This window comes from Siphateles boraxobius, unplaced genomic scaffold, assembly GCF_051911475.1.
Source record: "Siphateles boraxobius isolate OS27281-9 unplaced genomic scaffold, OSU_SipBor_1 31, whole genome shotgun sequence".
In the NCBI taxonomy this organism is placed as follows: Eukaryota; Metazoa; Chordata; class Actinopteri; order Cypriniformes; family Leuciscidae; genus Siphateles; species Siphateles boraxobius.
In genome coordinates this window covers 21,446,572-21,518,660 of record NW_027508931.1, presented here as the reverse complement: position 1 = coordinate 21,518,660, position 72,089 = coordinate 21,446,572, and the positions used below count along the sequence as shown (strand labels likewise).

General features: G+C 44.6%; 1 long non-coding RNA gene across 2 annotated transcripts; it reads left to right on the top strand.

Annotated features, from left to right (window-relative positions):
• The first annotated feature begins 24,245 nt into the window (after positions 1-24,245).
• LOC143697022 (uncharacterized) lies at positions 24,246-54,164 on the top strand. Of its 2 annotated transcripts, none has more exons than XR_013186133.1 (3): positions 24,246-24,356; positions 24,611-24,719; positions 54,015-54,164. It is a non-coding gene; the product is annotated as an uncharacterized LOC143697022 (long non-coding RNA). The 2 variants fall into 2 exon arrangements; XR_013186134.1 differs by lacking the exon at positions 54,015-54,164 and adding an exon at positions 44,296-44,454.
• The last annotated feature ends 17,925 nt before the right edge of the window (positions 54,165-72,089 follow it).

Genomic DNA, 72,089 nt, shown 5'->3' with positions numbered 1-72,089 from the left:
TCGACGGCTCTCCCCTAGAGATACCGATCAGGAGAGATCTACTCTCTCAGGCGAGTGGGTCGATCTTTCACCCTCGCCCAGAACTATGGAGGCTGTGGGCTTGGCCTCTGAGGGGGCCCAGCTCATAGATTCTGGTCTCTCGACTGAGGTCGTTGAGACCATCCTCCAATCCAGAGCTCCCGCCACAAGGAAGTTATATGCCGCGAGGTGGAAACTTTTCACCTCTTGGTGTGGAGAGCGCCAGCAGGACCCAGTTAACTGCCCGGTTGGTACAGTGCTGGATTTCCTGCAGGACCGGCTCTCCACAGGGTTATCTCACTCCACACTGAAGGTGTATGTGGCGGCCTTAGCTGCTTACCACGACCCTTCGAGTGGAGGTTCTCTCGGGAGACACCCACTTGTATCTCGCTTCCTTCGTGGCGCCTTGAGGCTGAGGCCTGCAGTCCGCACGAGGGTACCAGCTTGGGATCTGGCCATCGTCTTGGAAGGTCTCTCCCTAGCTCCTTTCGAGCCCATCGAGGAAGTTTTGGAAAAGTTCCTTACACTAAAGACTATCCTTCTTCTTGCTATCTCGTCTCTAAAAAGAATTGGAGATATTCAAGCACTTTCGGTGGCTCCCTCGTGCCTGGAATTTGCTCCTGGTATGGTAAAAGCTTTTCTCTGTCCGAGACCAGGGTATGTTCCTAAGGTACCAACCACTTCGGTTAGACCTATAGTTCTGCAGGCTTTCTGTCCTCCGCCTTTTTTGACGTCAGACCAGGAGAAACTTAATTTGCTGTGTCCTGTTAGGGCTTTAGATGCGTATGTCCACAGAGCTGCCCTGTGGAGGAAATCAGAACAATTGTTTGTCTGTTTTGGGTCACCTAAGAAGGGGTGTCCAGCATCTAAGCAAAGGATGAGCAAGTGGGTGGTCGAGGCCATCTCGCTTGCTTACGGTTCGGCCCATCAGCCTTCACCTTTGGCTGTAAGGGCTCATTCCACCCGGAGTATGGCTGCTTCTACAGCTCTTCTTTCAGGACATTCTCTTCAGGACGTTTGTGATGCGGCAGGCTGGTCCTCACCGCACACTTTCGTCAGATTTTATTCCCTTGACCTTAGCCCCACTCCCGCGGCTCAGGTTCTCTCGTCGGCTTGTGTCTCCTTATGACACACGACGGGGATTTGGTCATATGGGGATGTGGGTATTGCGTTCCCACTGCGATTACACGCAGCGGTAGTCCCTGAAGGGGAACGTCCCGGGTTACGTATGTAACCCTAGTTCCCCGAAGGGACGGACGCTGCGTGTCCTGCCATACTCTCGGAATCCCCTTGGATCGCTTGCTTCTGTAACATTAGAAGCTGGTGGCTTGTGTATTCAGGGGATATTTATAGCTTCCTGGTCGGTGACGTCACCCGCTGTGACGCTCCATTGACTGATTTCATTCATGCTTCAGACGCGCTACGCTGGGGGGCGTTCCCACTGCGATTACATGCAGCGTCCGTCCCTTCGGGGAACTAGGGTTACATACGTAACCCGGGACGTTTATTTTTTATGTATGTGATATTGTGTTATTTATTCTCTCTCCAACAATTCTGGATTGATTCAGAGAATTTCAGAATCGAATCTGAGCTTAGTTTTTAAACACACATGCGTGATGACGCTGCGCGTGCTTTAGAAACAACCGTATTCTGCTTGCTTCTAATTTCTCTCTCTCTCTCGCTCTCTCTCTCTCACACACACACACACACGACACCGCTCGAACCTTCCGAAAAATAAGCTTTCATAAAGTTCGGGGTTTAAGCGAATTACAAGGACAGTCGCGGGCTTCATTGCACAGGTTTTGCCGCTTTGATGTTACTCTTGCAGTGCGCGGTCTTGGCCGCCGGAATTTTCCTTACAAATGCTCCACAAAGCCATTATGTCTTTTGGAATGCAGTTGGCTTATATATTAAAATTATGAAAATCACTGAGAAAGCTTCTTTCATTTTAAAATACTTACGCGCGCTTTGTGAAGAGTGCTCGTGCATGCGGCTGTGAGCGACTCATTGGGGAAATGTACTTGCATCTCAAAATACTTTTGACGCGAAATTAATGTAAACACGGTCAGTTATATCTTAAACCAATAGGACAAACTACATTTACAATTTCAAAAGAGATATGTGCATTAGTGTGAATGCAATTTATCATATAGGGGGAAAATCACTCCAGCTCTTGAATGGAAAACGTTCAGACAGCCTAATTTTAAATACTGAAAGCACTCTTTGTTTATTGCTTGTAATGTTTTTTTTTGTTCCTCTTTATTTACTAGCTTTTATGTTGAAGCTTTATTAGTTTATAGTCCATTTAAAATTCTTAACATGTAATTGGTTTAATTAATATATATATATATATATATATATATATATATATATATATATTTAATGTATGTATATTTACACATGTAATTAAATACATATTTTAAGTATTATTAAGATTAATTAATAAGAAAAAAATTAGATCGGATCATGAGCTGCCTAAAGATTCCCATCCCTACTGTACAATGATTTATTGCTTGTCTTTGTCGACTAATACAGAAGGTAAAGAACTTAAAGTAATCGCATATTAAATCACAATATTGGACAAAAAAATCGCAATTAGATTATTTTCCATAATCGTTCAGCCCTAGTGTGAACCTGAAGACACTGCATTGTGAGGACGGAACGGTTTACGAGGACACTGTAGTGTTAGTTATGTAGGAAACAAAAGGCATGAGATTGTGTGAACCTGAAAACACTGCATTGTGAGACCGGAACAGTTTACTAGGACACTGTAGTGTTAGTTATGTAGGAAACAATAGCCATGAGATTGTGTGAAACTGAAAACACTGCATTGTGAGGACAGAACAGTTTACTAGGACACTGTAGTGTTAGTTATGTAGGAAACAATAGCCATGAGATTGTGTGAAACTGAAAACACTGCATTGTGAGGACAGAACAGTTTACTAGGACACTGTAGTGTTAGTTCCCTTTCAGTCGATAACGTCAGACGTAGTCGACATCGACTGAATTGGGATCACGCTAGGGAGCCTATCATCTTCGATTACTATTGAACGAGCCAATGGAATTTGGCGTGCGTGATTTGCATCACACACTCCGCCCCCGCGGCGCGGGTATAAATACGGGAGTGGATGCACGCACTAGTTGCCTTTCGCTTCGGAGCCGTTCGTCTTTGATGTCTCTGAAGAGTGCTATTGTATTCAACGAGCGAGTGTGTCGGTGTTCTTACGGGAAGACCTCTCCAGTGTTGGTGTTCTACAGCGTGGTGCAGCGGTGATCGCGAGCTTCTCAGCTCTCAACTGCTGTTTTAACAGCATCAAATTTCTATTGTTTGTTTGTGTGTTGACGGTTGGTTAGAGGGCGAGAAGTGAGTGCTTCACTGTTGGTTGAAAGACTATTCAGTGTTTGCCGCGGTAGTAGTTATATGATTCACCTTATGTCAAAATGATTTATGACCCTATGATTGACAGGTGGGCGGGGCTAACCTTTGACCTTCCGGAGGGTGTTCCTGAGGTCCTTTGATGTAGGGATTAACCTTTGACCTTCCGGAGGGGTTGTTCCGGAGGTCCGTTAATGTAGGGATTAACCTTTGACCTATCGATCGATCAAGTTGACAGTTGTCTTTACCCTATTGACCTTTGTATGATATATGAAGTTGCCAGTTGTCTTTGCCAGTTGTCTTTGCCCCATTGATTTTGACCTATTGACCCCGGGGGGAAATAACTTCTTGGTGTGGGAAATCCCCTCCGTGTCGGGGTGAGAAAATAATTTTTCTAATGTCGCATATAGATTAAAATAGATTAGAATTATAAAAGTAAAATCATCTTACCGTTTCACTATGGTGAAGAATTGGATTAAAGTTGACAGTCTCCGCACTGTGTGTGTGCGTCTGTCTGTGAGTGTGTGCGTGTCATCCGATATCCTGGCATTCCTGAGCACGCTATATAAATGGGGATAGTGAGAAAATATCTCCCAGTAACTAAAGTTGAAACACATTCTGTTCTTTAAAAAGTATATAAATGAAATGGTTAATACAATATCTTTTCAAAACAAAAATAAATATCTTACTAAAAATCTACTGAAGCAGTCATTTCAGATTAAATAAGTTTAAAGTTTTTAAACACTCTGTGTTTTGACACTCTGTGATTCAGAGTGGTGGAGGAATGTGTGTGTGTGTGTGTGTGTGTGTGTGTGTGTGTGTGTGTGTGTGTGTGTGTGTGTGTGTGTGTGTGTGTGTGTGTGTGTGTGTGTGTGTGTGTTTCATGACACCCTCCCTCCCCTCAGTCTCTCAAACACCAGCGCATGACAGGCATGGTCTCCGCGCTAAGTGTGTGCGTCTGTCTGTGAGTGAGACACCACCCTATTCCTGCACCCCCTGCTGGGGGGTGAAAGTGAGAAAATATCTCCCAGTAACTAAAGTTGAAACACATTCTGTTCTTTAAAAGTATATGAATGAAATATTTATAAAATTTACATTTAGTCATTTACAAATATAATATTTTCACACTAACTAAAGTTGAAAACGTTCTGTTCTTTACAAGTATATATGAAACGGTTATAACATTTACATTTAGTCATTTACAAATATATTATCTTCACCCTAAGTAGAGTTGAAATACATTCTGTTCTTTAAAAGTATATAAATGATATGATTATATCGTTCATTTTAAAAATAACCATCTTTTCTAAATTTACTGAAACACAGTGCACCAATTAGTTTTGTTTTAGATGAACACAAAATAAAGAAAATCATCTTACATTTTCAGAGAATTGAAGAAGTAAATCCCAACACATCATTGTCCTTTTAACGTATGAATGTATTTACAAAGATGCAATAAGTTTAAAGTTTTGATACAAAATATCCCTGAGTGTTTTTCTCCCACACAGGCGTTTGTGACACTCTGTGATTTAGAGTGGTGGAGGAATGTGTGTGTGTGTGTGTGTGTGTGTGTGTGTGTGTGTGTGTGTGTGTGTGTGTGTGTGTGTGTGTGTGTGTGTGTGTGTGTGTGTGTGTGTGTGTGTGTGTGTTACATGATACTCTCCGCATTGCTGGGGACAGTGAGAAAAATAAAAGAAGATTTAAATTCAATTCAATGAATTATTTAAAGTCTTAATAAAACGTTGTAATACAGTCGTATCTTCTATTTATCTTTTGAATGATTTTGTTTAATGGAGCTCTAAAGTATGTTTATTAATATAGTCATAGCCATAATGATTTTTGTACTGTAACAGCATATTCTATCCCGTACACCTAAACACGACCATCACAGAAAACTGCATCTTTACATTGTTTTTTACATACTGTTTTACTCTCACACACACACAGTAACCCGGTTCCATAAAATTAACTAATCTCTATTGCTAAATTAAATGATTATAAATAACGTATATAACTCAATGAATAATAAAAAGTATGTTACTAAAATGAATTCAAACAATTTAAACATAGTTTTAGCTAAATGAATTTATATATATATATAAAAATACCTTACATTTCCACAGTGCTGAAGATGTAGTTCTTTATGCAATGATAAAAACAGTCCAAAGTCATAAACAAAATTGTATTCCTTTTTTATTCCTTCAGTGATAAACTACAGGGTGAAATGAATGCATGACCCCCTCACAGAGACGAGAGGAGTTACAGGACAGATGAGCCTCTGGGATGTGCCAATGTCATAGCATATGTAAAGTTAGTCTGCTTTCCAGAGTTTTATTCATACTAAATTCATTTGAAATATTAAAAGTTTAAATTAGATCTTTTAAAATTAAAAGACTGTTTAAATCAAAGCTTTAACGTTTTATTAAAATCGTATCTTCTATTTATCTTCTTAGAAGACTTCTGTATGATATAAATGATTTTACATAAATTTAACCTAAGGTATTATTTTTACTAAAGCGTCTGTTCAAAAAATAAAGCAAAAACTGTACTTTGGTATCTTAGATCTTATACAAATTATTTCAAACAGTATTTTTGTCCATGCCGCATGAAACATGTTGTCAAAGTTTGTCACAATGTTTTTTTGTTTTTGTAGTTGTTGTTTTTGTTTTTAAGAAATCCCAGGACTCTACATTGCTCTTATTTAGATTACGTTGTATCATTTAGAAAACCACTGTACATTTTCAGAGACGCGATGTACCTTTTTTGGTCCATCACACAGCATATTTAATTTTACTCATCTTAATTCAAAGCATGATCTTACTTTTTCTACGGTAACTATGATCTATTGCACGTATAAGGTGTATATCATTTTTTACTTTTCTTGTATCTCCCGAACTATCCTTAATCAGTGTGGAAACATGCAGGGTGAACCCCTTTACTGAGAATATACTATCGGTTATCTATATAGCAGGAGGCATGCCCTTTGACCTCCTCCATTTTGGAGGCTTACAGCTTAGTCCTTAAGCGGCTACAGTAATTTATTGCCATGTGTAACCTGAAAAAACAAGAGGTGATAAAAAATGTTAACGATGACCTACGTGGACCTCATGGCTACGGCTGTGAGAGGACTCCATTCCCTACTGAAAGAACATTGTGGACACACAGCTCTGACGTTTTCCAAGAGTATTTTGCCCAGCCTCTTCTTTATATACAGCCAAGACAAATCATTTCTGGACCAAAAACTTTTGCACCCTCACTCCTCTTACCACCTCATCAAAAGACATGTCTAAAAGTGAGTATTGTCTTTATAATTCATTTATGCTACAGTGTTTTATTTAAAAAGATTGTTTACACATAAGGAAAAGACGGTATAATTCATTAGTGTTTTAAACATGCTATTGCTGTTATAGCATGCTTTGTTGCTCTTACACATTGTTATATGTTCTATATCAAATGTTTTTGACGTCATATACGTTTCAGAATATATATATATATATATATATATATATATATATATATATATATATATATATATATATATATATATATATATATATATATTTCCCCCCATCCAATCACATTTTACTGTAGTTGGCCGCTGGGGGGTTTCCATAAAGGACTTTAAAATAAATGTTTTAAATATTATTTAGATTATATTTGTCAGAAATGGTTATATCTGCATAGGCCTATTTAATTATTTAATCTGTATTTTATTCCTTTTCAGTTACTTACTTTTTTAATTTCGGTAGGCTACTTTTTAATTCTTCTTTTACTTTGTCTTTGATTTTAACTTTTAGCACTTTGCATGATAAAATTGTTTAAAATGTAAGCTATAAATATGAATGGCACAATGTGATAACCAAAATATATAAAAGTTAAGTCAAAGCTATTTATATAGCCTAGCGTTTTTCACAATACACTTTCTCATAATTTAGTTATACATTCTGACGCTGGGCACCGTCCAGCGTCTTATTTCAGATGGTTCAATATTTATGATATTATGCGCCCCTGAATGGAAAAGAACTGTAAACTTCATCATTGTACTGTAATGAACTGCGTTACTGCCTATAGGATGATTGCATGATTTTTTTCCATTTAAAATAACATGGTCTTTCCTTTTCTCTCTCTCTCTAGAGACAGCAAACACTGCAGGACGACCGGACATCCAAGTAACATGTTATTGTGGTTTATATTTATTTTTAATAAGAAACATTATAGAGTGCAACAGGCGTTTTCTGGAAGTAAAAACACTTCCGGTAACCAGCGACTGTGAAAAAGGGGGCATGTACTCTATTGGCTGTATACTGAACAGATGAACTGACAGATATTTTATGTAAACAGGCAAAATCTCTTCATCTGATGGTGGCCATGTGTTTTCGCCTATCATAACTGGTTTAACTCATGGCTCCTCCATTGACATCAACATGACTTCTGCCGAATCAAATGTATCGGCAAATTGAAAGTGTAATAAATCAGTTTTACCTATGTGATGTATTAAATTATTCTTAATTAAGCAGTCCGAGTTAACTATTTGGGACCAATTGGAAATTTACATTCTGACCTAACAGCGTCATGTACAAATTTGTCATGCTCCTGGATTATTTTACTATACTACATTACTATAGCCTTTTATTTACTGCTGATTTTATCAAAGCCACGAATTAACTCAATTCATGGTTCCAATAATAAAATAAATGAACAAGTGACAGATGAACTGAAAGATATTTTATGTAAACAGGCAAAATCTCTGCATCTGATGGTGACCATGTGTTTTCACCTATCATAACTGGTTTAACTCATGGCTCCCCCTTTGATATCAACATGACTTCTGCCAAGTCAAATGTACCGGCAAATTGTAAGTGTGATGCATGAGAAACTATTAAAACAGTTTTTTGTATAAAATTAATGTATAAATGTATAAACAATGTATAAAATTAATCTTAATTAAGCAGTCGGAGTTAACTATTTGTGACCAATTTTAAGGAAAGTTACATTCTGATCTAACAGCGTCATGTACAAATTTGAAATATTTTTGGTACTATTGAATCAGTGTCACGATGAGGTGGAAGCAAGGAGGAAGCAGGATCCAATTGCAGCACACTTTATTTAATAAACTCAAACTACATAAAGACTCTGGCTAGGGCACAAGACTCAGGAACAGAACCACCAACATCAAGGTACAACAACAAGAACTCACAAAGACTGGACTGAAACACAGGGCTTAAATACAAGGCCAAACAAGCTAAACAAGATAACAAGGGGGCGTGGTATACATGAACACAAACAAGGAGCGGGAAAACTGAACAGGACTGAACCAAAAGCACAAAGACCGGGGGAACACAGACAGACATTACAACATAGCCCCCCCTCTATGGGCGGCTCCCGACGCCCATCAAAACTAGAGACATAGTTCGGGAGGGTGGTGGAGCGGAGGCGGTCCCGGGGGAGGGATGGCGGGCCAGGTCCGTGCAGGGAACGGGACCGGGGTCTTGCGATGGCGGACCTGGGCCATGGAACATGGGCGGAGCTGGACGAACAGACTGCCAGGGCGGAGCAGGCTGTGGGCGTGTCCACGACGGAGCAGGCTGAGGGCGAGGCCACGGCGGAGCAGGCTGAGGGCGTGACCAGGGCGGAGCAGGCTGTGGACCCTCGGGCATCCAGGGCGAAGCTGTCGAACCCTCGGGCGTCCAGGGCGGAGCTGTCGGACCCTCGGGCGTCCAGGGCGGAGCTGTCGGACCCTCGGGCGTCCAGGGCGGAGCTGTCGGACCCTCGGGCGTCCAGGGCGGAGCTGTCGGACCCTCGGGCGTCCAGGGCGGAGCTGTCGGACCCTCGGGCGTCCTGGGCGGAGCAGACCCTTCGGGCGTCCAGGGCGGAGCTGTCGGACCCTCGGGCGTCCAGGGCGGTGAAGACCCCTCGGGCGGCCACGGCGGTGAAGACCCTTCGGGCGGCCACGGCGGTGAAGACCCTTCGGGCGGCCACGGCGGTGAAGACCCCTCGGGCGGCCACGGCGGTGAAGACCCTTCGGGCGGCCACGGCGGTGAAGACCTTTCGGGCGGCCACGGCGGTGAAGACCCTTCGGGCGGCCACGGCGGTGAAGACCCTTCGGGCGGCCACGGCGGTGAAGACCCTTCGGGCGGCCATGCTGGAGAGGACCCTTCGGGTGGCCATGGTGGTGGCCTACTGCCCCCCCCCAAAAAATTCTTGGGGGTAGCTACGGGGTCGTAGCCTGGAGAAGGCACCGGCTCAGGAGAAAGAGGCAGAACCAGCGGTGAAGAGGGCTTTAGGCTGGGCAGGACCAGCGGTGAAGGAAACTCTGGGCTGAACAGGACTGGCGCAGGATCAGCGGGCTCTGGTGCAGGATCAGCGGGCTCTGGCGCAGGATCAGCGGGCTCTGGCGCAGGATCAGCGGGCTCTGGCGCAGGATCAGCGGGCTCTGGCGCAGGATCAGCGGGCTCTGGCGCAGGATCAGCGGGCTCTGGCGCAGGATCAGCGGGCTCTGGCGCAGGATCAGCGGGCTCTGGCGCAGGATCAGCGGACACCGGCTCAAGTGTGTGCGTAGCCCACACACACCACATGGCTGTGGCCATAATGGCTAGTGTTGCGGTCACTGAGGGCTCAGGCGGCGCATGCGTGGCGTGATCAGTCTCTGACTGGGAAGACGTGACGAGAACAGTCTCTGGCTGGACGGTCTCTGGCTGGACGGTCTCTGGCTTGACGGTCCCTGGCTGGACGGGCTCTGGCTGGACGGGCTCTGGCTGGACGGGCTCTGGCTGGACGGGCTCTGGCTGGACGGGCTCTGGCTGGACGGGCTCTGGAACTGGTTTGACGGGACGAGATTCAGGCAGGACGGTGATCCTTGCAGACCGTACGGACCTTAGCGGGGAATCTGCCAAGCTGGACATCAGCCCTGAACGCCCATAGACCGATCCGGTGTCAGACCCGCTGACTGGCGTGACGCGGGGAAACTCAGGCTCTGCAAGTGCCGAACCGCCCAAGGAAAGGGCCAGATCAACAAACCCTTTCAGGGTCCAGCCAGTATGATCCTCCGGCATCACTTGAGCGATGTGCCAATCCAGCCCGCTACAAAACAGGTCCACGAGCTGGGCGTCATTTAGCGCTCCCAGATGACAACACGCCAAAAAGTCCCTCACATACCTCTCCAAGGGCTGGCCATCTTGAGACAGAGATGATAGGAATTTCCTTAAGGCCTGGTTGCTAACAACTGCTGGATCCATTGGCGGTGAGTTCTTCTGTCACGATGAGGTGGAAGCAAGGAGGAAGCAGGATCCAATTGCAGCACACTTTATTTAATAAACTCAAACTACATAAAGACTCTGGCTAGGGCACAAGACTCAGGAACAGAACCACCAACATCAAGGTACAACAACAAGAACTCACAAAGACTGGACTGAAACACAGGGCTTAAATACAAGGCCAAACAAGCTAAACAAGATAACAAGGGGGCGTGGTATACATGAACACAAACGAGGAGCGGGAAAACTGAACAGGACTGAACCAAAAGTACAAAGACCGGGGGAACACAGACAGACATTACAACAATCAGGTTTTGTAGAATAAGCCATGATGAATTTATCTCATCTGGTGTCATGCTCCTGGATTATTCAGAATTGTAACTATAGCCTTTTATTTTACGACACTTATTTATTTTACTACAGATTTTATCAAAGCCAAATACTGTCCAAAAGGGGCGACTGGGAAAGAAGAGAAACGGGTCAATACAAGGTTAGATTCAATCTTTATATTCTTTCCCAGTCGCCCCTTTTGGACAGTATTTGGCTTTGATAAAATCTGTAGTAAAATAAATAAGTGTCGTAAAATAAAAGGCTATAGTTACAATTCTGAATAATCCAGGAGCATGACACCAGATGAGATAAATTCATCATGGCTTATTCTACAAAACCTGATTCAATAGTACCAAAAATATTTCAAATTTGTACATGACGCTGTTAGATCAGAATGTAACTTTCCTTAAAATTGGTCCCAAATAGTTAACTCCGACTGCTTAATTAAGATTAATTTTATACATTGTTTATACATTTATACATTAATTTTATACAAAAAACTGTTTTAATAGTTTCTCATGCATCACACTTACAATTTGCCGGTACATTTGACTTGGCAGAAGTCATGTTGATATCAAAGGGGGAGCCATGAGTTAAACCAGTTATGATAGGTGAAAACACATGGTCACCATCAGATGCAGAGATTTTGCCTGTTTACATAAAATATCTTTCAGTTCATCTGTCACTTGTTCATTTATTTTATTATTGGAACCATGAATTGAGTTAATTCGTGGCTTTGATAAAATCAGCAGTAAATAAAAGGCTATAGTAATGTAGTATAGTAAAATAATCCAGGAGCATGACAAATTTGTACATGACGCTGTTAGGTCAGAATGTAAATTTCCAATTGGTCCCAAATAGTTAACTCGGACTGCTTAATTAAGAATAATTTAATACATCACATAGGTAAAACTGATTTATTACACTTTCAATTTGCCGATACATTTGATTCGGCAGAAGTCATGTTGATGTCAATGGAGGAGCCATGAGTTAAACCAGTTATGATAGGCGAAAACACATGGCCACCATCAGATGAAGAGATTTTGCCTGTTTACATAAAATATCTGTCAGTTCTTCTGTTCATTATACAGCCAATAGAGTACCTGCCCCCTTTTTCACAGTCGCTGGTTACCGGAAGTGTTTTTACTTCCAGAAAACGCCTGTTGCACTCTATAATGTTTCTTATTAAAAATAAATATAAACCACACTAACATGTTACTTGGATGTCCGGTCGTCCTGCAGTGTTTGCTGTCTCTAGAGAGAGAGAGAAAAGGAAAGACCATGTTATTTTAAATGGAAAAAAATCATGCAATCATCCTATAGGCAGTAACGCAGTTCATTACAGTACAATGATGAAGTTTACAGTTCTTTTCCATTCAGGGGCGCATAATATCATAAATATTGAACCATCTGAAATAAGACGCTGGACGGTGCCCAGCGTCAGAATGTATAACTAAATTATGAGAAAGTGTATTGTGAAAAACGCTAGGCTATATAAATAGCTTTGACTTAACTTTTATATATTTTGGTTATCACATTGTGCCATTCATATTTATAGCTTACATTTTAAACAATTTTATCATGCAAAGTGCTAAAAGTTAAAATCAAAGACAAAGTAAAAGAAGAATTAAAAAGTAGCCTACCGAAATTAAAAAAGTAAGTAACTGAAAAGGAATAAAATACAGATTAAATAATTAAATAGGCCTATGCAGATATAACCATTTCTGACAAATATAATCTAAATAATATTTAAAACATTTATTTTAAAGTCCTTTATGGAAACCCCCCAGCGGCCAACTACAGTAAAATGTGATTGGATGGGGGGAAATATATATATATATATATATATATATATATATATATATATATTCTGAAACGTATATGACGTCAAAAACATTTGATTTAGAACATATAGCAATGTGTAAGAGCAACAAAGCATGCTATAACAGCAATAGCATGTTTAAAACACTAATGAATTATACCGTCTTTTCCTTATGTGTAAACAATCTTTTTAAATAAAACACTGTAGCATAAATGAATTATAAAGACAATACTCACTTTTAGACATGTCTTTTGATGAGGTGGTAAGAGGAGTGAGGGTGCAAAAGTTTTTGGTCCAGAAATGATTTGTCTTGGCTGTATATAAAGAAGAGGCTGGGCAAAATACTCTTGGAAAACGTCAGAGCTGTGTGTCCACAATGTTCTTTCAGTAGGGAATGGAGTCCTCTCACAGCCGTAGCCATGAGGTCCACGTAGGTCATCGTTAACATTTTTTATCACCTCTTGTTTTTTCAGGTTACACATGGCAATAAATTACTGTAGCCGCTTAAGGACTAAGCTGTAAGCCTCCAAAATGGAGGAGGTCAAAGGGCATGCCTCCTGCTATATAGATAACCGATAGTATATTCTCAGTAAAGGGGTTCACCCTGCATGTTTCCACACTGATTAAGGATAGTTCGGGAGATACAAGAAAAGTAAAAAATGATATACACCTTATACGTGCAATAGATCATAGCTACCGTAGAAAAAGTAAGATCATGCTTTGAATTAAGATGAGTAAAATTAAATATGCTGTGTGATGGACCAAAAAAGGTACATCACGTCTCTGAAAATGTACAGTGGTTTTCTAAATGATACAACGTAATCTAAATAAGAGCAATGTAGAGTCCTGGGATTTCTTAAAAACAAAAACAACAACTACAAAAACAAAAAAACATTGTGACAAACTTTGACAACATGTTTCATGCGGCATGGACAAAAATACTGTTTGAAATAATTTGTATAAGATCTAAGATACCAAAGTACAGTTTTTGCTTTATTTTTTGAACAGACGCTTTAGTAAAAATAATACCTTAGGTTAAATTTATGTAAAATCATTTATATCATACAGAAGTCTTCTAAGAAGATAAATAGAAGATACGATTTTAATAAAACGTTAAAGCTTTGATTTAAACAGTCTTTTAATTTTAAAAGATCTAATTTAAACTTTTAATATTTCAAATGAATTTAGTATGAATAAAACTCTGGAAAGCAGACTAACTTTACATATGCTATGACATTGGCACATCCCAGAGGCTCATCTGTCCTGTAACTCCTCTCGTCTCTGTGAGGGGGTCATGCATTCATTTCACCCTGTAGTTTATCACTGAAGGAATAAAAAAGGAATACAATTTTGTTTATGACTTTGGACTGTTTTTATCATTGCATAAAGAACTACATCTTCAGCACTGTGGAAATGTAAGGTATTTTTATATATATAAATTCATTTAGCTAAAACTATGTTTAAATTGTTTGAATTCATTTTAGTAACATACTTTTTATTATTCATTGAGTTATATACGTTATTTATAATCATTTAATTTAAAAATAGAGATTAGTTAATTTTATGGAACCGGGTTACTGTGTGTGTGTGAGAGTAAAACAGTATGTAAAAAACAATGTAAAGATGCAGTTTTCTGTGATGGTCGTGTTTAGGTGTACGGGATAGAATATGCTGTTACAGTACAAAAATCATTATGGCTATGACTATATTAATAAACATACTTTAGAGCACCATTAAACAAAATCATTCAAAAGATAAATAGAAGATACGACTGTATTACAACGTTTTATTAAGACTTTAAATAATTCATTGAATTGAATTTAAATCTTCTTTTATTTTTCTCACTGTCCCCAGCAATGCGGAGGGTATCATGTAACACACACACACACACACACACACACACACACACACACACACACACACACACACACACACACACACACACACACACACACACACACACACACACATTCCTCCACCACTCTAAATCACAGAGTGTCACAAACGCCTGTGTGGGAGAAAAACACTCAGGGATATTTTGTATCAAAACTTTAAACTTATTGCATCTTTGTAAATACATTCATACGTTAAAAGGACAATGATGTGTTGGGATTTACTTCTTCAATTCTCTGAAAATGTAAGATGATTTTCTTTATTTTGTGTTCATCTAAAACAAAACTAATTGGTGCACTGTGTTTCAGTAAATTTAGAAAAGATGGTTATTTTTAAAATGAACAATATAATCATATCATTTATATACTTTTAAAGAACAGAATGTATTTCAACTCTACTTAGGGTGAAGATAATATATTTGTAAATGACTAAATGTAAATGTTATAACCGTTTCATATATACTTGTAAAGAACAGAACGTTTTCAACTTTAGTTAGTGTGAAAATATTATATTTGTAAATGACTAAATGTAAATTTTATAAATATTTCATTCATATACTTTTATAGAACAGAATGTGTTTCAACTTTAGTTACTGGGAGATATTTTCTCACTTTCACCCCCCAGCAGGGGGTGCAGGAATAGGGTGGTGTCTCACTCACAGACAGACGCACACACTTTGCGCGGAGACCATGCCTGTCATGCGCTGGTGTTTGAGAGACTGAGGGGAGGGAGGGTGTCATGAAACACACACACACACACACACACACACACACACACACACACACACACACACACACACACACACACACACACACACACACACACACACACACACACACACACACACACACACACACAAACACACACACACACACACACACACACACACACATTCCTCCACCACTCTGAATCACAGAGTGTCAAAACACAGAGTGTTTAAAAACTTTAAACTTATTTAATCTGAAATGACTGCTTCAGTAGATTTTTAGTAAGATATTTATTTTTGTTTTGAAAAGATATTGTATTAACCATTTCATTTATATACTTTTTAAAGAACAGAATGTGTTTCAACTTTAGTTACTGGGAGATATTTTCTCACTATCCCCATTTATATAGCGTGCTCTGGAATGCCAGGATATCGGATGACACGCACACACTCACAGACAGACGCACACACACAGTGCGGAGACTGTCAACTTTAATCCAATTCTTCACCATAGTGAAACGGTAAGATGATTTTACTTTTGTAATTCTAATCTATTTTAATCTATATGCGACATTAGAAAAATTATTTTCTCACCCCGACACGGAGGGGATTTCCCACACCAAGAAGTTATTTCCCCCCGGGGTCAATAGGTCAAAATCAATGGGGCAAAGACAACTGGCAAAGACAACTGGCAACTTCATATATCATACAAAGGTCAATAGGGTAAAGACAACTGTCAACTTGATCGATCGATAGGTCAAAGGTTAATCCCTACATTAACGGACCTCCGGAACAACCCCTCCGGAAGGTCAAAGGTTAATCCCTACATCAAAGGACCTCCGGATCACCCTCCGGAAGGTCAAAGGTTAGCCCCGCCCACCTGTCAATCATAGGGTCATAAATCATTTTGACATAAGGTGAATCATATAACTACTCGCGGTCATTCCCTGTGTGATCCGGCACTGGTGACGGTCCCATTTCCTAAAAGAGCAACACGGGTTGCTTTTTCAAGATGCCATTCCATCCGTGCGTTTCTGGGTGCGGTCTGGCACTATCCCCCTCTGACGGTCACGAAAGTTGTGTCGCATGTTTGGGCTTACAGCATGCCGAGGCAGCTTTCGTGGATGAGTCATGTTCTCACTGTGGGAACATGACCATCTCGGTGTTGAGATCTAGACTCGCCTTCGTCAAAAGCGTTGGTGCAGTCCCCACCTCTGGGCCCCGCCCTTGTTCTTCCTCTGGGTTACCTTCCCAGAGAAAGACTGGGGTGCCGTCCAAGCTGGGTGATCTGAGGATCACAGCGAGGGGTAATCCGCCCGGCCAGGCCCCGTGGGTCCCTCACTCCTCTTTCACACCGCAACCAGTGGAGCTCCCCATTGATCCCGCTGGTCCCTCTGTAATGGACAGGCCAGCCGTGTCATTTGGGGCCCCTCCAGGGGATACGATGTCAATCGCAGCATCGGAGGGGGAGCTGAACTCTGGAGATGACGACTCGGCTGCACTGCCTCCCTCCGGGAGACCAGTGTTGCCCGAGCCAGATCCAGAGTTGTCAGCTATGCTGAAAAAGGCCGCCGAGGCGGTAGGGCTCGTGTGGAACCCTCCACCGTGTCCCGAGCCGTCTCGGTTGGATGATTGGTATATCGGGGCGGGCCGTACTGGTTCTCAGTCCGCCGCCCCGTTTCCTTTCTTTCCTGAAGTGCATGAGGAGCTTACGAGGGCATGGATGGCACCTTTCTCTGCAAGAAACCGCCTGAGTAGCTCCTCCCCCCTCACTACCCTTGATGGGGGAGCGGTGAAGGGTTACGAGGCTATCCCTCCGGTGGAGCGGGCCGTTGCGATGCAGTTATGCCCAACGGCGGCCGCTTCCTGGAGAGGTGATCCTCGTCACCCCTCTAAAGCCTGTAAGTTCTCGTCCGCTCTTACGGGCAAGGCTTACAAAGCTTGTGGGCAAGCCGCTTCCTCCTTGCATGCCATGGCGTTGCTCTAGGTCCACCAGGCCCAGGCACTCATGAACATGCACGAGGGTACATGCACGAGGGTAGTTGGAACCAATCCAACTGATATAGATATTATACCGCAAAGTGACGATCTCACTGATCATCACATGGTAAGTTGTATAATACGTACTGCTGAATTTTGTCATGTTGCGCCACGTTATAGACCAGGCAGAACAATCGTTCCAACCACTATAGATAGATTCTCAAATAGCTTACCTGATCTATCTCAGCTGCTCAGTGAACCCAAACAAACAGATGAACTAGAGGAAATGACTAGCAGTTTGAGCACCATTTTCTCTAGTACATTAGATATTGTTGCACCAATTAGATCAAAAAAGGTTAGAGAGAAAACTAAAGCACCTTGGTACAACTGTGCTACGCATGTTATCAAGAGAGAAACTCGTAACTTAGAGCGTAAATGGAAACAAACTAATTTAGAGGTCTTTAGAATCGCGTGAAAAGACAGTATGTCACGTTATAAAAAGGCTCTAAAAGCAGCCAGGGCTGAGCATCTCCACAAACTAATAGAAAATAACCAAAATAATCCAAGGTTTTTATTTAACACCGTGGCTAGACTAACAAATATACAGACATCACCAGAGCAAAATATTCCGTTACAGTATAGTAGTAATGATTTTATGAACTACTTTAATGAGAAAATAGAAAGCAACCGTAACACAATTGTAAATGTACACTCTTTTATGGTGTCTTCTGATGCAGCCTCAATTATCGCCCCTCTGGAACAACTACACCGCTTTACAACTATAGGACAGGAAGAGCTAAATATACTTATCATTGCATCGAAACCAACAACATGTTTATTAGATCCAATACCCACTAAACTACTGAAAGAAGTGTTACCTGTAGTGGAAGAGCCTCTTCTCAATATTATTAACTCGTCTTTATTTTTAGGTCATGTTCCAAAAATATTCAAGCTGGCAGTAATAAAACCTCTCATTAAGAAACCGCAATTAGACCCAAATAACATAGCAAATTACAGACCCATTTCAAATCTTCCATTTATGTCTAAAATACTAGAAAAAATTGTGTCCGCTCAATTGTGCTCTTTCTTGCAAGAAAATGATATATATGAAAAATTCCAGTCAGGATTCAGACCGCATCATAGCACAGAAACTGCGCTAGTTAAAATTACAAATGATTTACTTTTAGCTTCTGACCAAGGCTGTATCTCAATACTAGTTCTACTCGATCTTAGCGCTGCGTTCGACACTATCGATCATAAAATACTCCTGGATCGACTACAAAACTACACTGGTGTTCAGGTACAGGCATTAAGCTGGTTTAGATCGTACTTATCAGACCGTTATCATTTTGTCTGTTTAAATGGGGAAAAATCAAAGATAACGTCAGTAGACTATGGAGTGCCGCAAGGATCGGTGTTAGGCCCTCTGCTATTCTCAATTTATATGCTCCCACTTGGTAATATTATAAGAAAACATGGAATTAATTTCCACTGTTATGCTGATGACACTCAATTATATATTTCATCACGGCCAGATGAAAACACTAACTTATCAAATTTGACAGAGTGTCTCAAAGATATAAAATGCTGGATGACGCGTAATTTCCTGCTACTAAATTCAGATAAAACGGAGGTATTACTTATTGGTCCAAAAAACTACCAACAAACTCACTTACAATACAACTTTAATATAGAAGGATGTCCTGTTACTTTATCCACTACAGTAAAAGACCTGGGTGTTATACTAGACCGCAACTTGTCTTTCGAAAATCATATTTCATATGTTACAAGAACAGCCTTTTTCCACCTTAGAAACATTACAAAGCTACGTAACATGCTATCTGTTTCTGATGCAGAAAAGTTAGTTCATGCATTCATGACCTCGAGACTAGATTATTGTAATGCTATATTAGCTGGCTGTCCTGCATCCTCAATAAACAAGCTACAGTTAGTGCAAAATGCAGCTGCTAGAGTTCTTACTAGGTCAAGAAAATATGATCATATAACACCAATTTAATCATCTCTACACTGGTTACCTATCAAATTCCGTATCAATTACAAAGTACTATTACTGACCTATAAAGCCCTAAATTGTTTAGCTCCTGTGTATTTAATGGACCTTCTATCGCCCTACAATCCATCGCGTTCTTTAAGATCACTAAATTCGAGGCTTCTGGTCATTCCTAGGATATTTAAGTCCACTAAAGGAGGAAGGGCGTTCTCAGATTTAGCTCCAAAACTCTGGAATAGCCTTCCTGATATTGTTCGAGGCTCTGACTCGCTGTCCCAGTTTAAAACTAGATTAAAGACGCATCTCTTTAGCCAAGCATTTACATAATGCTTACCTTTTATACCACTGCTGAATCAGATCAAATGCATTTAATATTATAAAACTTGAAGAGTCTGTAGGTTATTTGTATAGGTTGCATAGTATTTACAGTCATTACGTTCCTGTGTATATTGCGTGAATGATGGGTGGTTGGGTAGATATTGTGTTTTGCGGTAGGTGGTATGCCATACGGAACCGTTGCCACTGAACCTGCTTTAACGACGACAGTGGGGCTCGACAGCCTTAGTCAAACGGGTCGGCGCGTATGGTTGGGCTGCGGAGAGATTGTGAGATTGTGGTTGGGTCTCAGTAGCAGGAGGGATGTAGAGGTCAGTAAGCAGGGCTGAGTTGAGTGGGGGACGGAGGGGAGTGACTCTGGGACGCAAGAATCACTGTCTTCATGTTTTTTATCATTTACGCCCGTGTTATGGAAATCATTATGAACAGCAGCTACGCTAATTATTTTCCCTTTTTGCTTTTCTGCTGTTATCTCGGGACGCGAGTCCCGAGAAAAACGGCGTTCGTCAGCTCCAGTTTGTATCCAGCCTTTCACAGAGACTTCAGATACCCCAATCACAAAGCCTGTGAAGAGACGACTCAACACCGGCGATATGGACCCTCTATGGTGGACGGCACTAATCCTCAACAACTCGTCTCAACACCGGCGTGATTACTTGGACTTCCAAATGATGGAAATGGATAAATATTCTAAATGTTCCAATCCAATCTGACTTGTAATGCTGCCCGAATCATAAATCATGCACTGTTCCTTCGTTGGCCAGAGGAGAACTGGCCCTCCGACTGAGTCTGGTTTCTCCCAAGGTTTTTTTCTCCATTCTGTCACCTGATGGAGTTTTGGTTCCTTGCCACTGTTGCCTTGTCTTTTGGCTTGCTTAGTTGGGGACATTTATTATTCAATAATATTATTGATCTGCCTTACTTAAGGTGGATGTTGACTCAATTTTCTTTTAGAAACAAACTCTGTTATATTATTTTCATGTTATCACTGTGAAGCTTCTTTGATACAATCTGTATTGTAAAAAGCGCTATATAAATAAAGGTGACTTGACTTGACTTAACTAGTTCGGACCGTGAGCTCATGGGTGAGCTCGGCACTGCAACTGACCTCGCCCTCCGGGCGGCGAAGGTTGCAGCTCGCGCGGTTGGTTCGGCGATGTCCACACTTGTGGTCCAGGAGCGCCATCTCTGGCTCAACTTGGCCGATATGAGAGAAGCGGACAAGGTTCGGTTCCTGGACTCTCCCATTTCCCAGGTTGGGTTATTCGGCGACGCTGTGGAGAACTTTGCCCAACAGTCGCAGCAGCCTTCACCCAGGTTCTGGCGTGGAGCCGGCCGCGGAAGGGGCGCCCAGCATGCTCCAGGCGCTGCCAAGCCAGGTGGTAAGCATCAGCGCAAAAGAAAACGCTGAACCTGGACGGGCTCTCAGGGATGGAGGAGTTGCTCGTGGACTGGTCGCCGATCCACTCCCTCTGGCTGGTTGGAGGGCCGGCTGGAGTTTTTTGTTATGTGTGTGTCTGTTCCGCCGCTGGCCTCTATAAAAACGGGGTCAGCGGTACCCACATATTCAGAAAAAGAGGGAAATTCTCTATTCCTGAGTCCCAAGTGGACCAGTCTGGCGGGTGTGACCCTGTAATAGCCTTACATCCCCCAGCTTCCCTTGGTCGCCAGCAGGCAGCTTGGGGCGTTCGAGGACCCGGTCATCCGCCTTCTCACGTCCCCCTGCCGCTAGTGGAGACAGGTTAGTGTTGCACTGCACACTAACACCACTATCTCTACTTTGCTGCCCCACCTCAGGCTCGGCTATCCCGCTCAAGTCAGTGATAATCATCACATTAGGTGTTGAGCAGACATGCTCCTGAAAATTCAGTGATATCCATCACACCGAGTGTGGAGCAGTGCTCCTGACTTCTGCGTGCTTATCTTATCCTGCTGGCGAAGGATTTGATATAGCCGCTCCTCCAGCCGGTACGAAGGCCAGTTGCAAACTCGTTCTTCGTGCTACTAGGTGGTGAGTCGTGACCATCTTGGCCCAAGATTGGTCTGCAGCTTCGACCTGAAAGACATGTGCTTCATGGCTACCGAGTCCCTCTCCAAAACTGAAAAAGAGATACTCAGCCCGTGGGCGAGATTACTCTCTTCCAGTTGACCTGAAGACCCAACGGGCTCTGGAGCACTCGAGGGGAAGGACACTGTACTGATACTCCACCCTTAGACGCAACACACAGGATGGCCTGCGGTGCAGAAGGTAGAGACAACTAACACGTCTCTCCAATGAGGATGTGTTCAGCTGGTGTTGAAGTGAGAAAGGGTCCCACTGAAAGAACTTTCAGAGGCTCCTGGGGTATATGGTAGTCGCAGCCTTTGGCTTCCTCCATATGTGACCGCTTCAGCGCTAGCTTCATGATCCAGTCCCGAGGTGACCGTGGCAGAGCAGCTCACCCTGTGTGACTATAGTTCATCCCGGTCTGCTGCCAAACCCTCTTCAACAGAGGGGCCATGTATAAAGGGCGTGTTTTAACGGGGGCCTGGGCGACCCCCGACTACACGGGCATTCGTGCCTCGAGTTGTTAGACATTGCAACCGTTGCGCAAGCTTCCCCTGCATTTCACAACTCACCCGTCACCTCCTCCTTGGAGTCAGACGCTTCTGAGGGCGCTTTGTTCCACTGCCATCTCTCTGCCAGTCTCTCTAGCATCATTGTCCGGTGTGTCTCCCCCGTCTTAGGCTGGAGCCGCCCCAGTGACATTCCATATGTTAGACTGCCCGGTTTCCGTCCAGTTCATATGTGTATTTTCCACGTTACCTCCCTCTGGGTTGGATGTGGCTTCCGCAGCGTCCCTTCCTTCCAATGTACGGGGAATGCTTTCCCAGTGGTCCTGTAGGAACAGCAGTGACTTCCCTGGCCTAAGCCCTGTCCTTCCCCGCCTTAAATTTGCGGGGGCATCAGGAGGCTTTGGTTTAGGCACTGGAAGGTGGCAGCGTTAGTGGCGTGTTCAAAGGGTGATCCCAATTCAGTCGACGTCGACTACGTCTGACGTTATCGACTGAAAGGGAACGTCCTGGTTGCGTATGCAACCCACCGTTCCCTGAAGGAGGGAACGGAGGACGTAGTCCCCTTGCCACTACCGCTGGACCACCGCTGACCCCGGGTTACTCTCGGCTCCTCAGCGAAAAGCAACTAGTGCGTGCATCCAGTTCCGTATTTATACCCGCACCGCGGGGGGCGGAGTGTGTGATGCAAATCACGCACGCCAAATTCCATTGGCTCGTTCAATAGTAATAGAAGATGATAGGCTCCCTAGCGTGATCCCAATTCAGTCGACGTCGACTACGTCCTCCGTTCCCTCCTTCAGGGAACGGTGGGTTGCATACGCAACCAGGACGTTATGTAGGAAACAATACAATGAAAACACTGCATTGTGAGGACAGAACAGTTTACTAGGACACTGTAGTGTTAGTTATGTAGTAAACAATAGCCATGAGATTGTGTTAAACTGTAAACACTGCATTGTGAGGACAGAACGGTTTACTAGGAGACTGTAGTGTTAGTTATGTAGGAAACAATAGCCATGAGATTGTGTGAAACTGAAAACACTGCATTGTGAGGACAGAACAGTTTACTAGGACACTGTAGTGTTAGTTATGTAGGAAACAATAGCCATGAGATTGTGTTAAACTGAAAACACTGCATTGTGAGGACAGAACGGTTTACGAGGACACTGTAGTGTTAGTTATGTAGGAAACAATAGCCATGAGATTGTGTTAAACTGACAACACTGCATTGTGAGGACAGAACAGTTTGCTAGGACACTGTAGTGTTAGTTATGTAGGAAACAATAGCCATGAGATTGTGTTAAACTGAAAACACTGCATTGTGAGGACAGAACGGTTTACTGGGACACTGTAGTGTTGGTTATGTAGGAAACAATAGCCATGAGATTGTGTTAAACTGAAAACACTGCATTGTGAGGACAGAACAATTTACTAGGACACTGTAGTGTTAGTTATGTAGGAAACAATAGCCATGAGATTGTGTTAAACTGAAAACACTGCATTGTGAGGACAGAACGGTTTACGAGGACACTGTAGTGTTAGTTATGTAGGAAACAATAGCCATGAGATTGTGTTAAACTGAAAACACTGCATTGTGAGGACAGAACAGTTTACTAGGACACTGTATTGTTAGTTATGTAGGAAACAATAGCCATGAGATTGTGTTAAACTGAAACCACTGCATTGTGAGGACAGAACGGTTTACGAGGACACTGTAGTGTTAGTTATGTAGGAAACAATAGCCATGAGATTGTGTTAAACTGAAAACACTGCATTGTGAGGACAGAACAGTTTACTAGGACACTGTATTGTTAGTTATGTAGGAAACAATAGCCATGAGATTGTGTTAAACTGAAAACACTGCATTGTGAGGACAGAACGGTTTACAAGGACACTGTAGTGTTAGTTATGTAGGAAACAATAGCCATGAGATTGTGTTAAACTGACGACACAGTAGCAGCTTCTTTATCTCCAGCAAATGTCTACAACGGTATTTATTTTCATTCTCTCCTTTACAGATGAATACAGATGTTGCAGACAAAACTCCCTGTTTGGCAGAAGCAAGTGCAGAACAGGTATTGTGTAGTTTTGTAAGAGAACTGTCAACACAGGAGCAGCTACAATTGCTGTCAATACCTCTGTGCCCCACAGTTTGGCAAGCACTATGCTTTTGGTTTGTGAAAATTCAAGTGTGTTAATTTTAAATCTGCAAAATAGAAAATAAATATTAGTAAATAAGTATATAAATTATTTGTATATACTTTTGTTTAAAAAAAAAGTAGAAGCTAAATTACGCTCTATCCCACTCCTCTTCCTTCCTACTAAATAGTGTCACAAACATGACTTGGTCCATGCAACTGTGTCATGCCTGGACAAATGCACAGTATGCCTGGGATCTGGGATGTCTGCTCTTAAGTGGATTGGTTTCAAATGTAAAGGTGAGTAAATACATGCATAATTGCATACACTATATTGCCAAACGTTTTGGGACGGTAGCCTATACATGTACATAAACTTAAATTGAATCCCATTCCTGATCCGTAGGGTTTAATATTGAGTTAACCCTTTGCATCTATACATTTTTATCCAGACATCAACAGCTGTATTAGTATCACTGATACTGACCTTTATTCATAAAAAGATGCCAATGAACCAAGTATTTAAAAATGTACAGTAAACTATACAACTTAGTCTCTACATTAATTCGGAGATTAGCTGTGAAATTATTACATTAAAAAATATATAAACTAAAACCTATAAAAACGATGAGATATAAAGACATCAGAGACTCCATAACGCAGTGTTACTCATTGCGCGGCTCGCATAGCGGTAAATAATACAGTGATATGATCAAGCAGTCACTACAGATATTTCATAAAAACATTTATAAAGAAGTAGGACTATAACATAACCCATTAAAAACTCAAAGTGTCAGCTCTATTTTCAAATAATTTTGATCGGATTGAAAGGGGTGGTTTATCGAGAGAACATGTTCACTTGATCGATTGAAAACCGAAACTGAAAGGACTCCGTCCGTCGCGCTGAACGCGCTGTTCTTCTGATGATAAAAGTGTCGTATAAACGAGTGTGACGTCGTTCTATAATTTTGCTTTCACTCAGTATCTGTGAAGTAAAGCAGGACAACGGCTCACCAGTCCTTGTTTCAGATTCTCATCCACAGACAACTGATTTTGGGCATTTTTACTGCGTGATCAATACAAACAGCACGGCATAACGGTTCATCATAGTCTCCAAATTATGACCAGAATTTGATATTAAGTCTGCTGTTTAAAACAAATAAAGAACCAATGTAGGAAAATGGTTATAACGCGACAACAGCGGTAAACTTTGTATATTTGTGCAGTGTGCGAATGTCAAAAAACCTATTCCCAATTTGAAATTTTTTACTCATAAACGTGCACATCACCCCGATCATGCATCATATCACGATGTTAAGCATTCATGTAAACTACTACAATACATGAATATCAGTCACATGACCTCTTACGTCATCCGCTCTTTTTCCAGTTGACTGCCGCCATCTTGAGTACCTGCCGGGTACTGTCTACAATACTGACGGCATTAGCTAGGAAGCAGATTTTCTCTGTTTGTTAGACTTTATACATAACAAACTTTGTTTATGTAAACCCTGTGTGTATTTGACAGTATTCGCGCAATAAGACTAGAAAAATAACTTCGTTCAGTAACCTGTTGCTGTTGTTAGACAGGCTTAGTGCGCTTGCGCTTCGGGTGTACGCGCTCAGAAAAGCGCTCGTTAGAACCGCGCATCAACACGTGAATGACTTGTTAGCACATGCAAATAATGAACTTATGTGAACTGCGTTGTCCCGTTCCTTTGCGTTAACATTTGATGTGAATATACCTCGCGTTGTAGCCTATGCTGAGACGGAGGCGCCAGAACTGCAACTGATAGAATGCACGATACTACGACATTTCTTCAAAAGCAGATGGTGGATATATTTTAATCCACGATCATAAATCGTGATATCGCACAGCCCTAAGCTAGCGTAAGCTCATTATCATTTACATCCACTCACCACAGACAACATGAACACTGCACAGAGAGTTTGCACACACAAACCACTGTTATAACATAAAAGCAAGCAGCTGCGTGCATGGTTGGGCATGATATGATTGAAGGATTTTGACTGAATGCGCGCAAAGTGCGCTCCCTTAATAATTCCTAAAAAAGCTGACATCAGTTAATCGCGATCTTACATCTCTGTTAATATCAATTAAGCTGACTGCACAATGAATCTTTCATAATATATACACTTTGTTTGTTACAATTAGAGGATTTGTCAGCATACAGAGCTTTGAACAAAAAGTCAGTTTTGAGCATAGAGGTTTTGAGCAGTGAGGGGAGTCTATCTTAAATGCTTCTGATTGGCCTTTGCGTTGAAGAAATCAACACGTATGTCTGTTTTTGGCTACATTGCTCAACGCTGCAAACGTGTTTTAAAAGGAAACTCTGGCCTGTAAATCGTTTCTATTTTGTTTTAGTTCTTGTTGATTTTCTGCAAAAATGTATTAGTTTTATATTTTTTATTCATAGATATTTCTAGTTTGCGGGAGTCCTGCGAATCGTTTTATTCTCCCTGCAACGCGCACACACACAGAGAGTGCATTGCCGCTCGCACTCGCCATCAAATCTAGTCCCGCGCCGCACTCTTTTGCATTGGGAGTGCACATCTCTAGATCAAGGGCCCGGCCCGAGGATAGTGACGGGAAATATCGGCCCGCAAGTTCGGGCTCGGCCAGAGAATAAGCTCTACTTCCTTTGCGACTGACGTATCGATCTTGCCGAATCAGGTACTCAAGATGGCGGAAGACAAGTTTTAGAATTGAGTGACGTCAGTGAGGAGACGTTGGTGACATCATCTGATATTCATGTATACATTCAGATTAATCAATCACAATGAATTCAGACCGATTGAAACAAAAGTTGTGCATGTAAACATATCCAGTCCCTGCGGAGTTGTTATGGCGGTATTTCCAGCTCTTAACGCCGCATGTGCTCTTGGATGATTAGATACATGAGGGGCTAATGTAGAAAAAAATAACTTAATGTCATTCTGGGATGAATCTATTCTGGAAATCGTGCTTTTTTTGTCATTAAGGGAAATCATCTTGTCTTAGTTACAAATTGGACTCGTAAATCATTAAAAAAACAATATTTATTGCATTGCATATTGAATGTTCAGGGGTGACATATTAATAAACAGACATGGTATTTATGACTGGATGTAACTTTTTATACTTTCCTGTAAAATTGACTCTCCTACTGACTTTGTCCTATCAGTGCAGCTCTCATGAAAAAAATAGTGAAGACCACTGCCATAACGCAATGAATAAAAAGTATAAAATCATTGGTTACCCATAAGCCAATCACATATCATTTGGTTATGACACGCCAGCTCAGCCGCATCTAACTTCCTCTGTAAATCAGAGCATGTGAGTGAAGCGGAGCGGTGTGACGCTCAGCTCAATATTCCGCTCTATGCGCGTGCGCTCCACTCAGTCGCTCGCGTCCCAAGCGAACGCTCCACTGATGAATCGCTTTGATAAGCACGGTCAGGCTCGCGATCCCCATGGTTCTGGTCCCGCGTCTGTTGAGGCGGCGCGGCGATTGAGATCGTGGGGTTCGCAGCGGGATCTTATAGATGAAATTGAGACTGCTGAGGCACCTTCTCATTCTTCATCTGAGGATCTCGTGGCCCCTGAGAGTGGTGCAGGAGCCCGCATCGCGGCTTCTCCTGCCCATGATCAGGTCCCAATGCTTGAGCTCTCTGCTTCCGAGGAAGTGGATGTGCTCAGTATTGAAGCGAATGACCGTGATCTAGGCGCGCCAGTTCACGGCCAAGGTTATGAGGAGCTGGTAGAGGTTGTGACTCGTGCTGTGGCCAGACTCAACATTAGCTGGCCACATGATGAGCAGGGAACGCAAGTGAGAAGCAAGCTTGATGAGCGTTTCGTGCAGCACAGATCACAACCTCAGCGCCGGGGTTTGCCGTTTTTCCCCGATCTCCATAAAGAGATCTCGAGATCGTGGGATAAACCGCACTCATCCCGTGTCTCCAATCCCAGTGTGGTGGATTACAGCAATGTAGTGGGGGCACGGGATTTGGGTTATGGGAAGATGCCTAAAGTGGAGGAGGCTCTAGCGGGTTATCTTTCCCCTGAGTCTGCATCTTCCCTAAAAACCCCGGCGCTGCCTAGTAAGCCCTGCAGAGATACATCTGCATTAAAAGGCAGGGCTTACATGGCGGCAGGTCGGGCTGGTTCATGTCTGCACTCTATGGCACTCTTGCAGGCATACCAGGCCGACCTCCTGAAAGATTTAGATTAGGGGGAGGGGCCAACTCCTGAGGATATTGCGGAGTTGAGAAGAGCCACAGATCTGTCTCTCCGGGCCACAAAAGAGATGGCCCGCGCAATTGGCCGCTCTATGGCAGCTATGGTGGCCACGGAGAGACATCTGTGGCTAAATCTATCTGGTATGAAGGAAAAAGATAGATCCTTTCTGCTGGATGCGCCACTTTCGCCTTCTGGCCTGTTCGGTGACGCCGTTACATCGGTCGTCGACAGGTTTCAGGAGGCGAAGAAACAATCTGCGGCGTTGCAGCAGTACCTCCCCCGTAAGGCGAAGTCTAAATCTAGTAGGGTGGGGCCAAGAGATCAGCCCCAGCCATCAGCCAGCTCCTCACACCGAGCAGAGCAAAGAGAGAGCGTTTCCTCTAGAGCCCCTCCTCCTGGAGCTTGGCAACAGAGGAAACACTCTCAGAAATCGAAGTCCTCCAGCCAGAAAGGCGACCTGAGGGACGTCATTCAGGCTAGGAGGGCTTCGGGAAAGAGGTCCTAACCGAAGTGGTAGGACCTCTGAGGGCTGTCCCCTCCGCTGTAGAGCAACCGAGGTTGTTCTCGCAGCGGAGCCCTCTAGGAAACGATGTAGGTTGCCCGCCGTCAACGACGCTTCGGGCCGCATCTCTTTCCAGCGAAAATATTATAACAAAGAAAGAGCATCAATTGTGGTCACAAAAACCGTTTCGACTACACCCTGCCGGTGTTCCGCTTCAGGGAGTCGAGAAAAATGCTCGAAAAACACCAGAGGCCAGTCTCTAGAGGCTGGTACCCTTAGTAGATTTTGTAGAGGCATGGTATCATCTTCCCAACATATCTGCATGGGTCCTGCATATAGTAAAATCAGGGTACAGACTGCAGTTCGCGCGCTGCCCCCCCAGGTTTTCGGGGGTGGTGCAGACTACAGTGGTTCCAGAGCAGGCTCAGGTGATGGAACAAGAAGTACAGACTCTGCTGCTAAAGGAAGCCATAGAACGTGTTCATCCTTTAGACAGGGAGTCCGGGTTTTACAGCCGGTACTTTATAGTTCCAAAGAAGAATGGGGGGTTAACCCTTCGGAGTCTTGGGCTATTTTGGCCATTTTTGAGTACTTTTATTTTTTTTAAATTTTGCAACATAAAAAAATGTTTACCATACCAATGTTTGGTATAATTTTTTTCAGCACAACATCACCTATATGATCAGACAATTAGTTTTTCACTTTGATGTACTCTATCAACATACTGGACCCAAAATCACACAAAAAACAAAAAATCCGAATAGAAAAATTATAGCTTTTCTACTACAAAAAACACAAACATGCTCAATGAAGCATTTTAAAAGGTTTAAAATGTAAACACAAGTTGTAAATGTCAACATATACAGGTGCAATTCAGATATAATCAACCTATATACAAAAAAAATATGATTTACAAAAAAAAGCGTGTGTAGCCATAGGCTTTTTTTCTTTCTTTTTAGCTCAGCCACTTTTTAAAAAATGTTGTGCACACAATTATTCAGAGAGCTATATTTAAGGCCTTGCATTCCCAGAGTATGAGGGTTCGCAAATAGTGCAAATACAACATAAAAAATTTAAAATTGAGATAAAATTAAACTATATGCAGCAAAAAGCAGGTGTGGCAATAGGCGTTTTTTCTTTTCTTTTTTGCTTAGAAACTCGACAAAACAATTCATGTACAATTACACAGATAGCTACATTACAGGGATTTCATTCCTTGAGTAAGAGGGGTTCCTCAAAAGTGCAAATATACCATACAATAGGTAAAATGAACACAAAATCAAATTATACATACAACTCTTTACAGCAAATATCAGGTGTTTTTTTATTTTTTATCTGTGCCTCTCCTCAAAACAGTTTAGCTAAATCTACTACTAAACTACCTAAACTACTCCTAAACTACCTAAACTATCTACACTACTCCTAAACTACTCTCAAAATCTACTCAAACTCTTCCAAAAACTAGCAATAATCTCTCTCTCTATATATAACGTATATATGTCTCTCTTTATCAACTCCGTAAATCCTCTGCCTTTCAATTTTGCGTCTTAGCTCAGTTGGCTCCTCCTCCATTCCCTAAAATGTGCAGCCTGAAGAGCAGAGTCAGCAGATTCACACATTTTTCTCCGTTTTGTTTTATGACAAAAACCGACGAAGTTATTAGAATAAATGCAACGCCTGTCGCATCCCATCTTGCGTTCTTTTACGAACACGTCAGTATTTTTTTATATAAAGTTTAAATGATCATATCTCCGTTTTTACTTGGTCTATCAACACAAAACAAAAAGTAAAATAGAATTTCAAGCCAGCACTTTCGACAGAAGTGGACGGCAGCGCTCAACGTGACTTTGTTTTTATGCTTCGACGTCTTAAACTGGTCATGTAACTTGATCACGCCGGCGTGATCGGCGACCCCGAAGAGTTAAGGCCAATTTTAGATCTCAGGGTTTTGAACCGGTCTCTGAGGAGGTTCAAGTTCAAAATGCTAACCATTCCTGCAATCGTGAGTCAGATCAGATCCGAGGACTGGTTTGTCACGATAGATCTAAAGGACGCTTATTTTCACATCTCCATCCTTCCATGTCACAGGAGATACCTGAGGTTCGCTTTCGGGGGCGAAGCTTACCAATATCGGGTTCTTCCATTCGGCCTAGCACTCTCTCCCCGCACATTCACCAAATGTATGGATGTAGCCCTTGCTCCACTGAGACTTCAAGGCATCCGTATATTGAATTATCTCGACGACTGGCTCATTCTGGCCCAGTCTCGGGAGGTGGCAGTTCGGCATCGAGATGTCGTCCTTGGCCACATTCAGAAATTGGGGTTAAGACTCAATACAAAGAAGAGTGTGCGGGAACCATCCCAGTGCACGATGTTTTTGGGAGTCGTTTGGAACTCGATTACGATGCAGGCACGAATGTCTCCCGCACGTATCGAGTCGATTCTGACGATGGTATCCAGGTTAAAGCTAGGCCAGGCTATCACTGTAAAGCAATTTCAAAGAATGCTGGGCCTCATGGCAGCGGCATCCAACATCATTCCTTTGGGCCTTCTACACAAGAGGCCCCTTCGGTGGTGGTTAAAAACCAAGGGGTTTTCTCCCAAGGGGAATCCATTTCGTAAAATCAGAGTAACGCGCAGATGCCTTCATTCTCTACAAATATGGAAGAAACCTTGGTTCCTATCCCAAGGGCCAGTGTTGGGAGTGTCAGGTCGCCGGAAAACCGTTTCGACAGACGCCTCCCTCACTGGCTGGGGCCCGGTCATGGACGGCCGCTTTGCCAGGGGTCTGTGGCAGGACCATCATCATTCGTGGCATATAAACTGCCTAGAGATGATGGCTGTGTTCAGGGCTTTGAGGAGCTTCCTCCCAGACATCAAAGGTTGCCATGTCTTAGTACGATCAGACAATACGTCTGTGGTAGCCTATCTGAACCGACAAGGGGGACTCAGATCGCGCCCTCTGTGCAGACTGGCGCATCAGATTATTCTTTAGTCCCAGGGGAAAATACTTTCTATCAGAGCAATGTATATTCCGGGGGTTCAGAATCAGGGAGCAGACATCCTGTCGAGGCAGGGGCTGAGGCCCGGGGAATGGAGACTTCACCCAGAGGTGGTGAAGCTAATATGGGAGAGGTTTGGAACGATGGAAGTGGATCTGTTTGCGTCTCGAGAGACGTCCCACTGTCCACTTTGGTTCTCCCTCTCGCATCCAGCTCCACTGGGGTTGGATGCCATGGTACATGCCTGGCCGAGGCTTCGCCTGTACGCATTTCCCCCGATCGCTCTGCTTCCGGCAGTCCTGGAGAGGGTCCGTCAAGAGGGCATCAGTCTACTTCTGGTTGCCCCATTGTGGCCGACCCGAGTATGGTTTTCAGACATAATATCACTCCTGATAGCTCCGCCATGGCAGATTCCTCTGAGGAGGGATCTGTTGTCCCAAGCGGAGGGCACAGTCTTCCACCCTCACCCAGAGCTGTGGAAGCTGTGGGTCTGGCCTCCGAGGGGGTTCAGTACCTAGATGCTGGTCTATCAGCTGGAGTGGTTGAAACCATACTTAGCTCTAGGGCTCCGTCTACTAGGAGATTATATGGCCTCAAGTGGAATGTATTTTCCACTTGGTGTAGAGAACAGGAGTTAGATCCAGTTAACTGCCCAGGTGCTTCAGTTCTGGAGTTTCTTCAAAATCGTTTCTCTGCGGGTCTCTCCCCTTCCACACTTAAGGTGTACGTGGCTGCCATTGCGGCTTTCCATGCGCCATTGAGTGATGGGCCTCTGGGGAGGCACCAGTTGGTCATTCGTTTTCTCCGTGGTACTCGGAGGATGAGACCGGCAACCAGGTCCAGGGTTCCTGCCTGGGACCTGGCAATAGTTCTTGAAGGGTTATCCCTGGCCCCCTTCGAACCTTTGCAGTCGGCTTCGCCTAAGGACTTAACGCTAAAATTGGTATTTCTCTTGGCTATTACCTCACTTAAGAGGGTGGGAGATCTCCAAGCCCTGGCAGTGACACCAGCTTGCTTGGAGTTTGCCCCAGGCAGAGTAAAAGCTTTTTTTGCACCCGAGTCCGGGCTATGTGCCTAAAGTTCCATCTAATGCGGCTCGGTCTACAGTCCTTCAGACATTCCATCCTCCGCCTCATGTGTCGGCAGAAGAAGAGAAGCTACATTTGCTCTGCCCCGTCAGAGCTTTGAGCATGTACCTTGAGAGGTCCTCTTCTTGGAGAAGGTCGGACCAATTATTAGTATGTTTTGGGTCACCTAAGAAGGGGCTCTCGGCATCCAAGCAGACTATTAGTAATTGGATTGTTCAGGCTATTACTGAGGCTTACAAGGTGCGCGACTTGCCTTCACCTTTAGCCGTGAGGGCCCATTCAACTAGAGGCATAGCTTCCTCTAGGGCCTTTCTTTCGGGAGTACCTCTACAGGAGATCTGTGAGGCAGCCGGTTGGGCTACTCCACATACTTTTATTAGGTTCTACAGTCTCAACCTTCCTTGTACGCCTGGTGCACACGTGCTCAGTCCTTGCTGAGTGCCTAAACAGTTTCACTCCGGGACAGGCCTATTTCGGTGCGTGGCCTAGTGGGCACTCGTTCCCCAAAGAGTCGATTCTCGACGCAGTGTAGAGTTCCCTCGAAAGGGAACGTCTCGGGTTATGACTATAACCCTTGTTCCCTGAGAAGGGAACGAGACACTGCGTCGTCCTGCCACGCCCCTCGAGGCCTTAGAGCGTCTTGCTTCATCGCTAGGCTAGTGTGTGTGTGTGCCGGCGTCGCTTTTATGCATCCGGTTATGCCGTCACATGTTACGTCATGACGCAACACCAATCAGGATTGGAATAGTTTCATTCATACTTCAGAGGCGCACGCTAAGGGAGCGTCCCCAAAGAGTCGATTCTCGACGCAGTGTCTCGTTCCCTTCTCAGGGAACAAGGGTTATAGTCATAACCCGAGACGATTTTCCGTTTGGCGAGTAAATCTTAAAAGGCTATCCGCCACACAGGCGGGTGAATGTTCCAGACATCGCAAGTCTCCCGCATATTGATAGCGGCTCCCTGATGCCCGCAAATTAGTTCTAATCTCCTGGAATCTAGAGTGAGCGAGAAAGAGCGCACACATACTGAGCTCCAAACCGTGTCGCGCGTTCACGCCTGAGAGGGAGAAAGCGAGAGACCTTGCGTGTGTGCCTCAAGAAGTGTGTGTGAACCTTCTTCACACCTAAAATAGACCTAAACTAAATATATTTCTTTAACTTAAATAATTAACAAATTAAGATGACAAAAATAAAACACTGAATCAGTTTGAAGCTTTGAAAAAACTGCTATTTTTCATCAGACTACGTTTTTTTCCATCAAATAAAAATAGCAGGCCTACCTCAATCCACAGCTTGTCTAGTTTTTACTTAAAAAAAAGTCTACATCAGCATGACCGTTTATTGCATCCTTTATGGCGAGTTGCAGTAAATGGATGGGGCATCGCATATGAAGATTAGATTCAGTGATGTATGTGGCGCTCATGTTTTCTATGATCTGCGCAAAATCTGGCTGGAATGGTGAAAGTGGACCTTCCTCTGTGCCACTGCCATCTTCCTCAAGGACCTCTTCCTCGCCCTCCTCTTCAGTTGAACTTTCATCAAACCCTGGGAGGTCGAAAGCCTTTACCATGTTACTTGCGCTGTCAGTCACCACCCTGACAACTCGCCGTTGTAAATTCCAGTGTTGCAAAATACTTTCATATTTATGAAAAATATTCTCAGCGGTGTGGTGTCCTTTAAGATGTTCACAGGACAGCAGCACAGTGTAACCCTCTGGGTGTCACGGTTGGTAAATCCTATGTCTTCTTCTTGTCTCGTGTCTCTGTTGTTGTATGTGTGTGCGCTGATCAGAGGGGCGTGGCCGCTCATCAGCGCTCGTTCAGCAATCACTCATTACCTCATCACCAGCTGCAGTCTATCCATTCCTGTGTATATATCTCATCAACTTCTCATCTCCATTGTCAGATGTTGTTTTGTGATGTCCGGTTGGGTTGATCCCTCTGCGTTCCAGTCCCGTGCCTTCGTTGTTCCTGCGGTCGTTATCTGGATTCGTCTTGTTTGTTCAGCTCTCTCCGTCACCTCACTCACCGGATTCATCTGACCATTGGAGTCTCTGCGCCGCTAGCCTGTTACCACTGGACTCTTTCTTGCTTCATCATTGCTTTATAATAAATACTGAGTTTTTACTTGCATCTTGCTTCCGAGTTTCTATCATTACAGAACGATCTGACCCAAATGGAAGTAGCGAGTAACCCGTCAGAAAGTCTGGAACAGACTTCGGATGGATAACCAAGAAAAGAACCTCAACGACACAGCTCGCGCTGTTCAGGCTTTAGTGGCGCAGGTGTCCGGGCTCACCCAGCAAATCCAAATTCTGCGAGCTCCCACTGCGCCGCCTGCACCGCCGATTCCCCAACCACCACCAGCGGACCCCTCCCAGTCGGAGCCCCGTCTACCGGCTCCGGAGCCGTATTCAGGTGAACCTAACTTTTGTCGAGCCTTCTTAACACGATGCTCAATGCATTTTTCTCTCCAGCCCCGAACCTTCCGTGAGGAACGAACCAAGGTCGCTTTTGTCTTGACGTTACTGACTGGGAGAGCGGCACTATGGGGAACGGCGGTGTGGGAGAACCAGGATGAATACTGCGCCTCGTTCCAAGCGCTCTCCGCCGAAATGAAACGAGTCTTTGACCGCGCTGTGGCCGGTAGAGAAGCAGCCAGAGTGTTAGCCGACCTGCGTCAAGGAAGGAGATCCGTAGCGGATTTTTCTATCGAGTTCCGGACCCTGGCGGCGGAGAGCCAATGGAACGAGGAGGCGCAGTGGGACATGTTCCTGCATGGGCTGGCTGACCGCGTCCAGAAGGAGATATACGCCATGGACCTTCCCACCAAGCTCAACGACCTAATCGCTTTGGCGCTTAGAGTGGACGCACCCATCAGTGGAACAGCGAGCACAGCTCAACCGCCCTGCGGGAGGATTTGAAGGCCAACGTTCTGGAGGCGGGGACGCGGTCAGCCCCGCCTACGATCCCGAGCCCATGCAGGTGGGTCGAGCCCGGCTTTCCCGGGAGGAGAAGGAAAGGCGGAGATCCCAGGGCCTCTGCATGTACTGTGGAGGAGCTGGACACTTCGCCTACAACTGTCCTTTAAAAGGCCCAGCCCGACAGTAAGTATGAGGCTACTGTCGGGTGGGATCTCCGCCGAGAAGACCTCATCAACATCGACTCTCCTTCCGGTTAGACTCCGATGGTCCAACCACCGTCACGACTGTCACGCACTTCTGGACTCGGGCGCCGAAGGTAACTTCATGGACCACACCTTTGCACTCAACCACCAAGTTCCCCTCAAACCCCTCACCAATCAGATTGCAGTACACGCCCTCAATGGCCAAGAACTCCCTATATCTCTGGTCACTGAAGACATCACCCTCATCACGTCAGGCAACCACTCAGAAACCATCTCCTTTTATATCCTGGACACTCCGCTTGCACCCATTGTTCTTGGCCACCCATGACTCACTCATCACAACCCCAAAATAGACTGGCAGCTCAAATCAGTAGTGGCGTGGAGCAGTTTTTGTCATAAGTCCTGTCTTGTGTCTGCCTGTCCGTCTGTTTCTGTTCATGTGTTGCAGGAGGAGACAGTGGATTTATCTAACATGCCCACGGAGTATCGGGACCTGAAGGAGGTGTTCAGTAAGTCTAGGGCTGATTCTCTTCCTCCACACCGTCCCTATGACTGTGCTATAGAGTTATTGCCAGGTACGTCTCCGCCTAAGGGCAAATTATATTCACTATCTGTCCCAGAGAGAGAGGTCATGGAGAAATACATTTCTGATTCTCTAGCAACGGGATTCATCCGCCCTTCCTCTTCTCCAGCGGGGGCGGGGTTCTTTTTTGTGGGGAAGAAAGATGGATCGTTGCGACCTTGTATTGATTACCGGGGGTTGAACAACATCACGGTAAAGAATACTTATCCTTTGCCGTTGATGTCTTCAGCCTTCCAGAGGTTGCAAGGAGCATCTATCTTCACGAAATTGGATTTAAGAAATGCATATCATTTGGTCCGCATCAGGGAGGAGGATGAGTGGAAAACCGCTTTTAACACCCCTAGGGGGCACTTTGAATATTTGGTTATGCCGTTCGGCCTTTCCAACTCCCCAGCGGTCTTCCAAGCACTTGTCAACGACGTTTTGCGAGACATGGTCGATCAATTTCATATATGTCTACCTGGATGATATATTGATTTTTTTATCGTCTCTCCAGGAACACGTGCAACACGTCCGACAAGTGCTTCAGAGGTTGCTAGAGAATGGGCTTTTTGTCAAGGCGGAGAAATGCGTGTTTCATGCAAAGTCTGTTCCCTTTCTAGGTCACATCATCTCGGTTGAGGGAATGCGCATTGATCCTGACAAAGTTAAGGCTGTGGTAAATTGGCCAAGTCCAGATTCCCGTAAGGCCCTACTGAGGTTTCTGGGGTTTGCCAATTTTTACCGGCGTTTGCCAAACTGAAGGGTTGCTTTGTTTCAGCCCCCATCCTGATAACCCCTGATCCATCACGTCAGTTCGTGGTGGAGGTCGATGCGTCAGAGGTGGGGGTAGGTGCAGTGTTATCCCAGCGCTCTCCTTCAGACGACAAGATGCACCCTTGCGCGTTTTTGTCTCATCGTTTATCCCCTGCCGAAAGCAATTATGACATTGGCAACAGAGAGTTGTTGGCGGTCAAGCTAGCATTGGAGGAGTGGCGCCACTGGTTAGAAGGGTCGGGGGTACCTTTTATCATCTGGACCGATCACAAAAATTTGGAATACATTCGTACGGCTAAAAGACTTAATTCCAGGCAGGCTCGGTGGGCTCTTTTTTTCGGACGTTTTGACTTTACTCTCTCGTACTGCCCGGGTTCTAAAAACATCAAACCCGATTCTTTATCGCGCATTTTTGACCGTTCCGATCGCCCGTCTACTCCCGAGTGCATTTTACCAGAGACCCTATTTATCTCTACACTCACATGGGAGGTCGAATCGAAGGTCAAGATGGCCTTACAAGGGGTTACGCCTCCGACTCGTTGCCCACCGAACCGGTTGTTTGTGCCGGAGAGTTTACGGTCCAGCGTTATTCAGTGGGGACACTGTTCCAATGTGGCTTGTCATCCGGGAGTTAATCGTACTATGTTTTTAGTCAAGCAACGATTCTGGTGGCCTCTCATGGCTCGTGATGTTCACAATTTTGTATTGGCCTGCTCAGTTTGTACCACGGGTAAAACTTCCAATCGACCTCCAGATGGGTTACTCCAACCGCTGCCGGTACCTTCGAGACCCTGGTCCCATATCGCACTAGATTTTATCACCGCCCTCCCACCCTCACAGGGTCACACGGTAGTTTTGACCGTGGTGGACAGGTTCTCGAAGGCTGCCCACTTTATTCCCTTGCCCAAATTACCTTCAGCCAAGGAGACAGCGTTGATTGTCGTTGATCCCGTCTTTCGGATTCATGGCCTCCCGACAGACGTGGTTTCTGACAGGGGACCCCAATTTGTGTCCAAATTTTGGCGAGAGTTTTGTAAACTTCTGGGGGCGACTGTCAGTCTGTCCTCTGGGTTCCATCCCCAGAGCAATGGTCAAACTGAGCGAGCCAACCAGGATTTGGAGCGAACGTTGCGATGTTTAGTATCCAAGAGTCCTTCCTCTTGGAGTCAGCAACTGTCTATGGTGGAGTACGCCCACAACACATTGCCAGTGTCATCCACGGGCCTATCACCATTTGAGTGTAGCGTAGGTTACCAGCCACCTATTTTTCCTAGTCTGGAATCCGAAGTCGCGGTCCCCTCCGCCCACGCCTTCGTCCAGAGGTGTCACCGCACTTGGACTAGAGCCCGTGAGACTCTACTCCAAGTGGGGGCGCGCACCAAGGCCAAAGCCGATCGCCACCGGCGGAGGCCTCCCGTGTACGTCGTCGGTTCTAAAGTGTGGCTTTCTACCAAGGACATTCCTCTCCGCTCCGTTTCAAATAAGCTCGCAACTAAATTCATTGGCCCGTTTTCTGTCACCAAAATCATTAGTCCGGTGACAGTCCGCCTGAATCTTCCTCCAGTGTACAGGAGGATTCATCCCGTCTTTCATGTATCTAAAATTAAGCCCGTTTTTTTTGCTCGCATTAATCCCCCCCCCACCCCCCCCGCCGCGTCTCGTAGACGGGGAACCCACTTATTCGGTCAATCGTGTTCTGGACTCGAGGCGGAGGGGGCGCGGATTCCAGTACTTGGTGGACTGGGAAGGTTACGGTCCGGAGGAGAGAAGTTGGGTACCGGCTAGAGACATCCTGGATCACTCCCTTATCGATGATTACAATCGGCAGGTAAGGGAGTCTGGGAACGCCAGGAGGCGTTCCTAGGGAAGGGGGTACTGTCACGGTTGGTAAATCCTATGTCTTCTTCTTGTCTCGTGTCTCTGTTGTTGTATGTGTGTGCGCTGATCAGAGGGGCGTGGCCGCTCATCAGCGCTCGTTCAGCAATCACTCATTACCTCATCACCAGCTGCAGTCTATCCATTCCTGTATATATCTCATCAACTTCTCATCTCCATTGTCAGATCGTTGTTTTGTGATGTCCGGTTGTGTTGATCCCTCTGCGTTCCAGTCCCGTGCCTTTGTTGTTCCTGTTCGTGTTCCTGTGGTCGTTATCTGGATTCGTCTTGTTTGTTCAGCACTCTCCGTCACCTCACTCACCGAATTCATCTAACCATGGGAGTCCCTGCGCCGCTAGCCTGTTACCACTGGACTCTTTCTTGCTTCATCATTGCTTGATAATAAATACTGAGTTTTTACTTGCATCTTGCTTCCGAGTTTCTATCATTACACTGGGGTCCTTCGGTCCAAATGGACCCGACGCATTTAAATATTATTTTTTTTTAAATCATAGCTTCATCGGAATGGTCTGAAATTTGGTGACTTTTTTGGTACTTGGTATATGAACATCCCAAAAAATTGGGGACAGGATTTGAATAATCTAAGTTGTTGTAAAAAAAATTGTCACACTCAGGACCTTCGGGTCCAAATGGACCCGGATAGGAAATCAATGGCAAATTGGCAAAAATGTGAAAATACCGAGTTTTTTTGTGCGTACAATCTACAAATCAGCCACGATCCAGAAAAAAAAAACACAACAGTGAAGGGGTGAATCTATAAAACATCAAGAGTGCAAAACAGACACATCCACACACACACACACACACACACACACACACACACACACACACACACACACACACACACACACACACACAACAGACTTTTAAAAATAAACAAACCAATAAATTCAGATTACCTATGTGTTTTGCATTTTTAAAATGCTCAGTTTGTCCACCAGATGGCATCCATCTCATTTCAAAAATTGCTTTCATGAGGTCTAGGCTTGACTCTAAAATGAAATACAGCTTTAAAAAAAATAAAAAATATATATTTTTTTAAAATAATTTTCTATTATATTCAATGGGGGGCAAACTGGGGGGAAATGGGTCATATTTATTGCATAAATATTAATTATAAATCATAAAATTCTCAAAACACCAAAAAAGAAAAGAAAAAATATTATAAAAAAATTATGATTATCTTTTAATAAATATGAATCCCACCCTTCCGGCCCATTTGGACCCGAAGGTCCTGAGTGTGACTCTGAAATGAAGGACCCCAGATCATTTCATCAATGAAACTTGCCACAACACCCAGAAAGCTGTGTCCTCTTCTGTTTGTCCAAATGTCTAAAGTAAGCACAAAGCCATCTCCTAACTGCAACAGCTCTCTAAGTCTGCCTTCCATCTCGCTAAGAGCATTCGGCATCAGAGTGTCACGTACTGTACTGTAGCACGGTGTGGTATAGCCGGGCTGGGCAACGCTAAAAAAATGGCGCATACCCTCACATTCACCTTTTGTGAGAGATTCATAATCCACGTAAACCATCTTAAAAAATGCGTCATCTAATTCTTTCTTCCGTGCATTAGACACAGAGAATTGGGGAGTCTGGGGACGCAGGAGAGGAAAAAAATTCTTTATCTCACTTTGATTGGTAGCTGTTTTTTCTGTAAAAACAAATTGTTGTACATTATAATAGCGTTCAGTACATTTTCTGTTGCCTACATCTAAATTATAGACCTACCTATTTATTCGGGTCAGTTTTTTTATTTAAATTTAACAAGTGGTTCAATAACTGCTGTCTAATTTCAACTTAAAAATAGGCTACATCAACTACAATTATGTAGGCTAATTCATATTGTGTGTTGGCTATAGGTTATTTTTAGTTGCACTGATATGATGATTGCATAACAAATTAACAATTCGTTCCAACCTGACGTCAGCATGTTTTATCAATTAATTTCCTCATTTTATTTAAATCGTACAAAATTAACGATATAATATTTCGATCCATGGTTTAGTAAATCATGACCACGTTGTAATAATTTGTTTCCTTGTTTCAATAAAACGAGAGTAGCCTACGAATTAGTTCAACACAGCCACGATTTACTAAACCAGGGAACAATTTAAGAATTTGTGGAAACGAATTTAATTTGTGGCCACCCTAAATGAAAGAACGAATTCTTAATTCATGGGACATTGGTAATGTGTATCTTACAATATATTTTTGTCTGCATGTCATGAGACCTACCTTACCCATTTATCTAATAATTTATTTTCGAATGGTATAGGCTATAGCTCACCTTTTGCTGCACTACCATGTTTGCGTAGCACATCCTCGTGCTTTCTGACAATGTGACGCTTCAGATTCCAATATGAATCTTTGCTAACTCTCACAGTCTCTCCACACTCCCTTTCAGTTTCTTCTCCCTGCTCGTTCTTAACTGTGATTTTTTTTACTGGGCATTTATGCATAAGGCTCGCAACTTCCTTAAAACAATGTTTGAACTCCATAACCAACCCATTATTGCTTTAGCTAATTCACCGATTCTCGAACTAGCAAATCACAATAGGGCATTCTGGGTTGAGCGAGCGGCACTGAGCGGACGGAGCGAGGATTACTGCCCCGCTCCGCTCACATGCTCTGCTGTAAACATACATATGATGCGAAAACGAAACCACCGAGCGAAACACCGGAGTGAACATGGCTGTGAACGCCTTTGTGAAGTAAATCTATGCATCCACGGTACAATTAGTGCCTCTAATATTTAACATTAGAGAGAAATAAGAAAATATTTGCAGCCAACTGTCAAAGTTAGGATTTGTTAAACACAGCTCTTTGTTCATCTTGAGTCTGTTGGAAAAGCTGCAACTTAATTGCAAGATTACAGCATGACATGGCAATATTTAAGAACTGGAAAAGAAAGGAGACACTGACCTGTCAAAAGGGTGCCAGTTCGAGCTCGAGAGGGCCACAACATCACCTCCATTCAAAATGTTTAACAAACACTCTTCTTGTTCGGGCTTCAGTTTGCAAATGCCAGGAATCATGGGTGTAGGAACCGGGGGGGACGTGTCCCCCCAATATTGGAGACAGTCGGATTTGTCCCACCCAAAAATTATACCGCGGAGAAAAATATTTGATTTGAAATCTTTAACTCGCATGCTTGTCATGTGCCTGTTTGCAGTCAGTTGCCTACTGGAAATTATGTGACATAAATTTTGATGAAATTGATGCTTTGAAAACATATTTCTGACAATAAATGAAAGCTATTTGAAATGGCCTCTATTTTGTCTCGGCGGAGCTGAGATGAGAACAATTGGTACACGGCCGTATTCTTGTTCAGCTGCTTCATCTCGTTGTCAGTCGACCATGATCGTGCACCGCTCGCACACGCGCATCTAGGTGACACGGATAAATGTACGCAGCAATAAATAATGAATATAGATCATAGATCTGGGAGATCCGTAGTTGCGCGGGATGTGGAAGCACGCAAAAGTTCCAGAAATGTACAAAAAGTGCCCTGGCCTTGAATGACAAGGTAAGGAAAATAAGACTAAATTATAATTAAATAACCAAGACTAGTTTGACCATGTGATTTTTCTCGGGAGATGTTTTGAGCATTTTACTTCAGACACCGGATTATCAGCAAACTGCCAAGAGAACTGCTAGCTGGCTACTCAAAATAAACTAGCAATCTATTCAGTCAGCATATTTGTGTTTGATCTGTGTGAATTACAGAGATATAAGACTTGCAAGACCTACTTTTTTATATATATATATATATATATATATATATATATATATATATATATATATATATATATATATTTCTTTGCACAAAAGTCTCCAGAAAGTGCCATTTAATGGTTTATTTATTTTTTTAAATCACGGGGGGGCATTCCCCCGGACCCCCCTGGGGAGAGCCCCACAAATAATAAATCCCAATTTAACCCCTGGTTAGGCCTGCAATTAAAGAATTGATTTGATATTTATCAGTTAGCCTAATTACTGCCATTCAAAATGTGTTTTCCTTTATCTTTACAAATGTATCTTTTTAGTAGAATAAAGTATGTTGGTGAATGTTTTGCAATGTAGTAAATTTATGAAATATTTCTGTTCAAAACATTTACGGATCTGTCAGGTTTCCGTTATGTGTCCCCCCCAATGTTAAACTCATTCCTACGCCCCTGCCAGGAATATTCTCCACAACAGAGCGAATTGCATCCCGTGTCTCCATATCCACGGCCGTTTTCGATTTCACTAACCTATCTTAAACTCGGCGCTTAGCGTCTACGTCACGGCTCTCAACCTGCCCTCTGTTCGTTGATTGGCCGACTGTATTCAGTCGGGAGGAAGACTGAGAGATAGGTCGCTATCTCAGACTGAGTACAGAAGCGAACTGAAATTGAGCGGAAGTATGAAGTCTGACGTAGTCAGGCTAGGAGACTGGAGCTTTTGCTTGGATTTTGAATACCAATCATGCTCAATATTAATCATTAACTAGGAACTTTACGTGCATTCCCTTCAAATTAATTTTATCTCACTTTTTAAAATGAATGAAATTGTTTATATAAAGATTATTTAGTGAATAATGATTTATTTTAAAAATGCATTTTTATGATTCTAATACTGAAAAATAGCTAAATGTGTTTTAGTGTAGATATATTAATTTATATTAACTGACTGTTGCCTTTCAGTTTGTTCTGGTGTGTGGCACAAGGGTTGTCTCAAGCAAGCATTTCCTGAGGTATGTCAGATTTACTTTTGTAGATACCATTACATTTGTTATTTAACAAAAATACTGTTAGTTAAACATGCATTCTATTTTTAGGATAAACATGATTTCAGCTCAGAGGATGATAGTGAATCAGATGAGGACATGCATGAAGATAAGGATTATTTACCAGACAGCAACTCTGATAGTTCCGAATCTGATTCGGATGCAAGTTCTCTGGTGGTCTGTACTCTGTCCCAGGGTCCCCTCTCAGGGAATATTGAAACATTTTATACCAGAAAAAAAAGCCCAGATGAAACAACAGATGACAAAGCAGGTGTTAAAGGTATAAACTACTGTTACGTTTGTCAAAAGCCTCAGTCTAAACTTGCCAGACATCTAGAGACACACAAGACAGAAGCAGAAGTGATGGAGGCTCTCAGTTTTCCAAAACGTTCAGTAAAAAGACGACGACTTCTGGAGAAATTACGTAATCGTGGTAACTTTCAACACAATGTAGTTGTTCTCAAAACAGGAACCGGGCAAATCAAATTAAAAAGAACTTCTAAGCAGTCTAAATTTATTCACTGTGTCTATTGTAAAGGAATGTTTTCCTGCAAAGAATTGTGGCGGCACTCTCTTCCACTCTCTTTGGAAGCTTCTTGACCCAATGAGACAGGATGATATAACAACAGTTGTTCGTAATGACTTCGGCATTTTGCAGCTGGCACAATCTCTGTACAACAAGCATGGATCTGATACTACAAAATATGAGTATATTCGTCAGAAGTTAAGGGAACTTGCACGTGTGTTGTTGGTTTTGAGTGGTGATTCGTTATACACCATTGAAGATGCTGTTAAGCCTGGAAATTTTCACAAAGTTGTCAAAGCTGTGAAAAAAGTGTCTGGTTTTGATGAAGAAAACAACTCTTACACAGCACCAAGTCTTGCTCTAAAAATAGGGCATTCTCTACAGAAAATAGCTGACATAATTCACTGTAGGGCTTTGATGACAGAAAATGAGGGCTTGATCAAATCAACTGAAGCTTTCAAGTCACTGTATTTCACAAAATGGTGTGAGCTTGTATCACACTCTGCCCTGAACACACTTAGTGAGAAGGAATTCAACAAACCATCGACCTTGCCTTATACCCAGGATGTGAAACTTCTTCATACTCACCTCGAACAGTCTGCAAATGCTGCCTTTGACAAGCTGAAGAAAGAAGCATCTCCCCAAAGTTACGCTGACCTTGCAAAAGCAACTCTTGTTCAGACTATAGTTTTTAATCGAAGGCGTGCAGTGGAGGTGTCAAAAATGCACTTGAAGAACTTCATTGCTAGAGACAAAAGCGTACTCCATGTTGATGTGTCCTTGGGATTAACTAAGTTTGAAAAGAAACTTTGTGAGCACTTCACTCGGGTAGAAATCCGGGGCAAACGTGGACGAAAGGTGGCTGTCCTCCTTACACCACAAATGGTGAAATCGCTGAATCTATTAGTCAGCAGAAGATTGGAATGTGGTGTACAGGATGCCAATATCTTTCTCTTTGCTAGACCAAAATGTTCAAGTTATTACAGAGGTCAAGACAGCTTGAGACTTCATGCAGAAAAGTGTGGAGCCAAAAAACCTGAATATCTACGCTCAACCCAGCTTAGGAAACATGTTGCAACCCTTTCGCAAATTTTAAACCTCGACAAAAAAGACAACGAGTTGGATCAGGTGGCTGACTTTCTCTGGCATGATAAACGGGTCCACCGTGATCACTACAGACTGCCTGAGGCAACAATTCAGCTTGCGAAGATCTCGAAGCTACTTTTAGCAATGGACAAAGGTTGTCTTGGAAACATCCAGGGAAAGTCACTCGATGAGATTCAAATTGAAGGTATTTTACATATCTATTGCATAGGTGTTATTCCAATACCAATCTCAACATTTCCATACAAGAGTATTACACTTAATTAACGTTATGATTTCAGATCAGATCCAGTTGACCGATACTGAAGATGATGACAAAATGAAATGTCATCATCAATACAAGAAGCCTGCCAGAATGGAGGTAATTATAATGTATATTTTTTCTTGATACCATTAAAATAAGGTAGTGGTGTTTGGACTGAGAAGTACACTCAACTAAAGGATTATTAGGAACACCTGTTCAATTTCTCAATGCAATTATCTAATCAACCAATCACATGGCAGTTGATTCAATGCATTTAGGGGTGTGGTCCTGGTCAAGACAATCTCCTGAACTCCAAACTGAATGTCAGAATGGGAAAGAAAGGTGATTTAAGCAATTTTGAGCGTGGCATGGTTGTCGGTGCCAGACGGGCCGGTCTGAGCATTTCACAATCTGCTCAGTTACTGGGATTTTCACGCACAACCATTTCTAGGGTTTACAGAGAATGGTGTGAAAAGGGAAAAACATCCAGTATGCGGCAGTGCTGTGGGCGAAAATGCCTTGTTGATGCTAGAGGTCAGAGGAGAATGGACCGACTGATTCAAGCTGATAGAAGAGCAACTTTGACTGAAATAACCACTTGTTACAACCGAGGTATGCAGCAAAGCATTTATGAAGCCACAACACGCACAACCTTGAGGCGGATGGGCTAAAACAGCAGAAGACCCCACCAGGTACCACTCATCTACACTACAAATAGGAAAAAGAGACTACAATTTGCAAGAGCTCACCAAAGTTGGACAGTTGAAGACTGGAAAAATGTTGCCTGGTCTGATGAGTCTCGATTTCTGTAGAGAAATTCAGATGGTAGAGTCAGAATTTGGCGTAAACAGAATGAGAACATGGATCCATCATGCCTTGTTACCACTGTGCAGGCTGGTGGTGGTGGTGTAATGGTGTAGGGGATGTTTTCTTGGCACACTTTAGGCCCCTTAGTGCCTACCTGAGCATTGTTTCTGACCATGTCCACCCCTTTATGGCCACCATGTACTAGAGGTGTGAACCTACACTGGTCTCACGGTTCGGTTCGATTACGATTATCAAGTCATCGATTCAGTTCGATTCGATTATCTCGATGCATCACGATTTTTTATTTTTCAATTTTGCTTCACATGTATACAATTTTGTCAATGAATACAAGCAGTCAGATATATGAACTGAACCTTTAATTTTACCTCAAAAAACATGCTTCTTGAATGCATCAAACATCAAATAAAACTCAAGTCTGGGCACAGAAGACAACAGCAACATTAGATTAGAACACACAAAAGTAAGTACTAAAAGTGCATAATGCAGGGAGTGTACTTAAATACGTAGTGCAGTGTACTTTCTTGTAAAACATTTAAATACTGAAAAATGTATAAACATGAAATTAAATTACAAACCAAAATAAACAAGAGGCCAAACCTACTTGAATATATTCAATATACAAAAAACTAAATCTGCCCTTCAGCAGTGTTTTTTAATACACAAAATAAAATAAAACAAAATAAAAGCACTGGGAACAGGAACTTCCTGAAACATCACAAACTGCTCAGCATGTAGGAATTTGTAAATTTTTCTTTAAGAAAAATCACTAACTGGTGATAAGAGTGCTTCTTTTAGCAGTGACCACATCTCCTGCTGTGGAGAAAACTCGCTCTGCAGACACGCTTGTGCCTGGGATACACAAGTATCGCTTTGACAGCCGAGAGAGGAGAGGAAACCTGACCTCATGGGCACACCACCAGTTCAAAGGGTCCTCAGTGAGAGGCAGAGATGGAGCTTTACAGTATGCCTCCATTTCCTCCTTAGCAAGGACATAGGGGGTCTTGGGTTCTACTGTACATTCAGTGTCAGTGAAAGACTGTCCCAGCAAACTCACAAGCAGAGATGAGGCCTTTCGTTTGGGAGCAGCAGAGGGCCTGTACTCCATGGAGGTTTCTTCTCCTGTTCCCTCAGGTGCTTCATCCACTTCTGTCATTCTTGTACCCTGTGTTTGAACAACATATTTGAAAATACAATTAAACTAGGACAGTGGCAGTGCAGTCAGCCAATACAACAGCTCACATAATATAAATAAAATACAATAAATAAAAATAATGATAAATAAATTTAAATTACTTAACATTTCAACAAATTTTACCTATACTATTAATATTATGAGCATTTAAGTTTGTTTTAATTTTATATAGCCTTTTGTACAAGAAACATGACAGAATTACTTCCAAGGATGCAGCCTCCTCTGTCAGTGCTCTGTATACCTCCGATCTCTCCTCTTCTGTGAGAAAAGGCATTCCCTTAAATCGGGGATCCAGGGCAGAGGCTGTATGAAGGATCCTCTTCTGTGACTCACTGTTGTACCTCTTCAGGAGATCTGTTCTGATTGCATTCTTGATCTCATGGATCATGTGCGAGTCTCCGTTGGTGTCTGACATATTCTGGAAGAGTTGCGCATGTAGAGGAGCAATGAGGGAAACTGTCGGATTGCGCTCTTCTGACATCCGTGTTGTTGCATCCTTCATTGGCTTTAATGCCCTTACAGCATCCTCTGCATTTGTCACATCTGTTTCAGTAAGAATGCACAGATCTTTCACTCCTTTTCTGACTTCTGGTGACAGCAAGGTGGCACAAATTGCAGGTTGTTGTTCCAGGAACCTCTCGACCATGTCGTATGCGCTGTTCCACCTTGTTGCAACATCAGTTATCAGTTTATGGTTTTTCAGGCCAAGACATTGCTGTTTCACTTTCAGACAGTGGCTCGCTGTGATGCTGCGATGAAAGAATGTTGATATTCGTCGGATTCTGCCCAAAAGCCTGGAGAGCGCGCCCACTTTAAGCGCGCACTGGGATGCCAGATTTAGCGTTTGCGCAAAGCATGTTACGTGAGGAAGTGTTCCGAATTGAGCTGCAGCGATCATGTTCGACACATTATCTGTTACAAGCACTACATCCTTATGTGATAGCTGCCATTCATCCACGACATGAGACAATAGCTCTGCCAGATGAGCACCCGTGTGAGACTCATAAACGGCTCTCGTTTGCAGCACATGAGACAAAATCTTCCAGTCATCGCTAATGTAATGTGCCGTTATTGTCACATACGACTCTGTCGCGACCGAAGTCCAGGAATCACATGCTATTGCAACTTGATGAGCTTGGCTCATTGACGCCATTACCTGGGCTTTGGTTTCGAGGTAGAGTTCGGGGATAATCTTTTCTGAAAAGTGGCTGCGAGAGGGGAGCTTATATCGCGGCTCCAGTGTTTTTAACAGGTGGCGAAACCCGGGGTATTCCACTACAGAAAAGGGCCGTATATCCTTTGCAATAAAAGATGCCACTGCTCTGGTAATTCTCTGCCCTCTCACTGAGTTGGGCGGCAATGTTGATATAAGTTGATCTATTTTTGACTGAGCTGGATCCACAATGGCACTGACAGGCGTTTGCAGCTCGGGGTGAAAACGACTGACGTGGTTTCTCATGTTGGAGGTATTACCCCCTGCATATTTTATTTTTGCGTTACATGATTTGCACACAGCGTGTGTCTTGTCAAGGTCGGGCTTACCGTGTTGTTGATAAAAGCCGAAATGTGCCCAAATGTCGGCTTTTAAAGTGATTGGAGCATTTTTTATTGCACGCTCTGCCATTGTATGCTGCGACTAAGCACGCGGTGCTGACGTCAGAAATGCGTCAGTACATTATAACCGGTTATGGGCTATTACTGAACCGATACCGAATCGTCCTCATCTGCATCGTGGTGCACCGCCAAAACGATTAATTTTTACACCCCTACCATGTACCCATCCTCTGATGGCTACTTCCAGCAGGATAATGCACCATGTCACAAAGCTCGAATCATTTCAAATTGGTTTCTTGAACATGACAATGAGTTCACTGTACTAAAATGGTCCCCACAGTCACCAGATCTCAATCCAATAGAGCATCTTTGGGATGTGGTGGAACGGGAGCTTAGTCCCCTGGATGTGCATCCCACAAATCTCCATCAACTGCAAGATGCTATCCTATCAATATGGGCCAACATTTCTAAAGAATGCTTTCAGCACCTTGTTGAATCAATGCCACGTAGAATATAAGGCGAAAGGGGGTCAAACACAGAATTAGTGTGGTGTTCCTAATAATCCTTTAGGTGAGTGTATACCAAGGTACTGTACCCAAGACTGCCTGTAGGAGCTGGCAGTATGATCACTATAGTTGTGTAGTACTACAGAATGTGAAAGCAACTTTGACTTGGGTCCGTAAAGTAACTTGCATGTGTTGTGACTCGTTTCATTTTTTTTATGATTTCTTACTGGGCTACCGTAAAATTGGGGTGTAACAGTTAAAATGACTCACGGTTTGGCTTTGTCAGTTTTAGGGGCATGGTTTCGGCATGGTTTGATATGTTCAGGAGAAAAAAGGACTACTGTCAAGTAAAAACAAAGAAAATAAGAAAAAATAATCAAACCAAAAGCAACAGCATATTTCAATAAATTAAAATAAGCAAGGGATAATCCACGGCTAGCTGTGGATTTAACCATTTTAATGGTTTTCATGGAAACCTCCTACTAACGCTCTGCATCTCTGCAAGTTTCGGAGGGGAATGATTCAGATTTCTCTTGGCACAGCTACTAAAAGACCGAAAGGTTGCTCACGTCACATCTACATCGTCAAGCTCAGTTTGAGTCTGTGCAGTACACTCAGCGATCAGGAAAGGAGTACTTCTAATGGGCTTCACTTTTCTCTGTTGAATCCAATGGGGTCACTGTCCATTTCTTTTACTGTCTATGGCATCATGTCAATTAACAATCTTTAAACTTTCAGACTTGGCTCTGTTGAGGCAAAAACAATTCATGTTGATTCTAGTCTATTTTTGTTCATAGAATGTCATAGAAATGCATGTATTTGTCATGAAACTGCACATGGAACATGGACAGAGGTGATCCAAACGCGGGCTTTATTAAGAGGAGAATCCAGAGACAGGTACAAGGAAACAGGCAGGGGTCAAAACCAGGTAAGCAGTCCAAACAAACATCAAATCCGTGCAGGGATAAGGCAAACGGGAGACCGGGAACAGGCAGATAATCAAGGAACCGAAACACTAGAATACAAGGAAACTGGAACAAGGCTAGGTAATGCAGTCAGACACATACAAACACTTACAATACTGAGCCCTGAACAAAGGGAAAACTCAGGCTTAAATCAGGGACGCTCAATCTAAAACAGGTGCAACAAATAAACCATAATCAGTCCAGGGTGAAACATAATGGAAACAATAAACTAGGAAGGAGTGCCCTCCAGAGGCTCAAGCGGGCACTCCAGCCGCAGATCGTCACATAACCCCCCCTCTAAGGAGCGGCTTCCAGACGCTCCTAAGAGCTCCGGAGGGAGGTCGACGGGGGATGGGATAGAGGGCCAGGCCCATGGAGAGGCGGGGGGCCAGGCCCATGGGGAGACCTGGGGCCTGGAGACCAGAGCAGGGCAAGAGACCACGGGGAGGCACGCTCCGCAAGTAGCCAGGGCGGAGCATGCTTGGCAGGAAGACAGGCTGGAGCATAAGTGACAGGAGAACAGGACAGAGTACACATAACACAGGACCAGGGCAGAGTACACTTAACAGGGGACCAAGACGTGGGGAGCACAGGGCTGGACAGGACCAGTGACATGGTAAGCTCAGGCGAAGGTGGTTGTGCAAAGGTCCATGTAGGCACCACCTCCATGACCCTCTCAGGTGTAGGTGGTAGTGCAAGGGTCCACGTAGATGCCACCTCCATGGCCCTCTTAGGGTACCTATTGCCCCCCCCAAAAAAGTTCATGGGGAAATTGAAAGCTAAAGCCTCCGGGCTGGAAACCGCTACTGGAAAAGGCTCCCGAAGCTTGAGAGGCGCAGGTAAGGCGAGGCGCAGAGGCGGGGCCGGCAGGGCGAGGCGCAGAGGCGGGGCCGGCAGGGCGAGGAGTCTGGGAACACCCACCGGAGCCTGGCGAACCAAACGAGTCCTCCTCCTCCTGCGACGGCGAGTCACTGGGCTTGATACACTGACTTGACTGGATTCACTCATTTGGCTCGACTCATTTGATTCACTCGACTTGGTACTAGATTCACTTGACTCGGGACTTGACTCACTTGACTCACTTGACTCGGCGGCACTTGACTCACTTGACTCGGCGGCACTTGACTCACTTGACTCGGCGGCACTTGACTCACTTGACTCGGCGGCACTTGACTCACTTGAATCGGCGGCACTTGACTCACTTGAATCGGCGGCACTTGACTCACTTGAATCGGCGGCACTTGACTCACTTGAATCGGCGGCACTTGACTCACTTGATTCGGCGGTACTTGACTCACTTGATTCGGCGGTACTTGACTCGGCAGTTGACTCACTTGACTCGGCACTTGACTCACTTGACTCGGCACTTGACTCACTTGACTCGGCACTTGACTCACTTGACTCGGCACTTGACTCACTTGACTCGGCACTTGACTCACTTGACTCGGCGGCACTTGACTCACTTGACTCGGCGGCACTTGACTCACTTGACTCGGCGGCACTTGACTCACTTGACTCGGCGGCACTTGACTCACTTGAATCGGCGGCACTTGACTCGGCAGTTGACTCACTTGACTCGGCACTTGACTCTCTTGACTCGGCACTTGACTCACTTGATTCAGCTGGCACGCGCTCAGACTCAGTAGAAAACTCTTGAGGCAGGAATATAACGGAGCTTACGTGAAGTGTTAGAACGTCGGGATTCACATGTTGCGTGGATACGGCGGACCCTTTACGAAGCGCTGGTTCAACTGGGCTTTCATGTAGCGCAAACTCGGCGGAGCACGTGTGATGCGCTGGTTCACCGGGAGACAATTGATGCGTGGATTCAGTGGGTACCTTGTAAAGTGGCGAATCGTCGGGTCCTTTGTGAAGCAAAAGTTTCAAAAAATCCACAGTAAAAGCCGAACCGCTCATGGAAAGGGCCAGGTCAATATGGGTTAGAGTCCAGCTTGAACACGGAAATGGTATAGCAGAGCCGAGCGGTTCAGACAGTCCTCCCCGAAAGAGCATCATCAAACAGAAATCATTCAAGTAGGACTGACGAGAGAGCTTCAAAAAATCTGTCACAAAAACCTTGAGAGGACGTTCTCCTTGACGGAGGCTTACGATCTGCGCTGTGGGATCCATATCGAGGTCCTTGTTCCTCTCAGCCGCTGGATCAGTTGTGGCTCAGTATTCTGTCATGAAACTGCACATGGAACATGGACAGAGGTGATCCAAACGCGGGCTTTATTAAGAGGAGAATCCAGAGACAGGTACAAGGAAACAGGCAGGGGTCAAAACCAGGTAAGCAGTCCAAACAAACATCAAATCCGTGCAGGGATAAGGCAAACGGGAGACCGGGAACAGGCAGATAATCAAGGAACCGAAACACTAGAATACAAGGAAACTGGAACAAGGCTAGGTAATGCAGTCAGACACATACAAACACTTACAATACTGAGCCCTGAACAAAGGGAAAACTCAGGCTTAAATCAGGGACGCTCAATCTAAAACAGGTGCAACAAATAAACCATAATCAGTCCAGGGTGAAACATAATGGAAACAATAAACTAGGAAGGAGTGCCCTCCAGAGGCTCAAGCGGGCACTCCAGCCGCAGATCGTCACAGTATTATCAAAACTAAATTGTAAATGTTTGTAGCTTGAAACTGATTTTTTAAAATTAAAAATTTCACATTGCAATGTTTTCTTTTTTTATCTTTCTTATTTTTAGTGACTGAATGTGTTGAACATCGTGGGAAGAAAAGAATATGGTCAAAAGCAGAAGTTGCTGCTGTAATGCGGCATTTTAAAATCCACATAGCCAAAGGTCATTTGGCCACAAAATCTGAGTGTCTTCAATGCAAATCTGCTGAAGAGCATGTGCTACGAAACCAGTCAGTACAAAACATTAGGGATTTTTTTGAGAAACAGAGGTATAACAGCCAAAAGGAGAAGTCAGTATGAAAGTGCATGAGTGCTGTTCATGAAATTCAGCCATAAGCTTTTACATTTTGTAACACTGTTTTAGCTTATTTTATTATTTTTAAATGTTGCCTCCTTGCTGTCTTCTGGGTTATTTACCCTTCACTTCTTTGTTGATGTGACTGGTTTCCAATGAGATGTTCCAGTTTCTGTTATCAATGTAGCTGATTTCTCATTTGTTGTTGGTTTTACCACCAATTTGTTTTTGTTTTTTTGTCATTTTCCACCAATGCAATAACTGTGAACTGGACTTTGCATCGTTGCAGCACATACCATTATACAAATTTTTTTCCTGGTAACTAATGATTCTTTTCCTCTCATATAGTTTTTTTTCTTGTTTATTATTTATCGCTGTGCCCTGTTTAGAAAATATGGTATTGTTGATCTATTGCACTGTCGATTGATGCTGTGATGTAATCTCGTTGACAATCAATTGTTATTATTATTAGTTTCAAAGGGATAGTTCACCCAAAAATGAAAATTCTGTCATAATTTACTCGCTCTCAAGTTGTTCCAAACCTGTATGAGTTTCTTTCTTCTGCTGAACACAAAAGAAGAGTGAAGAGTGTTGGTAGTCAAACAGTCGACGGTAGCCATTAACTTCCAGATTAATATTTGTTTTCCTACTATGGAAGTCAATGGCTACAGTCGACTGTCTAGTTTCAGACATTCTTCAATCTCCCTTTGTGTTCAGCAGAAGAAAGAAACTCATAGAGGTTTGGAACAACTTGAGAGTGAGTAAATTATGACAGAATTTTCATTTTTGGGTGAACTATCCCTTTGAAACTCCTTGCTGTCTTCTGGGTTATTTACCCTTCACTTCTATGTTGATGTGACTGGTTTCCAATGAGATGTTTCTGTTATCAACGTAACTGATTTCTCATTTGTTGTTGTTTTTACCACCAATTTGTTGTTTGTTGTCATTTTCCACCAATGCAATAACTGTGAACTGGACTGCATAGTTGCAGCACACACCATTATACAAATTCTTCCTGGTAACTAATGATTCTTTTCCTCTCATATAGGTTTTTTTTTTCTTGTTTATTATTTATCGCTGTGCCCTGTTTACAAAATATGGTATTGTTGATCTCTTGCACTGTCGATTGATGCTGTGATGTAATCTCATTGACAATCAATTTTTATTATTATTATTATTATTAGTTTCAAAGGGATAGTTCACCCAAAAATGAAAATTCTGTCATAATTTACTCACTCTCAAGTTGTTCCAAACCTGTATGAGTTTCTTTCTTCTGCTGAACACAAAAGAAGAGTGAAGAGTGTTGGTAGTCAAACAGTCGACGGTAGCCATTAACTTCCAGATTAATATTTGTTTTCCTACTATGGAAGTCAATGGCTACAGTCGACTGTCTAGTTTCCAACATTCTTCAATCTTCCTTTGTGTTCAGCAGAAGAAAGAAACTCATACAGGTTTGGAACAACTTGAGAGTGAGTAAATTATGACAGAATTTTCATTTTTGGGTGAACTATCCCTTCAATTGTAGTATCTGCATTGTTGGCAAGATAAGTGTATTGCTGTTCACATTGTTTTAATGCACTTCAGAATATTAAATACAAGATATTAACATGGTTTAGATATTAACGTTGCTTTTTTTTTTTTACTTGCTCAACTGCTTAGTTGCCACCCCTCAGAGGCCTCTTTAATGAAGGGCAGGTATTGTTTCTCTATTACCAGCGAAGATGTTTCATTGATATCTTACGGTACTAAGTTATTGAAAACCTGCAAAGAAGATCAGAAGGCAGTTACATGCTTCTGACACCAGCCCTGATCCAATTAATACTGTAGCACTACAACAGGGATAGTTAAAGGAATAGTTCAAAAACTTAAATGGTCATTTACTCTCCCTCATATCATTCCAAACCCGTAAGACTTTCATTCATGTTCAGAACATAAATGAAGCTATTTGCGTAGCGCGTCTGAATCCATGAATGAAATCAATTCCAATCCTATTGGCTTTGCGAGATGACGTAGCGAGTGACGGCATACACGGATGTGTACAAGAGCACACCGGCACAAGCAAGGTAAGCTCTTTGCTATGAAGCAAGTGCTCCAGGCGGGGTGAGGTGTGGCGAACCGACGCAGTGTCTCGTTCCCTTTCTCAGGGAACAAGGGTTACATACGTAACCCGAGACGTTCCCTTTCGAGGGAACTCGAACTGCGTCGGTTACGACACTAGGGGAACGAGATACCCACTATACCACAACGAACCCCGCTCATCCCAGTGTGAAGCTGTCTTCAGGCACAAACTAGGACGAAAGCACTCGTGCACCGGGTGTAGAGGGAAGGTCCAGACTGTGAAACCTCATGAATGTGTGCGGAGTGGCCCAGCCAGCCGCCTCACATATGTCATGGATAGAAACCCCTGAAAGGAGGGCTCTAGAGGATGCTATGCCTCTGGTGGAGTGAGCCTTCACGGCCATAGGTGAAGGCAAATTGCGCACCTGATAGGCCAGGGAAATAGTCTGAACGATCCAGTTGCTGATGGTCTGCTTAGAGGCGGGAAGCCCCTTCTTGGGCGACCCGAAACACACCAGCAACTGGTCCGACTTCCGCCATGAGGAGGACCTCTGGATATAACACTGCAGTGGCCTGACAGGGCATAGCAGATGAAGTATCTCCTCATCTGCCGTCACATGAGGTGGAGGATGAAATGCCTGCAAAACCAAAGGGCGTGCCATATTAGATGGCACCTTGGGCAAATAGCCGGGCCTGGGGTGCAAGATGACCTTAATGTTGCCTGGAGCAAACTCCAAGCACCCATAGGAAATAGAGAGCGCCTGGAGATCTCCTACCCTCCTCAGAGAAGTAATGGCCAACAAAAAGACCACCTTAAACGAAAGGTTCTTGGCCTCAGCCGACTCCAATGGTTCGAAGGGGGCCTCGGCCAGCCCTTCGAGAACCACTGCCAGGTCCCAAGAGGGAACCCTGGTGCGAGTCGCAGGTCTCATCCTCCAGGCTCCACGGAGGAAACGTACGACCAGGTGATGCCTCCCCAGAGGACCATCACTCAGAGGAGTGTGGAATGCCACAATGGCAGCCACATAAACCTTGAGTGTGGACGGGGTAAGCCCGGCAGAAAAGCGGTCTTGGAGAAATTCCAGCACTGAAGCCACTAGGCAGTGAACTGGGTCCAAAACATGCTCTCTGCATCAAATGGAAAAAACATTCCACTTAAGGCCGTATAACTTCCTCGTGGAGGGAGCTCTGGAAGTGAGTATAGTTTCAACCACTTCTGCTGACAGGCCGCCTTCTAGGAACTGTGCCCCCTCAGGGGCCAGACCCACAGTTTCCACAGCTCGGGACGAGGGTGGAGAACTGAGCCCTCTGCCTGAGACAACAGGTCCCTCCTAAGAGGGATCTGCCATGGCGGGCCTGCCAGAAGCAGGATGATGTCCGAAAACCATACTCGGGCCGGCCAACACGGGGTTACTAATAGTAGGCTGACCCCGTCCCGACGGACCCTTTCCAGAACTGCTGGGAGCAGAGCGATTGGGGGAAAGGCGTACAGACGCAGCCTCGGCCACGTCTGCATGATGGCATCCAACCCCAGCAGGGCTGGATGTGTGAGGGAGAACCACAGTGGACAGTGTGTTGTCTCTCGAGACGCAAATAGGTCCACTTCCACTGGGCCAAACCTCTCGCATATTAACTCCACCACCTCGGGGTGGAGTCTCGATTCCCCGGGCCTCAGCCCCTGCCTCGACAGTACGTCTGCTCCCTGGTTCTGGTCCCCCGGGACATACATCGCCCTGAGAGACGACAGTTTCCGCTGGGACCACAGGAGTATCTGATGCGCCAGTCTGCACAGAGGGCGCGACCTCAGACCCCCCTGACAGTTTAGGTAAGATACCACCGACATGCTGTCGGATCTTACTAGGACATGGCGACCATGGAGGTCTGGCAGAAAGCTCCTCAGAGCCCGGAACACCGCCAACATTTCTAGGCAATTTATCTGCCAAGAGGAATGATGGTCCTGCCAGAGACCTCTCGTAAAGCGGCCGTCCATGACCGCGCCCCAGCCCGTGATGGAGGCGTCTGTCGAAATAGATATCCGGCGACATGACGCACCCAGTCTGGGACCCTGGGACAGGAACCAAGGCTTCTTACAAATTGATAGGGAACGAAGGCATCTGCGCTTAACCCTTATCAAGCGGAATGGATTTCCCCTCGGGGAAAACCCTTTGGCTCTTAACCACCACTGTAGAGCTCTCATGTATAGCAGGCCAGAAGGTATCACGCTGGACGCTGCTGCCATGAGACCCAACACTCTCTGAAAGTGTCTGACAGTGATGGCTTGGCCTAGCTTTATCCTGGACACTGTGGTCAGGATGGACTCGATCCGAGCAGGAGACAAATGTGCCTACATCGTGACTGAATCCCACACCACTCCCAGGAACAAGGTTCTCTGGGCTGGTGCCAACACACTTTTCTTTGTGTTGAGTCTCAACCCCAGGCTTTGGATGTGGGCGAGGACGACATCTCGTGACTGAGCTAGTATCAGCCAGTCGTCGATATAATTGAGCACTCTGATGCCCTCGAGCCTCAGAGGTGCTAGAGCTGCATCCATACATTTGGTGCGAGGGGAGAGAGCTAGGCCGAACGGAAGAACCCGATATTGGTAGGCTTCGCCCCCGAAAGCGAACCTCAGGAACTTCCTGTGAGACGGAAGGATGGAGATGTGAAAGTAAGCGTCTTTTAGATCTATCGTGACAAACCAATCCTCGGACTGGATTTGACTTACGATGATGGGAATAGTAAGCATCTTGAAGCTGAATCTCCTCAGAGATTGGTTCAGATGCCTCAGATCTAAAATGGGACGCAACCCCCCTTCCTTCTTTGGAACTATGAAGTACCGGCTGTAGAACCCGGACTCCCTGACTGGTAGGGGAACATGCTCTATGGCCCCTTTTTCCAGCAGCGAGTGAACCTCCTGTTCCAACACCAGACCCTGCTCTAGGTGATCTGAAGTCCGGACCACCCCGTTGAATCTCGGTGGGCGGACCCGGAACTGCAGTCTGTACCCAGTTTCTACAGTACGCAGGACCCATGGAGAAATATTCGCGAGGTTCTGCCAAGCCTCGGGGCTGGTGTCCAGTGTTTTGTGCAGGATGTTGACGGTTTCCTGAAGCGGAGGACCGGCAGGGGAGAACCGACAACGTCCTACATTGTGCGAACCCGAACACTGGCTGCTTGCAAGCCTTTGGGGCAGGCAGACCAGCGTGAGCTCGCTGGGAGCTAGCGTGTCCCGAAGCGTCAGAGACAGCGGGATACTGACGCCAACTCCCTGAGGGCCCGACGAGAGAGGGGACCTCAGTCGTCCTCTCTCGGGGAGGGCGGCCCTCTGAGGCCTTACAGAAGTTAGGACCTCTTTCCCTTAGCCTTCCTAGACTGAATAACGGTCCTCAGATCCGTCTTCTCAGGAGGCTGAGGGTGTGAGCGTCGACCAGAGTCCCAAGCTCTATGAGGGGGAGCTCTGGCAGCGACACTCGCCTTCTGTGCCTGGCGGTAAGAGGAAGAGGAGGCCTGCTGTGATTGTTCCCTAGCAGCCGCCCTCCTAGACCTTGAACGGCGAGGGAGATACCGCTTGAAAGCTTCGCCCAGCATTTTTGCATCCTCAAACCTGTCCACTACAGCATTAACAGCCTCACCAAATAGACCTGAGGCTGAAACGGGTGCATCAAGAAGGAAGGTCCTGTCCTTCTCCTTAATGCCCGACAGGTTGAGCCACAGATGTCTCTCCGTGGTTACCAGGGCTGACATGGAGCGACCAATGGCACGGGCCGTCTCCTTGGTAACCCGGAGCAACAAGTCTGTGGCTCTGCGAAGCTCAGCGATATCGTCTGGAGATGGACCCTCGCCTTGGTCTATATCTCTTAAAAGGTCGGCTTGGTACGCCTGCAAGATGGCCATTGTGTGCAGGCTCGCACCAGCTCGACCCGCCGCCATATAAGCCCTGCCCACCAAAGCGGATGTGGTGCGGCAAGGTCTGGAAGGCAACGCCGGTGACTAAAGGGATGATGCAAGGTCAGGTGAAAGGTAGCTGGCTAAAGCTTCCTCAACCCGAGGCATCATCCCCAGAATCAGAAATCAGAATCAGAATCAGAAAGAGCTTTATTGCCAAGTGTGCTTGCACACACAAGGAATTTGTTTTGGTACTGAGGCTTCCAGTGGACATATACAAATACAACATGAAACATAATACTACAAATTATAAGAATAAAAAAAATAAAAATATAAATATATGAGAATAAAACTATCACAGTTGGGTTTAGTCAGAATAGACATTTTCAGATTTACAGATTATGAACCTATTTACAGTGTTTTGAATATTATAAATAAATAAATCTACATATAAGTATCACCTGAGTTGTAGGATATTGCACTAAACAGTGGGAGTATTGCACTTACAGGCATATGCCTTGGGAGGAGTGTTAACTGTTCAGGAGGGAAATGGCCTGTGGGAAGAAACTGTTCCTGTGCCGAGATGTTCTTGTGGCCAGTGATCTGAGTCTCCGTCTTGACGGTAACAGTTCAAACAGGTGGTGTCCAGGGTGAGTGGAGTCTGTGATGATTTTACCTGCTCTCTTCCTCACTCTGGAAGAGTACAGGTCCTGGAGGTTTGGCAGGGGGGCACCAATGATCCTCTCCGCAGTCCGGACTGTCCGTTGTAGTCTCCTGATGTCTGATTTGGTAGCTGAACCAAACCAGACAGTGATGGAAGCGCACAAGACAGACTCAGTGATGGCTGAGTAGAACTGAATCAGCAGATCCTGTGGCAGGTTGAACTTCCTCAGCTGGCGAAGGAAGTACAGTCTCTGCTGGGCCTTTTTCACAATGGAGTCAATGTGATTGTCCCACTTCAGGTCCTGAGAGATGATAGTGCCCAGGAACCTGAATGACTCCACTCCACTCCAATCCCATATCCCTTATCTCTAACCCCCACTACATCACTGTAATTCAACATAGGAGGGTTAGACAGGCGAGATGAAAATGGCCTGTTCCAGGATTTACACAACTCATTGTGTAAATCCGGGAAGAAAGGGAGAGACCGGCGTGGAGTTTGCTTGCGGTGCTGCAGGAAGCTCTCATTAAGTTTGCTTTCCGTACACGCTTCCTGCCGCTCTTGTGGCCAAGAAATATCAAGCTTGGCCGCAGCCCGCGTCAAAACCTCCACTAATTCACTATAGTTGGGTGCTGGCTGAACAGGATGGTGTGTGGTAATATGATCCTCATCCCCAATACTCAGCACCTAAAACAGGCACGTCATCCCGATCGAGAGAAGCCGCGGAGCGGGCTCCCGAACGGGGAATGGGGGAATCGGACTCATCAGAAGAGGAACGAGAATATGCCTCAGCAGTCTCGCCCTCAACCAGATCTCTTTGCGATCCCCATGATGAAAGCCACCACATTGCCTCGGCAGATGCTGGACCCGCGGGGGGAACGCATTTGGCCATCTTCAGTAAATAAAGCCAGTCGAGAACGCAGCACTCTCACAGAAAGAGACTCACAATGAGCGCAAGCAGCCCCCTCGAGAGCTGCTTGAGCGTGCTGCCTTCCCAAACATGACACACACATTTCATGTGTGTCCCCAGCCGTGAGAAAACGCGGGCATGGGAACACACACTTCTTAAATTGTTCAGACATACTGTTAGCTTCAAAGCAGACAAACAACACCAAATAAGACTCACAGATTCACAGAGCGCTTACTGGATAGCAAAAAGCTTACCTCGCTTGTGCCGGTGTGCGCTTGTACACATCCGTGTATGCCGTCACTCGCTACGTCATCTCGCAAAGCCAATAGGATTGGATTCGATTTCATTCATGGATTCAGACGCGCTACACTGAAGGGCGTTCCCCTAGTGTCGTAACCGACGCAGTTCGAGTTCCCTCGAAAGGGAACACATCCATATGAATGGAGTACAAACATTGATCAGTGAACATAAAGTTCAACTATCTGCTTGATGCACAGGAATGAACCTCTTTAAATTAAGGTGAAGGACATGAGTAATGGATGTGCCGAAAAGTAAATTGCTAATACAGAAAATAAGCCTGTGATAATATTTGTGTTTGCAAAGTGTCAGAAAAAGAAGCTGTACCTTGTCATCTCCTCATTCTGACATTATACGGCTTCACTTTCAGTCAAACATGGTATGATCACTCTACATCAGTTCCAGTGTAATCAACAAAGATTCCCACACAGCAAGTGCAGTGGCAGCTGATTAAAGGCATTCATTATGACACTACACTTGGTGATATTGATATGGGTGCATTATCTTACTTGTGTTTCTTCTGTTACTACTATCATTGAAAGTAACCCAGCTGATACCTGGCAGTGCGTGACCCAAAACCTAGTCAGCATAGTGAAAACAACCCAACAAAAAGGACTGAACCCAGAATATATATATATATATATATATATATATATATATATATATATATATATATATATATATACTGTATATATATATATATATATATATAAACCCAAACAATTTTAACATGTGTCATATAAATAACCTTAAAGCTACAAACAAACCTTTCTGGCTTTTTGTTTGTGTAGTGATTGTTAACTTTCATGTCAAAGACACGTCATAGTCCCAGTAAACCCATCTGTCTTTGCAGTGCAGTGTGTAGTCATATTTCTTTGTGTATGTTAATGAACTGTGATGTCATTGTGACATCACATAGTCCTTGTAATCCATTTGTCCTCATAATCCTGTTTTTTGTCCTCTAGGACACATGTCCTTGTAAGTCAGCCAAAAATCAGGGTGTCATGTAACTTGTTTTATAAGGTGTAAATAAATAATAGAGTTTGAGTTTTGAAGCCATGATTTTTAAAAGCATTTCCATTTTTATTTGAAAGCTCTAGCATAAAAGGAAGTCATAGTCTAAACCACCTTTTTTTCTGGTTCGAAGAAACTGTCCTTATAAGTCATGCTAACCTGTGTGTGTGTGTGTGTGTGTGTGTGTGTGTGTGTGTGTGTGTGTGTGTGTGTGTGTGTGTGTGTGTGTGTGTGTGTGTGTGTGTGTGTGTGTGTGTGTGTGTGTGTGTGTGTGTGTGAGAGAGAGAGAGAGAAGCGCGGGCGCATTTGAACTGTGTGTGTGTTAGGCTTGGGCGGTATCCAAATTTTGATACCGTCAAACCTCCTCCCTATTTTACCGGGGTATACGGTATTACCGTGACTAATTAAAAATTATGACATAAGGCTCAGACAGCGTCACCAAACTGTTGGCTTGTGTCTACACCGTTCAGAAACTGAATACCAGATCGGGCATAAAAAATACACAAAAAAAATCAAGGCCAACCCGTGCACGTTGTGTCTGATCCCTGTTGACGGCATTAAATGTAATATGAGCCGTAGCCCTATTTAGACTCGACTATTTTTAATACGTGGGCCGTTATAATATGTTGGCGCCAAATAATTGTTTAACCCAGGTGCTGAGGGGGTGGTAGATATAAATACCATTTATAAATGAGCAAAAATGGGACAATTAATAATATTTAATTATTTTAATTATGACAATTGTATTCATTTTATTAATTCATTTAAATTAAATTAACAAGCAACAAGCAAGAAGTGCATTTGTAAATCCGGTGAAACGCGTCCATTGATTTTTATTAATACAACTTTTCTGTCAGTGCTGCAAAGATTAAGTTGACGATGGCCATCTCCTTGTGGACGCGCATATATAGAGAGAAATGCAAATCATGGATTACATAATCAGAAGGTATAGGCTAGCCTTTTTCTTTTCGTTTTGAATTGTTTCGTTAAAAGAAATTGACGATTGATATCTCCGTGGTGAACGCATGTGTAGAGAGAAATGCACATCCTGGATTAATCAGAGAGTCGGCTGCCTATATTTCTTTTCCTTTTGAATTGTTTCGTTTAAAGAAATTGACGAATAGCCATCTCCATAGTGAACGATAGAGAGAAATGCACATCATGGATTAAATAATCAGAGAGTAGGCTAGCCTATTTCTTTTCGTTTTGAATAGTTTCGTTTAATTTGATGATCGCCATTTCCGTATAGAACGCGCATAGAGAGAAATGCACATCTTGGATTAAATAATCAGCGAGTGGCCTATTTCTTTTCGTTTTGAATTGTTTCGTTTAATGAAATTTCAACCTTTATTTAGATATCTGTCATGTCTGTGAGACATACACTGAGTTTCGGTTAATTTATGATGAGATTTCAATGCAAGTGACCGCGGCGCGCCAGCGCACGATCATGTCATGATTGTTGTCTGCTATATTTGATTCTTATTTATTATTGGTTGATAAAAAAAAAATATTACAATTAGGATACAATTTATACAAAACGAAATTCACTTTAAAGAAAGGCCTTTTACAAAATGAAAATTAATTAAGTGGTCAATGTCTGACTCCCGATGCATCCCATCTTACCAGCGCCACCAGTTGGTGGCGCTATAACTTAGACTAACAATAGTCACATCCATGTGATCTGCCTCTTACAGCGAACACACTGCTGAAGTTACATCAAGATCAGTCAATGTATGCAGAAGTTATAACACACTTCCTCAATGTCCTGACTTCATGCACACCGAGTTTGGTGACGATCAGGTGAATTCCCTAGGAGAAGTGTTTCAAATTCCTGAGCATGAGTTTCCAAACAACCCTAATAGCCGACTTCCTGTTGGGCTGGCGTAAAAAGTAAAAGTACGAAGGATATATGAACCAATGAGATCTATATGTGTACCGAGTTTCATATTATTACATGCAAGCGTGTTTGATTTATGGACCAAGATTTTTTACCACTTCCAGGGGGCGCTGTCGAGCCCCCCTGCCACGCCCGGGTACCAGCTTCAGTCCGGCCCTGACGGCCACGGGTTCTGACCCGTGTGCAAAGTTTCAAGAGTTTTCGAGCACGTTAAGGGCCCCAAAAGTGCCCAAAAGGTAGTAAAATAATAATGATAATAATAATAATAATAATAATAATAATAGTAAAATATAGCTGCGAGCAGCGATTGTTGGCCCAAGCCGGTGGCACCGCCAAAGGCACCGGGGTGGCGGTGCCGCCAGCTTTGGTCCTTCATCGCTGCTCGCAGCTATATTTCTATATATATATATATATATATATATACATGTATATATATATATATATATATATATATATATATATATATATATATAAGAAGCCGCTGACACCGTCACCAAAATAATAATAATTATTATTATTTTACTACCTTTTGGGCACTTTTGGGGCCCTTAACGTGCTCGAAAACTCTTGAAACTTTGCACACGGGTCAGAACCCGTGGCCGTCAGGGCCGGACTGAAGCTGGTACCCGGGCGTGGCAGGGGGGCTCGACAGCGCCCCCTGGAAGTGGTAAAAAATCTTGGTCCATAAATCAAACACGCTTGCATGTAATAATATGAAACTCGGTACACATATAGATCTCATTGGTTCATATATCCTTCGTACTTTTACTTTTTACGCCAGCCCAACAGGAAGTCGGCTATTATGGGTTGTTTGGAAACTCATGCTCAGGAATTTGAAACACTTCTCCTAGGGAATTCACCTGATCGAGCCTTTAGGGTTATTGTGCACGACGTGCAAAAACGTAACCCCGCTTTGACTGTTGAAAAGAAGTGTGCTGTAGAGCTTGCATCAGTGTGGGCTCTGCAAAAGTGCGCATCGAGGGCACATATCAACCACAAAGTATGCGTGAGCCAGAGATGGGAGTAAGTCAAGTCTCAAGTCCCTACCATCAAGCAGAGGTGGAAAGTCCAGGGGTCAGAAAGAAAAAGTCCTGGCATATTTTTATTCCACCCATGAACTCACACAGCAAAAACTTCAGTGTTAAATCAACTTTCCTAAGAGTTCCCTTTCAAGGGAACTTCGAGCTGCGTCAAACGCTGCGGGAACGCCCCTGCGTTGTGCGTCATGAAGCACGTATGGAATCAGCCCAATGGAGAGATGAAACGTCATAGGCGGGTGACGTCATCGACCAGGAAACTATAAAGCACCCCAAAAACACAAGCGCATTAGCTTCTGTGCTTTCAGTCGCGCTACATGTGAATCTGTCCCTGTGTGATATTGTCTGTCTTACATACCCTGCACCACACAAACAATTTATCCCTATATATATATATATTGAGAGATTATGGCGGACGAACAGCAGTTTAGAAAGTGTGTTCCTCCCTGCTCGCGTTATTTAACGAGCGGGGATACACATGATCTTTGTGTTGTTTGTTTGGGAGTTCAGCATGCCCAGTTTGCTCTCGAGGGAGCAGACTGTGAGCATTGCGAGCGTTTGCCGTTAAGGACGCTCCGCTCCCGCCGATCGCTCTTTGAGGAGAGCGGTTCGGTGCGCGCTCCCCGCGGTTCGGGTCCCGCTTCTGCCGAGGCAGAGCGGTGGCGCTTATCGTGGGGATCGCAGATGGATCTCACAGCGGGGTTTGAGACGGGCTCTGCCTTATCTCTCCCTTCACCTGTGAGATCCAGTGCCTCAGTCCCGGGTTCGGAAGCACGCGCTGCGGTTTCTTCCGCTCGGGCTGAGGCACCAGTGCTGCAGCTATCCAGTTCTGAGGAACTTGATGTTGTTAGTGTTGAGGGAGATGTGGAGGATTCGCCACCCCACACTCCTGAGAGTGATGAGCTTATGGAGGTGTTAACAAGAGCTGTTGAAAAACTTAATATTGAATGGCCAGTGACTAGACAGGAGTCTGTTTCTAAATCAAAGTTGGATGAGAGATTTTTGCCGTCACGTGTGCAGCCTCCACGCCGGTGCCTGCCGTTTTTCCATGATCTCCACACCGAGGTGTCGAAATCATGGAGAAAACCGGTGTCATATAGAGTGTTTAGTCCCCAGACTTCAACATACGCTAATATTATGGGAGCCAAGGCTCATGGTTATGGTGCTTTGCCTCGTGTGGAAGAGACGCTTGCGAGCCATCTCTCCCCCGAAGCAGCATCATCTTTTAAGGCACCGGCATTACCCACCAAGCCTTTAAGAAACACTTCGGCTTTGGTGGGTAAAGCATATTCGGCAGCAGGTCAGGCTGCGTCATGTCTGCATACTATGTCAATCTTGCAGGCATACCAGGCTGATCTGCTAAGGGACATGAGTGAGAGTGAGGAGGTCAGTACTGACGTAGTTCGCGAACTGCGTCAGGCTGCTGATTTATCCCTGCGTGCCACCAGAGAATCGGCCAAATTAATGGGTCGTTCTATGGCAGCTCTGGTGGCCGCAGAAAGACATTTGTGGTTAAATCAGACTAATATTAAAGAGAGAGAAAAAGCTTTTCTTTTAGATGCTCCTCTTTCTCCCATGGGGTTGTTTGGTGATGCTGTGAATTCAGTTATCGATAAATTCCAAGAAGAAAAGAAACAAACTGCAGCTTTTAAAAAGTTTCTTCCCCTTAAAGTTCATGTCCCTGGGGCTGCTGGGCGGGAGCAGCCCCGGCCGTCTTCGAGCTCATCACATAGAGCGCAGCAGAGGCAGAGTGTCGCGTCTCGTGCTCCCCCTGCTGGACAGTGGGCTCAGCCGCGACACTCTCAGCCGAAGCCTTCTCCCAGTAGAACTGATCTGAGGACAGTTATATTGGCTAAGAAGGCTTCGGCTAAGAAGAAGTCCTGACGCCAAGCCGTTCAGGATGCTGAGGGTGGTCCCCACCGAGGCGGAAAGGTGTTCACCTCTTTTTACGGTGCCCATTCCTCCTCGGTGCCCTCAGGGGCTCGTTCTGCCAACCCCGCCTTTATGCCGGGGCACAGACGATCCCAGCGAGCGCTTTCCCGAGGGACGCTCGCTCCCTCTGAGGAGGGTCTCAGAGCGGTCAGACCAGTTGTTCCCTGCCGGTGCGCCGTTACAGGGCGCTGCGTCTGCTGCTCAAGTTACACCAGAGGCCAGTCTCGAGAGGCTGGTACCCTTAGTAGAATTTCTGGCAGAGTGGAAAAGCCTTCCAAAAATATCTCATTGGGTCCTGCAGACAGTAGAAAAGGGTTATGCTATCCAGTTCAGGTGTCGTCCACCAAAATTCAGAGGGGTTCTGCACACAGTGGTGGGCCCCGAGCAGGCTCTGGTATTGGAACAAGAGGTGAAAACGCTCCTTCAAAAAGAGGCTATAGAACGGGTTCCTCCTCCCAGTTTGGAGTCAGGTTATTACAGCCGATATTTCATCGTTCCAAAGAAGGATGGGGGGTTGCGTCCAATTTTAGACCTGCGCATATTGAATCGCTCGGTAGGGAAGCTAAAATTCAAGATGCTCACTATCAAGCAGATCGTGTCTCAAATCAGGTCCGAGGACTGGTTTGTCACGATAGATCTGAAGGACGCATACTTCCATGTGTCCATCCTTCCACAACACAGGAAGTTCCTGAGGTTCGCCTTCGGGGGCGAGGCGTACCAGTACAGGGTTCTTCCGTTTGGCCTAGCTTTATCTCCCCGCACTTTCACGAAATGCATGGATGCAGCACTAGTGCCTCTGAGGCTTCAGGGCATTCGTATTCTCAATTACATCGACGATTGGTTGATTTTAGCTCAGACCGAGCAGATGGCGGTTCGGCATCGAGATGTCGTCCTCGCTCATATCAGAAAGTTGGGGTTGAGGCTGAACGCAAAGAAAAGTGTATTATCTCCTTCCCAGAAGACCACTTTTCTGGGTGTCGTTTGGGATTCGGTATCGATGCGGGCGCGACTCTCTCCGACCCGCATCGCTTCGATTCTCTCAGCTGTGAAACAAGTGAAGCTAGGCCAGCTACTCACTGTCAAGCAGTTTCAGAGACTGTTGGGTCTGATGGCAGCAGCGTCCAACGTTATACCTTGCGGCCTGTTGTACATGAGACCGCTACAGTGGTGGCTCAGGACCAAGGGATTCTCCCCGAGGGGAAATCCGCTCCGCACGTTCAAAGTCACGCGGCGCTGCCTTCGTGCTCTGGTCATGTGGAGAGAAACTTGGTTCCTATCCAAAGGTCCTGTGCTGGGGGCTCTTTGTCGTCGCATAACGCTAACGACGGATGCTTCCCTCACAGGGTGGGGGGCGGTCATGAGTGGTCGCCCAGCCCAAGGTCTGTGGCAGGATCATCATCTTTCGTGGCACATAAATTGTCTAGAGATGTTGGCTGTGTTTCAGGCTCTGAAACACTTCCTAACAGACCTGAGAGGCCATCATGTGTTAGTTCAATCAGACAACACGTCGGTGGTCTCTTATATAAATCATCAGGGGGGCCTGCGGTCTCGCCGGCTTTACAAGTTGGCCCGTCAGATCCTCCTGTGGTCCCAAGGGAAGCTACTATCTCTGAGAGCAATGTATCTCCCTGGGTATTTGAATGTGGTAGCAGACTCCCTGTCGAGGCAGGGGCCGAGGCCAGGGGAATGGAGACTCCACCCCGAGGTGGTGGAGCTCCTTTGGTTGAGTTTCGGTCGCGCCGAGGTGGACCTATTCGCTTCCAAGGAGACCACTCATTGTCATCGGTGGTTCTCCATCACTCTTCCAGCCCCCCTGGGGTTGGATGCTATGGTGCAGCCGTGGCCGAGGTCACGTCTGTACGCCTTTCCCCCGATTGCTCTGTTACCAGGAGTTCTGGAGAGGGTCCGCCGGGACGGGGTCAGTCTACTACTAGTAGCCCCGTTCTGGCCGGCCCGAGTATGGTTTGCGGACCTGATTTCTCTCCTGGACGGTTCTCCTTTGGAGCTCCCGGTCAGGAGGGATCTACTCTCCCAGGCGGGGGGCACGATACTTCACCCCCGCCCAGAATTGTGGAAACTGTGGGCTTGGCCTCTGAGGGGGCCCAGCTCATAGACTCCGGTCTCTCAACCGAGGTTGTTGAGACCATTCTTAACTCCAGAGCTCCATCCACGAGGAAGCTTTATGCCTTGAAGTGGAAACTTTTCACTTCTTGGTGTGGAGAACACCTGCAGGACCCAGTTAACTGCCCAGTGGGTGCAGTGCTGGAATTCCTGCAGGAGCGCTTCTCCACAGGGTTATCCCCCTCCACACTAAAGGTGTATGTGGCGGCACTAGCTGCTTACCACGTCCCTTTCAGTGGAGTTTCTCTTGGGAGACACCCGCTTATAACTCGTTTCCTCCGTGGCACTTTGAGGCTGAGGCCAGCAGTTCGTACGAGGGTGCCGACTTGGGATCTGGCCATTGTATTAGAAGGTCTTTCCCTAGCTCCTTTTGAACCTATCGAAGAAGTTCCCGAGAAGTTTCTCACTTTTAAGACTATCTTTTTGCTTGCTATCTCTTCACTAAAAAGAATCGGAGATTTGCAGGCTCTGTCGGTTTCACCCTCGTGCCTGGAATTTGCACCTGGCATGGTTAAAGCTTTTCTGCATCCTAGACCAGGTTACGTTCCTAAGGTTCCTACTAATATTGTTAGACCTACGGTTCTGCAGGCTTTCTGTCCTCCTCCATTTATGTCATCGGACCAGGAGAAACTTAATTCACTCTGCCCTGTTAGGGCATTAGACGCTTATGTCCACAGAGCTGCCCTGTGGAGGAAATCAGAACAACTTTTTGTATGTTTCGGGCCACCCAGGAAAGGGTGTCCGGCGTCTAAACAGAGAATGAGCAAGTGGGTGGTTGAGGCTATCTCACTTGCTTATGAGTCGGCTGGCCAGCCTTCACCTTTGGTTGTCCGAGCTCACTCTACCAGGAGTATGGCTGCTTCTAAAGCTCTTTTGTCGGGGGTTTCCCTGAGTGATGTTTGTGATGCGGCTGGATGGTCTTCACCGCATACTTTTATTAAGTTCTATGACCTAGACTTAAGCTCTACCCCTGGGGCACAGGTGCTCTCGTCCTCTGTGCGCTAGTCTCACATGACGGTCATTTGGTCCTATGGCGACGTGGGTATTCGCGTTCCCGCAGCGTTTGACGCAGCTCGAAGTTCCCTTGAAAGGGAACGTCTCGGTTACGTATGTAACCCTAGTTCCCTGATAGGGAACGAGACGCTGCGTCGCTCCGCCATACTCCCGGCACTCCCGTTAGCGCTTCCTTCAAGCCTATCAGAAGCTAATGCGCTTGTGTTTTTGGGGTGCTTTATAGTTTCCTGGTCGATGACGTCACCCGCCTATGACGTTTCATCTCTCCATTGGGCTGATTCCATACGTGCTTCATGACGCACAACGCAGGGGCGTTCCCGCAGCGTTTGACGCAGCGTCTCGTTCCCTATCAGGGAACTAGGGTTACATACGTAACCGAGACGTTCATTTGGCTCCAGACTCAAGAGTGTTAAAGTGTTAAAATGAGTGTTAAATTAAAACTCAATAGTGTTAAAGTTAATGAGATAATTAAGTGATTGATTGAGTGATGATTGACCACTATTGAAGACAGCTGATGTTAACAAGCAGAATCACTGAAGGAGAAAATCACAAATTGTAAGTTGTAAGCACTTTAAACTTGTTTTTCTGCTTTTATGTTTTATAACAGTCAAATGAACAAAGAAAAGTGTGATCTGATAGTGTTGGTTGTGTTATGGCATAATCGTGCTGTGATCTGAAAATTAAACTTATTGAGATAAATTGGTTTAACTTACTAGCAACAGTTTTGTGATTCTACAGCTATATGAATATCAGTATGTTTCTTATAATCCAAAATATTTAATAAATATTGTTCTGATCAAAACACTTTCAAATTAATTAATTTAGAAACACAGACATCAATAATCAGCCTGTGAATCTCAACAATGGTGACATTAATAAAGCATGTTGCAGTGGCTGCCACCAATCACAACTCATTAATGGCTCCCATCATGCATTGCGATATGAATAAATTATGATCTGAATTGTCTATGTAATTTACTTTTCCTTATTGAATATTCTGCTCGTCACCATTGTTGAGATG